At 43.6% G+C, this 70,775-nt stretch overlaps 5 protein-coding genes and 2 long non-coding RNA genes across 11 annotated transcripts; 3 read left to right on the top strand and 4 right to left on the bottom strand.

Annotated features, from left to right (window-relative positions):
• Positions 1–25,035: 25,035 nt before the first annotated feature.
• Positions 25,036–28,841, top strand: LOC125543624 (cyclic dof factor 2-like). Its single transcript, XM_048707035.1, has 2 exons — positions 25,036–25,414; positions 27,018–28,841. Exons 1-2 carry the CDS (start codon positions 25,247–25,249, stop codon positions 28,467–28,469), a joined length of 1,620 nt encoding a protein of 539 aa, XP_048562992.1. The 5' UTR covers positions 25,036–25,246; the 3' UTR covers positions 28,470–28,841.
• Positions 28,842–28,966: 125 nt separating this feature from the next.
• LOC125543625 (mediator of RNA polymerase II transcription subunit 27) lies at positions 28,967–33,628 on the bottom strand. 2 transcript variants are annotated; one of them, XM_048707036.1, is made up of 7 exons: positions 33,278–33,627; positions 31,722–31,883; positions 30,393–30,846; positions 29,823–29,882; positions 29,662–29,730; positions 29,474–29,517; positions 28,967–29,378 (listed from the first exon to the last, which is right to left on the bottom strand). In XM_048707036.1, the coding sequence occupies exons 1-7, from the start codon at positions 33,580–33,582 to the stop codon at positions 29,237–29,239; spliced, it is 1,236 nt and encodes a 411-aa protein (XP_048562993.1). In that variant the 5' UTR covers positions 33,583–33,627; the 3' UTR covers positions 28,967–29,236. The 2 variants fall into 2 exon arrangements, 1 of the variants encoding a protein (XP_048562993.1); XR_007298623.1 differs by having other exon boundaries at positions 29,236–29,378; positions 29,823–29,902; positions 33,278–33,628.
• A 106-nt stretch (positions 33,629–33,734) lies between these two features.
• Positions 33,735–40,540, top strand: LOC125543623 (pentatricopeptide repeat-containing protein At5g57250, mitochondrial). 2 transcript variants are annotated; one of them, XM_048707034.1, is made up of 4 exons: positions 33,735–37,187; positions 37,293–37,542; positions 38,746–38,842; positions 40,392–40,540. In XM_048707034.1, exon 1 carries the CDS (start codon positions 33,863–33,865, stop codon positions 37,127–37,129), a length of 3,267 nt encoding a protein of 1,088 aa, XP_048562991.1. In that variant the 5' UTR covers positions 33,735–33,862; the 3' UTR covers positions 37,130–37,187; positions 37,293–37,542; positions 38,746–38,842; positions 40,392–40,540. The 2 variants fall into 2 exon arrangements, with proteins under 2 accessions (XP_048562991.1, XP_048562990.1); XM_048707033.1 differs by having other exon boundaries at positions 33,735–37,205.
• LOC125543626 (peroxidase 49-like) lies at positions 38,870–40,777 on the bottom strand. The gene is made up of 3 exons (XM_048707039.1): positions 40,468–40,777; positions 39,722–39,913; positions 38,870–39,626 (listed from the first exon to the last, which is right to left on the bottom strand). Exons 1-3 carry the CDS (start codon positions 40,690–40,692, stop codon positions 39,042–39,044), a joined length of 1,002 nt encoding a protein of 333 aa, XP_048562996.1. The 5' UTR covers positions 40,693–40,777; the 3' UTR covers positions 38,870–39,041.
• LOC125543627 lies at positions 40,555–42,824 on the top strand. Its single transcript, XR_007298624.1, has 3 exons — positions 40,555–40,692; positions 42,020–42,141; positions 42,341–42,824. It is a non-coding gene; the product is annotated as an uncharacterized LOC125543627 (long non-coding RNA).
• A 3,277-nt stretch (positions 42,825–46,101) lies between these two features.
• LOC125543622 lies at positions 46,102–49,988 on the bottom strand. 3 transcript variants are annotated; one of them, XR_007298621.1, is made up of 5 exons: positions 49,509–49,988; positions 49,146–49,256; positions 47,506–47,657; positions 46,881–47,048; positions 46,102–46,292 (listed from the first exon to the last, which is right to left on the bottom strand). It is a non-coding gene; the product is annotated as an uncharacterized LOC125543622 (long non-coding RNA). The 3 variants fall into 3 exon arrangements; XR_007298622.1 differs by having other exon boundaries at positions 46,102–47,048; positions 47,506–48,470; XR_007298620.1 differs by having other exon boundaries at positions 46,102–47,048.
• Positions 49,989–51,666: 1,678 nt separating this feature from the next.
• LOC125543621 (peroxidase 49-like) lies at positions 51,667–53,623 on the bottom strand. The gene is made up of 3 exons (XM_048707032.1): positions 53,281–53,623; positions 52,506–52,697; positions 51,667–52,419 (listed from the first exon to the last, which is right to left on the bottom strand). The coding sequence occupies exons 1-3, from the start codon at positions 53,509–53,511 to the stop codon at positions 51,835–51,837; spliced, it is 1,008 nt and encodes a 335-aa protein (XP_048562989.1). The 5' UTR covers positions 53,512–53,623; the 3' UTR covers positions 51,667–51,834.
• Positions 53,624–70,775: the final 17,152 nt, after the last annotated feature.

Genomic DNA, 70,775 nt, shown 5'->3' with positions numbered 1-70,775 from the left:
AGAGGCAAATAAGGCCCGGCGAGACAGATAGATAGATAGAATGGAGCTAGGAGGTGGTGTGAGAGGCCCAGCTACTAGCTAGATAGGGGGAGGAGTGTGAGGTTGTGAGATCGATGAAAAGAGGGGCGAGAGTTTACACGTGTGTGGGACCGTATGAGAGACACGAGGCAAGGACACATAAAGGAGGAGATTGAAGGTGTGTGTGTATGTTGTAGGCAGACATCGCTGGAGAGGTTTATCGATCGGTGTGTCGGAAAGGAGTTGTGGAGACTGTGGGAGAACGACCTAAAGAAAAAAAATGAATGTGCATGATGGATAGAATGCTGAGGGAGGGGAGGGCGAGGAGGGCGTGTGCATGCACGAGAGAAAGTTAGTGGTAGCTACAAAGGTTAGAGGATTGTGTGGTTGTAAGAGACTAACAAAGATCATAATTTGATATGAAAGTGGATTCATATATTTGAACAAAAGATCATAGTGTTTTAAACATATGCATGCATGAATATAGAGGTGATACGCGTGTTGTGGTTTTGCACATGTTATACCATAATGTGATAATGCATGGCTTTTGCAACTCACAGCTAAATGTCGAACAATCTAAACCATACTATACATCGAACAATCTCACATTTTATTTGAATTTGTGGTAATGTGTGGCGTTTGGAGCTTACAACTAAATATCGAACAATCTAAACAATACTATATATCGAACATTCTCACATTTTATTTGAATTTGTGGTAATGTGTGTTGTTTGCAACTCACATCTAAATACTTGTAGGCGTAGGGGGCGGGGCACCATACATAATGTGATAAACACATTATACATATGAGACATAGTTTAGTTTTTGAAGATCTAGCTAGAGCTTGAAATGTACTATGATTTGAAATCAACATAAAGTGCATTCAAAAAATCGAGTTCGAGTTCATATAGTACACATAGTTCATATGTAACTCGAGACTAATCATGTGGTGCGCTGTGAAGATAGTACACAAATGATGGTTTAACTTAACAATAATGACGATTGTAGATCTTATTAAAACAGATAAATGAATTCAAATGCTTTGAATTCACAACAATCATTATTGTAGATCTTATTCAAATAGAGAAATGAATTCAAATTTAGTTCATATTGAAGCGGTAGTATATACGTTTGGAATGCACTAAAACGTTCATTTGAGTACTAGGTTGCATGCATTATACACGTAGCGAAATATTTTAATTGAACATAACATGAATTCAAAGTTTTGAATGACATTTGTAGTGCAAATTGATTTGGTACAATACACATTAGGCTTGTCCGGAAATTTCAACCCGCGCCATGTTAGCCCGAAATATTTAAGATATATTTTTGTCTCGTTGTGCTCCGACAACTCCCTCCATCTCAACCCACGCCTTGTTACTCCAAAATTACAACGCGCGCGAAAAGTCCCACCTCCTGTGAAATCTCGACACGTGAAATGCCCGTGATACCCCCGAACCGAAAGAACCGCCTCAAATCGGTGGGGGTACTTTTGTAACTTACCCCACATTTCGGACAAGCGCATCCCTAAGACATGGTTCCCCACTCCCATACCATCCGCCCACCCATTCGTACACCGAGGCCGGGAAAACCCGCGAAGCCCCACACCCTCCTCCGTTCGCCACCCAGCCGGAGCCTCTTCCCTGACGACGACGTCCACAACAACAGCTCGAAGTCCTTCATCCACCGTACCGGATGAGGATCTGTCATCGATCTGGTCGTCCCGCCGGTTCAACCACCCCATCCTCCACCTCCAAGGAGCTTCCCCGATGTTCCCCTCATCCTTCGAGCCACCTCCATTCCCACGCCGCCGTCTTCACCTGCACCACCGGAAGAGCATCATCATCACCGTTTCCTTAGATGAAGTTGCGGCCTAATCGGCGCCACCAAGAGGTTGTACACTAATCGCCGCATTTTCTTCTTGATTCGATCTTACGGTGCTGCCCGCGCTCGGTCCCGAGCCGACACGGTGCGGCTCTATCCACGGCGGCGTCGCCGTCCACTTCCTCCATGGCGTCGCTCCCTCGGCGGCGGCGTCCACATCAGTAGGAGCTGTTGCTGCTTTAGCTCTCGCTCACGCTGCTGCTTTGCTCTTGCTCTCGGTCCCCTGCCTGGTCTGCTCTTGCTCTTGCTCGTGCTGCTACTCTCGCTCTTGCTCTTGCTTGCAATGCTGCTCCAATTTAGCTACACTTTAGTCGACTGAATCGACTTTTGGGTCAGTCAATTTTCAGGGGGTGGGGGGGGCTCGCCGGAGTTAAGGAAGAACCAGCCGCAGCGGGGAGGGGGGCTCACTGGAGAGGTACCCCACTATCTATCTTAGGGTTCAGGGTGGGGGCGGTGGTCGCCAGCGGTGGTGAGGCGGTGGCGTGGGGATCACCGGAGAAAAAGCTCGGCACGGGGGGCCCTACAGGGATGGCCGGGGCGGCGGCGGACCGCGGTGGGGAGTGTTTTCGGGGCGGGCGGGGCGGCGCACCACCGGCCGCGGGCGGCGGGGGCGGCTGTTTGGCCGGTGGTGGCAGGCGGCTCACGGGGGTGGAGGTTGAAGATGAACTGCGGGCCCTTGATTTCATATCCAACGGCTGCAAAATCGACTGACCAGAGATGAAAAAGTCAGTCGACTGACGTGTAGCCTCACCTCTAGTGCATTTAGTTTCGACAGTAAAATTCAGTTTCGGCAGCAAAATTCAGTTTCGACAGTTAAGTTCAGTTTCGACAGTTAAATTCAGTTTCGATAGTTAAGTTCAGAGATGAGTGGCTGATGTATACATCTAGCACTTTGTGGTTATGTATTTTACGTCATCTATTGGAGATGTTATTAGAATTCCACTCAGGTTAACATTGTCCCTCTTATCCTGCTTCAGCCTCAGCGTCGTACAACTCACCGGAGCTGCTCCAATGACGAAACCCTCCATCACAGCGGAGCAGTACCCCAGGCTCCATCTCCAGACGCCTAAGATCTTCTTCCCCTCCTCCGACAGCCAAGTCAGCCGGAGCATCCTCACCGGCCAACCCAATCACGCTGAGATCGACATGGCTTCGCCAAAGAGGTTGTACACTTGTTGCATATCTTTTTTACTCTACATGTTATATACATTGTCCACTGAGCACACAGAGTAATGGGAAATATGATCATTTTATCCTACTATATGACAAGCAGTGAGGTACCAGGCAACTTAGCTATCCGTGATGGACTCTCTTGAACGCCATCATTATTTATCTCTGCGCGTTTGAGCTGTGCATTTGTCGATGGCCCTGGGAGTTGAGCTAGTAGGGCAGTGGCCTGGGTCCAAAGTGATAGAAATAGCAAAAAAAAAAAAATTTAGTGTAGGATTTTCCTTGCTCAAGCCTGCCTATTGGAATTGCCAGTGCTTGAAAGGAAAAGTGAATGAAAAACATAGGAATTGGAAAGTTTCATATGGTACTACTTTTCATGAATTTGGTGCAAAGGAATGGAGCAAAGGAAAACTGTAGGATTTGTTCCTTTAGTGTCTCCTTGAAAGAAAAACCGTAGGAATTTTAGTTTCCCCTTGTCCTCCTTTTCAAATTCCTATTCATAAAGCATAAGACTAAGAGATAGTAGCATAATAGCATTATAGCAGTACATTTTCTTATGGTTTGACTTAATCTCACCATGCTTCTTTGTATCCTGTGATCTTCCAATTCTTGTGAACCAAACACCCAAATTGGCAGAAATCCTATGTTTTTAAATTCTCTGTTTTGCACGTGCATTCCTATCATATTCCTATCTATTTCCTATCCCTGCATTGTTAGAATCCTCAAATTCAAACAAGCCCTTACACAATTACTTCTATTACATATATGTGTCAAAGAAAACCTTGTGTGGTTTGTCCTGCTCCTGCGGTGCTGTGTTCCACCCCACATCAGCTGCTCCAACGACGGAAGGGTTCACCACAGCAGGGATCCTCTCTTCAAACTGTCTTTCGTCGCCTCAGATTTTCTTCCCCGCCGCCGGCAGCCACGATAACTGCATTACCATCATCAACTGAGCAGATGACCCTGAGGACTACACGGGTCCGCAAGAGAGGTCGCACTCTTCCGTGTCTGCTTACGTTATGCATCGCTTAATATGATGACATGCTACTTTATCGTCGTGTTCACCTATTAGACTCCGAGTCAGGTCCAAACTTATGCTGAAAATTGAGTTTTTAAATGGTTGTGGGGTACATATTGGGGCATCAATCAGTACTATATGTCTACTATCTGGTTAATCTCGGGTGTCTACTATGAGTTTCATGTTGGGTGCAAACAAACATTAACGGAGCCATTATCTGTATTTTTTAACTAAAGCTATTATCTGCCTGCTATCATTGGTTTTGGGTCTATCTACAGTTTGCTACCATCACTCTGGATTTGTGCATGCACTCCTTACATAATCTCACTATGTTTTATTCCTATGCATGTCAGTTATTGTACATAATGGAACTGAACGTGTAGAGCAAAAGAGACGAGCCTTGCCTGGCAATAAAATTTCATGCAGACGTCGCTCCATGGTGGGCGCAAAGGCAGCCCCCTCCACCCATTTCGGATCGTAATCAAGAGGAAGATAACTGTTCTGAGGGGGATTCAGAAGCAGAAGACCACTCCTATTTACCCCATGAGGTCTTCGCTCTAACTTGGCATGCTGATGTTGGTTATATCCTGCATATGGTGCCTTGCATTGCTTACTTTATACATCAAATATGTCAACTGCTTAGTTTAGACATGCTTTGTGTGAATGCCATCTGTTTAATTTATTCATCGTTTATGTGAATTATGCAATGCCATCTTGTTTAGCCAGGCATCATATATGTGAATTTTGCAATGCCATCCTGCTTAGCTAGTCATCTTATATGTGAATTATATCAGACCATCCTTTTTTCGTTACGTATTACATTTGTCAACAATGTTAGTGCATTCAACTACTCTTCGTGTGCATCAGCCATTTGACACGGTGATGGAAAATTCTGGAGTGAAAACAAGGTCTTCAGAGCAGACTATGCTATCTGACGAAGCGCATATCTCGCTGGTTACGGATAGCTCCTCAGAGGAGGATTCAGAGACGGATGACCAGTCCTATCCCCCCCCCCCCCCGTGGTGTATGCTCTAATTAACTTGGCAGGGTTATGTTGCTCATATCGTGCGTATGGTGTCTTGCATTGCGATGTCATTTGATTAGTTTAGACATGCTTTGTGTGAATGCCACCTGTTTAGTGTCTAATTACCATATATGTGAATTATGCATTTCCATCTTGTTGCAAGACATTATATATGTGAATTATGCAATGATATCTTGTTGCAAAGGCATTATATATGTGAATTATGCAATGCCATGTTGTTGAGCCAATCATCATGTATGTGAATTATATCATGCTATCATTTTTTTTGTATTACGTGTTCCATTTGTCGACAACGTTTGTATATTCAACTACCCTTCCTGTGCATCAGCCATTTGAAGCGGTGATGGAAGTATCTGGAGTGAAAACAAGGTATTCAGAGCAGACGATGCTACCTGCTAAAGCAAACATCTTGCTGGATACAGAGAGCTCCTCAGAGGAGGATTCAGAGACTGATGACCAGTTCTATTTCCCCCCTGAGGTCTATGCTCAAACTTGGCAGGGTTATATTACCCATGTCATGCATGTTGTCTTGCATTGCTTAGTTTTTACATCATATATGGATTGCCATCTGCTTACTTGCTTACTATATAAATCATATATTTGAATTATATCATGCCATCATGTTTACATACACAACATCTATCTGAATTATGGCATGGCAACCCATTTAATAAAGACATCATATAGTTATATCATCTCATCCTGTTTAGTGTTTACAGTCATCATATTTTTAATTATGTCATTCTATCCGGGAATTATATCATGCTATCATGTTTCCATAGGCGGCATGTATGTGAATTATGGCATGCCAACCTATTCAATAAACACATTATATAGTTATATCATGTCATCCTGTTTACATAGTCATCATATTTTGAACTATGTCTTTCCATCTTTTTTAGTTAGCCATCATAATGTGAAATTGTATCATGTTATCATGTTTAGTTAGCCATCATATATGTGAAATTGTGTCATGCTATCCTGTTTGGTTAGAAAACATAAATGTGAATTATTTCATGCCCTCTTTTATTCCCAACTATCCATTGCACCTGTCTATCATACAATGTCTGTACATTCAATTACTTTTCTTGTTTATCAGCCATTTGAATTGGAGAGGGTGATGGCACTATCTAAGGGAGTAACAACACGGTCTTCAGAAAAGATAGTGCTACCCCTTGATGCAGATAGAACCACGGTTGTACTTGCCCAAGAACTAGCCCCACCACACATAACTCGGATTGTTGCAGATTGTACCCCTACCCAGTTGGACAGAGAACCAGCTACACCCCTTCTAACCCAACCCCAGTAGATAGTAACCCAGTTCCAGTTGACACAGCACCGTCTCCACCACAGAGCACCCAAACACGAGCAGTTAGTAAGGGAACTGTAGTGCCCCAAGCACGAGGACCACCACTTCGAATCCCAACTCAACGCTTAAAGGAGAATAAGAATTGTTCTCAGGTCAGGTTCTGTAGCTATGGTTCATACTCCTTTGCTCTTGCATCACTGTATTTACTCTGACCAACTATTTTCAAATTTGAAGGATGGAATTGAAACTCCAATGGCACAACAGGTATGTTTTAAACTTGTTTCTTTAACTGGTTTGCTGTTGTAACTTGCTCTATATTGATTTCAGTTTCAATTGAATAAACTGTTATGTTCTCATGTCATGCACATTACAAGTGTCTCTATAGTTTCCCACACTTATATTCTGTCTATTCTGCTTTGTCTTGAACAAATATTATTTGAACTGTGTCTCTATCTTGATTTGGCAACAAAAACTAGAATGATATAGACCATAAAGTGACCATGGTACATAGATATATGTTTGTTTCATGTTGTTATCCTGTGCACTTTACTACTGAACTGATTTACCAAAATGAGTTTCATATACAACATGGTAAACCTGTGATGTGTCTGCTTGTTTCTCTTTTAGAATGCGGACAAAATATTGGAGAACAATACCCCGTTATGCAATGGTGAAGGAAGTAATGCAGATAAGGTTCAAGATAGTGAGACATCCCTGTTAGTCTCCAAGAAAGATGATAAAAACTACCTTGACGACAGTGAGAGAACCCAGAAGTCCTGTCTTGATGTAGTGTTCGAGTTACTGGCCACTACTGCCGGCACAAGCTCTTCGAACTCGCTGCCTGAATCAGTTTGTCTTCTTGAGTCTCAGCTTCAAGTTGAAAGACATCGATCAGATGTGTTGCGACAGGAAGCTGAAGGACTGAGGAAGTCCCTGCAGAATTCAGATGCATACTTTCTAGTGCAACAGCAAGCGCTGGAGGATTTAAGCGCCAAACAAGAGAAAGTTAATAAGCTTGCTAAGCATCTTACCAGCATTATGGGTACCCAGGATATTGTTTCTTGAGATCTTCTGAAGTGGTTTCAGTTCTGGACTTGTTTTGCTTCGGCATTTATTTGCACTGGTCGCCAACTTTGACAACCAGTGTATATGATATGCTGCTTTGTTCCCTATATTTGCACTGGTGGCGAACTTTGATGCCCAGTGGATGTAATATGTGTAATAGCCGTGATGGCCTAACGTAAGTTGCTTGCTTATTTATTTCCTTGTTGTCTTGTTTATTTGTTTGCTTGTAGTCAGTGATGTTCTTTTTCCGCGGTTTGCTAGTGGCCGCAATAACCTATTTTTTAAAACTAAGCCACAATAGCCATGGGCTACATATTTACTGTAGTGACATTGGGCCTTCTACGGGACGTAGAAACAATGGGCCTTCTATGGGGCGTAGAAACAATGGGCCTTCTACAGGACGTATCATCAATGGGCCTTCTACAGGACGTATCATCAATGGGCCTTATACGGGCCGTATGATCGATTGCCCAAACATGGGCCAATAACATACCGCTTTATGGCCGTAAACGGGCTAGAGTTGAAATCGTCCGCTCATGGGCCGACCATAATGGGCCGTCGTTAATCGGCCGTATTTGATGACGCTATGAAAACAACCCAACGTATTAAGGGTCGACTGTAAGCACGGGCTGAATTTGGCCCACAAGTAGAAAATGACAGTAACAGGTCGTAAGTAACCGAATGTTGGAAATGAGCCCAAGAATAAATGGGCCCTGAGAAGGCCGAAAGATAACATGGGCTGGAAATGGCCCAACGGAATAATGGGCCGTTAATGGGTATAAAGTGATACACTGTTCATTACAGGCCAGTTTTACCACGGGTCGTTAATGGGCCAAGGGTTACTAAGGACCTCATATGGGCCAAAAGACGTCATGGGCCATACATGGGCCGGAAGTTAAAACGGGCTGGAATTATATTGGACGGCCCAGATGACGCTACTGGGCCTAATTCGGATAGGCCGTAAACGGGCCCTGGGTTAGCGGGCTGTAAATGGGCTATATGCGAACAGGCCGTTAACAGGCTTGACATGGGCCGGCCCGCCACCTTTTGACCAAGTCAAACGGGGCAGCCTTTTCACAGGAATGGGCCTCTGTTGGGCCGTGCCACGTGTCGACGTATCATAGGCGCTTTGGGTCCAATGAGTGGATGACATCTGTCCAAACGGTGAGCCGGCACGTGTTTCCTCCAGCCAATGATGATTTTACACGTGGAAAATCCCTATTGGTCGGGGCTGTTAACGGGTTATCGGATCCAAAACCGGACCCGGTAGCTTAACGGTGTTCCGTTACGGTGGATGCCACGTGTCGGTCACCCTTGACGAAAGCACTTCTGTGACGCGCGATTTATCGTCATGGAAGTGGACACTTCCGTGATGATAATTTTGGTAATGTCATGGAACACTTCTACGACAGCACAAGTATGACTATCTTGATTCTGTCACAAAATGGCATGGATGTACATGCATGACAGAAAACGTGACCTACTGTGACAAACACGTATCATCACGAAAGTGTATTTTTTTTGTAGTGATGCAAGCACGAGGCCACCCCAAAAGAATGAAGGATTTCTTGGATAGTTGTAAGGGCATCTCTAACGGCGACCCACAAATTCCCTCTGCCATTTTCCTGCGGACAAGGAGGAACCAGTACGTGGACACGGATGCGGGAGGTGACCATCCAATGCTATCATGTATATGTCTGCCAGTAAAGGGCAATTTGAAATTCAAATATAGTTCGATCCACACAGCGCGCCGGATCACACCAACACCGGGTTGCATGCCTGATGACATGGAAAGGGCAATTTGAAATTCAAATATAGTCTGCCTCTGCATCCTCATTGTCCGCCGGTATCAAGTCATTCTTCTGTCGCTGCGACATCTGGTAGCGAACGGATTGCACGATCATTCTTGTGTTGGCAACCATAGAGGCCACATTCAAGACAACATCTTGGTGTCGATCTTCAACATCTTTTCCTCGAGCTGCGGTGAAGAATACTTGGAGAAGAGCGGCTCCGCGTTTACATTCACAATGTAAGGCACCTTCCCGGCAGGGGTTCTGAGCTGCTTGGCGGCGTAGAAGTACGAAGGCTTGTAATGCTCCGGCCACAGCACCGTCTATACTATGGGCGCACCCGTCTGGGCACCTCGCTCTCTGTCACGACGTCAGCCACATCCTCCACGACCACAACGATCGATGCCACCACCACGCCCATCGGCGGCCATCTATTTCTTGAGCTTCTCCTCCTTTGAGGCCTTCGCCTTCACGCGACGATGTTGCCACGTAGCCGAGCTGATCTTCCGGGCGAGTGTGATGCTCGGATCCCCCGACATCTTTACCACCTTCATCTTCGATATGTTCTCCTCTGGTTCGATGCGTCGACGACGAAAGGAGGGAGAGGGTGGAGAAAAGAGCGGGAATTGGCTGGAGAGCGACGGGGGATGGAAGAAGAGAGTGGGGTGGTCTTTGGCGCAAAAACTGTGCGGGTTGCTACAAAAGCGCTGGCTCCGCCTTCCTTTTGGGTTGACCAGGGGGGTCAGAATGCAGTGTTTAGCGTTTCTAGACTCCCGCAAAACCCCTGGCCTTTCATTTTGGTTTGTGGGAAAATCATGGTTCGAACTGCGCCACAAACCGATAGCTTACGTGGTCTAGACCGCACGGTCTGAACGTATGCGGGCGGTTTGAGGGTCGACGTAGGAGATGCCCTAAGCTCGGAATGGTCGGGGTGCCAGAAGATGACCACAAAAGCAAGATAGCCAAAGCATTGTGCCGGGTGGTGAAGTGGCGCCAAGACTCCTTCGTTCATGGAGAAATTCAGCATGCCGATCACCATGACGAGCAACATTGGAGACAGGGGTCACGCTGGTGAAGCCCTCAGCGTACATCACCAGCGGTCCGGGGCTACTTTTGATGAATGTGACTAAAGAGTCCCTACAAATTTAGCTGCTGCAATTTTTTGCGGGAAAGCTTCCAATATATTCATTTTCAATCATGGAAGTAAAATGAACACTATAAATAATAAAAATTATATTTAGATCCTTAGACCCCTAGCAACAACTAGAAGCACTGAAGCGAGTTGAAGACGGCCCTACAAATTTAGCCACTGCAGTTTGACGACACGATTGCTACTGATACACGTGTGCTTCCTTGGAACCCGGTACGTGCATGCATATCATAGAATTGATCGAGATGATGTGCATGTAGCGAGATTTCTTTTATTTTTGAAACCCAAACCGTAGAACAATAGTTCTATGGTATTTTCTATTAATAATAAAGTAAAGTACAATTTACAAAGGACCTGCAAGAGGCCCTAAAGAGGGAAGAAAAAACTATCCTATCCCGGTTTTAGGAATAAAGATCATCACTTTATATGTTATTTGTTATCCACTATGAGAAACCAGCAGAATGCTTATTCTTAATATTGTGTTTAAGAAGGAGAATGTCTTGCTTGAGATAATATCTTCATGCTTGCAAGGTTGGTTGTTGTGCACGGAAAACTTTTCCATTTCTCTGAATCCAGATGTTCCAACAGCCCAAAATGATAATCTCTGCTGCAAATTGTTTTGTTATGTGCTTGATGGCCAGAATGGTATCCTCATATCTGGAAGTACCTCTTAGTCTATTTGGAATCAGAGAGTTCCAACATTCTTGTGCAAAATTACAGTCCTAAAGTAAATGCATGTTTGTTTCCTCGGCCTTTTGATTGTAGACTGGACAATACGGATCATCTAGATGCATACCTTTTCTCCGAAGAGGTGCTCTGGTATTAATTCTGCAATGTACCACTAGCCAGAATTTTTTTGTGTTTTAAATACTGTTCAAGATATCTTCCGATATTCCGATAAATCGGCCGATTTATCGCTTATCGTTGTCTGGCCGATAAATCAGCTGATATGGCGATAAATCGGTCGATATGCCGATAAACTTGCCGATTTACCTCTTATCATGGGTCGACCGATAAGTTCCCGATAAGCGATATCCCCAACATTGGTTTTAATCTGCTAGAGCTATTCCATATCAGGCTGAAAATAGGGTGTTCATCCTTTCGTTCAAGCAATAGATGGTAAATGTGGATAGTTGTGTATTTGCCTTTTTGACCCTGAATTGTCCAAGTATCCTTAGTGTCTGGATGCACTTCAAGGTTAAAAGTTTGAAGCTGTTGAAATTGATCATAAGCTTGCACTGACATTGGGAGGTTGAAATTTTCAGACCAGTTTTGAACTTCCAAAAAGTTTTGCAATGGTTGATTTTCATTATTGGCATATGAATGAAGTTCAGGAACATCTTGCTATAGAGGTTGATCCAACCAATCATCCTTCCAAAAAAGAACCGATTGTCCTGATCCAACTGCATATTTGCTGATTGCTTTAAATTGATGCAGTAATGGAATATGTGCCTTCCACCAAAAAGATCCTTCTGATTTCCCCATGGGTGGTTCTGTGTGATGATACTTCTCCCATAAAAGTTTGATCCAGGGAATGTCCTCCTTGTTGGGGAATTTATAAATATTTTTCATGAGCAAAGCTTTGTTGTGAATAGCAATATCTAGGATTCCCAGTCCTCCATACTTTTTTGGCTGACAAACCTCGGTCCATGCTATTAAAGCTGTACCTCTATCTTCTATTCCAAATTTTCTCCAAAGGAAGTTTCTTAAATATTTGTTGATTTGATCTATGACCCCCATGGGAAGTGCCAGAGTGCACATAAAGAAGATAGGCAGTGAAGCAAAAACAGATTTGATCAATAGCATATTGCCATCATAAGAAAGCATAGTGGAGCATCCAGTTAACCTTCTTTCTATCCTTTGCATCATGGGGATGAAATCCTCAATCTTTGGCTTGGAAGTTCTTAGGGGCAGCCCCAAATATGTGAAAGGGGAACTTCCTTGCTTGCATCCTAGACTGTTGAGTAGATTAGGCATGTGTTGGGGTGGAACATTAATAGGCACCATGAAAGATTTGTCATAGTTGACCTTAATCCCTGTGAACTCAGTTGTAAGATAAGATTTTTGACTTGAGATAGTTGCTGTGCATCTGTAGGCAGAACTAGAATTGTATCATCAGCATATTGAATGACTTGGAAATCAGGGCAAGCTTGGCTTCCAATGGGAGTTTGTATTAACTGTTGTTTCATGGCCTCATTTAGAATTGATTGCAGAAGATCTGCTGCTAAAACAAATAAGAGGGGGGGTAGGGGATCTCCCTGCCTGACTCCTTTTTTGCATTTCAAAAATTTGCCAGGGACTCCATTTAGCAGAACAGAGGAAGACCCAGATGATAGAATCATGTTGATCCAGTTTATCCATCTGTCCCCAAAACCTCTTGCTCTAAGTATTGCCAAAATGGTTTTATGGTCAATCAGATCAAAAGCCTTTTCAAAGTCCAGCTTGAGCACCACTATTGGTTTTTTGGATTGATGACAATGGTGTAAATATTAAAAGGCCCACCCTAGACAATTAGGAATGGTTCTGCTCTTGATAAATCCATACTGTTTTGTGTGAACTAGATTAAGTATAACAGTCTGCAGTCTGTTAGCTAGCAGTTTTGTAATAATCTTGATTGTACCATTCAAGAGAGAAATTGGTCTAAAGTCACTAGCACAAACTGGATTATCTTTCTTGGGGATCAAAGTTATGAAGGAGGCATTTATGCTTTGAAGAGAAAATTTCCCCTCATAGAAATCCTTAATTAGATGATAAAAATCCTCAGCTATGATATCCCAGCATGCTTTGATGAAGTCCCCATTGAAACCATCTGGTCTAGGTGCTTTACCTGATGGCAGGTGCTTGACAACCTCATCTATTTCTTTTTTGGTGAAAGGGCATTCAAGGTCTTCTAATGCTTCAAATCTTGTGATTAGACTAAGCAGGTTAAGAGGATCAAAAGTTTTATCAATCCTGCCTGGCCTTTCTTTGAAGGAATTCCATAGAATGACAACCTTCGAAAAATGTTTAGTGTGCTCATTGCCATTGTTGTCTTCTATCATTTAAATATAATTATGCCTGTATTTGACAGTGGCCTTGTCTTGAAAGAACTTGGAATTTTCATCTCCAAACTTTACCCATTTCATTGTTGCCCTTTGCTTGCAATAAATTCTCTGAAAAGATAGCCGTTTTAGAAGGTGTTCTTTGAGCATCTCTCTGCTGTTATTTTCCATATATGTGAGTATTGTATATTCCTCAAAAAGGTCCCACATCAAGATCATTGCATTAGTGGCCTGTATGACTCCAGCTAGATTGGAAACATTTTTGCTCCAAATTTTCAAACCTTTCCTGAGTCTCTTGAATTTTGTAGTGATCAATTTTTAGCACTATCACTTTCTTGCAGAGGCTCACACCAAATTCTTTGCACTGTTTCTTTGAAGTTATGATGTTGAAGCCAGAAATTCTCAAATCTAAAAATCCGAGCTTTTGGGATTTCAGTACCAACAGAAATGAAAAAAGGAGAATGATCTGATACTGGCTTGGATAATGGAAGAGCCATGGTGTTGGGGTAAGTTGTGGACCAGCTTTCTGAGGTGAAGACCCAGTCAATCTTTTCAAGAAGTGGGGCCTGCTGAATATTGCTCCATGTGTAACTTCTTCCTTTTAAAGGAATTTCCACCAAGGCTAAGTTACCGATAGCTTCATTAAACTGCATCATATTATGATTGTCTCCATTTCCCATGTTTCTGTTTGAGAGATATCTAATATAATTAAAATCTCCTGTGATGATCCAGTCTGTGTCTATGTGCATCTGAATATTCTTAAACCAAGATAGGAAATTTTGCGTGCCCTCGTTATCACAAGGTCCATAGATGTTTGTCAAGATCCAAGCAGCTCCAGTGTGCACTGAAGTGAATCTCATTGAGATTGAGAAATCATTTTTATAAAGGCACTCACCCTGAAACATGCTATCATTTGAAGCTACTGGCAGTCCTCCTAAGGCACCCACTGAAGGCAAATAATCAAATTTGTTTATCCTTTTAGGGAAAAACTTTTTGATGTAATTACTGTCAAAAGATTCCCGTTTTGTTTCTTGTAAGAAAATCACAGAACTATTTGCTTCATCAATTTTGTTGGAGATGGCAAGCCATTTTTCACTTGAGTTGATGCCCCTCACATTCCAATTTAAGATATTCCAGGATTTAAACATTGCAAAGTTGTTCCAACTACATTCCACAACTTTTGGGAATCATACATGTGATTAAAGGTAGGCACGCAAACCATCAAATAACTGTGTCTCACAAACCAAGATATCCTGAGTGGGCACATTTCATACAGTTCACAAAATACAGTTCTGATAACATAACTTAGGCCAATACATTGCCACACATTATCTATCCAAAAGTAGGGTCTTGTGATCCTTTTCTTCTAGATCCTTTTCCTCTTGGTGGTCTCCATTTTTAATCCTTCCAAGCAGGTTGCTTCCCTCCCTTCTTTGCTTTCTTCTTGAGAAGATTCTCTTCAGAACACACCTTTGGGTCCACCTTGCAGTAAGGTGTAGTCAAATTTTTAATGTGGAGGGAAATGATGTTTCGAATCAGAACGTGGAGGGAAATGCTGTTTTGAATCAAGTGGACCGGGCCCAATATGTGCATCATGGGCTTCCAGATCTTAACCTGTGCCTGGGGCCTGTCCCAGCCCAGCAAGCCCAGGGACAGCATGCACATGTGCACCTACAGGAATCTCCAGTACTTGGTGGTCATGTGGACTTATTTAACCTCTTGCCTCAAGGTCAACATGCAGAATTTGATTTAAACCAAGATCTCAATGATATAATGTTGGATGTGCCCAATGATATTGAGCCTTTAAATGAGCATGCTAATGTTCCCAATCAGCCAAGTGATGGACTTTTACCAATTGTCCATAATGAGGAATAAGTCTCTTTCTTCAATCTTAATTTAGCATAAGGAGATGATCCTATCATTCAACTTGCTACATCTTCTGAATATCAACTTGCTCTGGAGGCAGTAGCTGCTCACAGTGATACAATAGATGAAAAAATTGAAATGTTAGAGGACAAAGATGCAGTCAACTCCAAATCATTGCTAGTTACTGCAAGTAACAATTATCATTCTCTTTCATCCTCAGATTGTTCTGCACCCCAAGCTTCACTATCAAAGGAAAATTTTAGCTAAGAATTCAGATCCTGACACATCTGCAGATTCAGTGGGACAGAAACCTGCATGCTGGGTTGCTTGGGAACTTCACTTCTCCAAACAGATGGAAGGATCTACAGAAGTTCAGGTACCACTTGAATGGCTGGATTTTATTTGCTCCACTTTATTGAACCCTGATAAGTTTGAATGGGCTACAACTTTCCTCAAATCACCTATGTGGCAAATAATCAGAGAGGGAGCAGAGGAGTCATCTTACATGAATTTCTTTGTTCCTTCTTCTTGTCCTGAACTTGCAGCTCCTGTTTGCTCGCAGGTACAAAATGCAGAAGGAAGTGGTGTTCCTAAAGATACGGCAGCCTCAGATGAGATAATTTTCAGCAACACTACTCCTCCACTCAAGGGGAAGAGAAAGGATAGAGTTCCACTTGTGGAGTCTGAGGTAAGATGAAGTGAGATATTACAACATTTAAATAAAGGATATAAGAAAAAACTTGTCAGGATATCAATTGCATGGCATGCAAAGCTAAACCAGCCAGATTTCTTTCATGCCGGCGACCGTGCTTTCAGCTAGGCAACAAACACGCATGGGGAGGATAAATTACATTTCCATGTGACCTGTATCTGTGCTACTTGGCCAAATGTTGCAATCTCTGTACACTAACATGAATGCTTTTGCTCGTATGTCCACCTCTGTGCCCATACCACATCGACATGAGTTCAGCTCACAGCTCAAAATCGCATGCTGTTTGCACTTGTCCACTCAAACAAAAGAAATCCACATATTGTTTTGTACTCCCTTTTTTCTCAATTATGAAATATTTAAACTTTTTTCTAAATTGGATATATACATAGACATGTTTTGGATGCTTGGTCACTCATTTCAGTCCGTTCCTAGTTCATATTAAAATATCCATCTGAGAGACAAGATTGGGACAAGTTTTTTCGGACGGAGGGAGTATTACACAAGTAAATGTGTACATGTAAAACATGTTGAACATTGTTCAACCATGAAACAACAATCTTCTTGACTGTTTTGTTACATCCAACATCACGCATGTGGACAGAAACTATAAAAAACATGGTTTATGCATGATTTATAACAAGTCCTATACATTTAAAAATTAGAGTGAATTTTAGTTATTACTCTCTATTGTGACATTACATTAATTACCTCATTTAGCACTTGTTCATCCAGATTACCACATTTAGAGAAATTTTCGCTACTTGTATTCCTTTTATATTTTTGAGGGTGGTCTAACATGTGTTTTTCTTCCACAGGGTACTCGTGATGTGCCATGCCATGAGTTTTCTTCTGGCATTTTGTTATATGCACCAACGAGTTGAATGGCTTAATCAAACACATTTCCATTGTATGGTTGCTGGGTGTACACTCACCACATCATGGAGATGGTAACGCTAAACAATGAGTGTGTGGGAGGGGTCCGACTTATAGATGCAAACAAGTTCAAGCACGAGAAAAAAATACAATGAGTACAACCATGATGTGGCATGCCATGTGTACCTGGTAGCTGTGACTCACCTGGTAGATCACTCTAAAAATGTAATTGGGTAACAAGCTGAAAAACATTTGCTAAATGAGGTAAAACTGGCAAATTGTCGCTAAAGGAAGTAACCCAGATGAGAAGTTGTAAAATGGGGTAATTATTGTCAAAAATGTCAGAGTAGAGATAAAACTGGAATTGACTCTAAAATTATTACAAGCAAGAGAAATTTTAAGCCTCCGTATATCCGTAAATAATCAAAATTCTTTCACATGTTAAATAAAAGAGCCACTACCCTGAAAATTCAAATAACATCACTAATTAAGAGAAAAAATATTTTTTATTAAATATAACATGTAAAATATGCATGTATCAAGGATCAAATTATAGACCAATCAATTAGGAGATAACAAGCATATTGATTTTTTTATGAAAGGTTGGATTAAAAAATTAAAACTTCTTACTAAAAATATAAAAACTAAATTATGTCTCTTATATAGGCATAAATAAATATCTTTAACTGGTGGCAATATCAGCCAAGCCACTTTTGTCTCCTTTTTATCACCACCTTATCATTCTCTATTAGTAACTAAAATAATCAATCGAAGAACAAACTAAGTTAAAAAAGTAATGTTACCACCATCTAGATGAACTAAGTTGTCCATCCTCCTAAGAAGTCTTTCATTTTTTAGAAAATGCCACAAGTCCAAATAAACATGATTATGCATGGATGTGGACCCCAAGCTCAAGATGTGCAACTTTAAACTTCGTACATGCTTGTTTGCATATGACACTGCCTTAGATGAGTACGAGGGGCATAACTAAGATGCTGAAGTAGGTCTTGATGCCCATAATAGTCTAGAAACTGATTAATTATGTTTTTAATCTGCAAGAAAATACAGTTTTTTCCGCTAAAGCTCAGTTTGCAATTGTGATGTTTATTTTAAAATCAACTATGAAAAATAGTTTAAAAAATTGGCGAACCATGTGAAACAAAAATAAAAACATGTAAATATAAGGATTAAAATATGAGACCGTGATAATCCATTGTAATGCTAGATACGCTATATATGTAGAACCAACAAAAGGAACATTTTTAGTGGGATCTAATAATAATAAATTTGTGTTAAAAATATGGTCTCAAATTCATGCAATTCCCCCTCATGAAAACAAACTATTCATGCAATCAGATTCCATGCCTCCGAAATTAAGCATCTAAAAATATATGAGGGTTAAACCTCGTTTAAAGGTGAGTTAGTTAAGGGCATCTCGAAAGGAGATCCTCAAAACTATCGTAGATGTCCAAACTATGGTGTTCGCATCACTTTTGCCTCCTTTTGCCATTCAGCAGGGACTCTAAATGTCTGTGAACCAGTCCGCATGTCTTTTTTTGGATATCCTGGCAACAACCTTGGGGGGGCTATGCGGGAGTCTTGGGAAAGACAACCCCGTGGTCCTCCTCTTTTTCCCTCTCTCTTCCCATCTGCACACCGGACACACATACCCCAACCAAAAGCAACCACTTGATCCCTCTCCCTTCTCTCTCTCCCCCCCCAATCGGACAAATTAGGAATTTTGGGAATAATGGTTGGATGGCTCCCTCATGTATCACGTCCGCAGGACCGTCCAGACGTGGTCCGCGGACAGATAATGTGTCTGTTTCCGTTGGAGATGCCCTGAGTATCTGCACTATTCTTTTCTTCTACGAGCCCAACTCCATGCCCTCTTAAATTTCCCAATGCCATTTACTCCCCCTCCCTAAATACCTAAGGTGTCCAGTACACTCTATCCAGTGTTCCCAAGTTTGTAAGGGGCATCTCCAAGGCCATCCCCTACGATGCCTCAATTTATCTGTCTGGATAGTCCGAACACCGTTCGAATAGAGGGAATCCAATGGGCTCCCAAATTATCTCAAATGTATGAACTCCTCCAGACCCATCCCATAGGTGGGAAATAAATGAGGAAGTTTGGACATGTCAGCGACAACGTCTGCTCTGCCTCACCCCAACCATTTCCCCTCTTTATGTTGTCTCTCTCCTTTCTCTCCCCCTTCTCTCTCGTGGGGTGAACAACTTGGGTATTTCAATTTCCTATAACCATCATCAGGACAAAGTTTATTCATCTAGATGATTCATATCTAACTGAATAACCTCAACCAGGTAATCAGGGGATACATCAAAGAAAAAATAAGTTACATCTATATTAATTGCCCCCGAGCACCAATGCGCAAGTATATTGGCGCTTCTTCTAGCAAGGGTTAGATTAGACCCTAGAAATGTGAGAGACACGAAATCATATCTCTGAAAACTTTTCATCTTGTCGAGTGTCCATCCCGCGCTTCCACACAACGACTGAATCACCTAACGATCATTTTCAAGCACAAGATATTGCAAACCAATTTCCATTGCCATGTGCATAGCATCTCAAGAGGCTAGTAGCTTAATGGTGAATGGGTCGTAGAAAGAACAATACTTGGGCCCCTTCCATAGATGGTGACACCCTTATGATAACACACCACAACTTCTGCTCCTGCACATCTCAATTTAGGGATCAATACCATGTCAGTGTTGATTTTTAACTAACCATCCTCCATATGTTCTTCTTGATACATCTCCAACATGTTGATTTTTAACTAGCCATCCTCCATATGTTCAATTTTTGTATGTTTTTCCTATTATGCATCATTTATGTAATGTTTTTAAAGTTCTTTTTAGAACTAACATATTAATTTAGTGTCGAGTGCTAGTTTCTATTTTTCGCTATTTTTATATTTTGGACAATAAAATATCTACGTATCTTAGAAAAAAACTGGAAAAAAATTCAGACGCACTTAGGATGTCCGAGGGAGGATTACAACCAAGATCCACGGCAAGGGAAGCCCAGTGGGCCCAAATACCTTGTGTAGGCGCCCTTGGCCCTAGGGTGGGTGTATGAGCCCTAGGGCACCCTAGGTGCTCTCCCATTGCAACATGCTTTATATACTCCTCCCGATTTCCGTCATATCTATCAACTAGTTTTTCTCTGCCGCCACTTCGCTTTCCGAAACGATCTTTGTTTCAGCCCTGATTTCGTAGTCTGACAGAGTGGGATTCATCGCCATCTTCATTAACCTCCATCATTTTCAATAGTCCATCTTGTGAACTATGGGTTGACGATAGTAGCCAAGATGTAATCTCTCCTCTTTGTAGTTTAATACAATGGTTATTTGAGCTTCCCTACCCAATTATCGTCCATCTAATGTAAACCTTAACAGTGATGGCGATCATGTGATGAATTATTTCTTTATGTTCAAATTGTGTTGATGCCCTATGTTTTATTTATATACGCATAATTTTCTTTGGTTATTTTCTTTTTCTTGGTTAATTAGATGGATAACAGTGGGAAATGTGTGCATTAGTTGGTTTTGAATTTTGCAAGTAAACTACCATGACGACAAAAAATGGAAAAGGAATGCACTGTATTATTGCCACTAAGGATAAATCTTTGTACGATGCTTCCAATGAAATATTGCAACACAACACTATGTCATCTTGCCTAAGGTAATAATTATCCATTTTATACTTAAGACTTGGATGATGCAAAGGGTATCTCGGTCTAAGAGTGAATTATTAGTTATTGAAGTGGGCACAAGGGAAGTTTAATTTATGTTGCAAAGCTTATCATTGATGTAAGAACCTTGTACCTCCACATATTGATACCTTAGTTTCTTAGTGAGGGGAATATTGTTGTTTAGTACAAACCATTGCACTTGGGGTCTAACTAGTTAGGCCATATGGCTATGTGCATCAAAGGCCGGGGGTAATCGTCCTTCACAAAAAAACTAGTTAGGCCATAACCTAGCAATCATCATCCATCTCTGTTCCAACATATACTCCCCACCTAAAAGTGCTGGAGTAACATCCAGGGACTTTACAAGTTTGTCAATTGCATAGAACACAGCGACTGGTATCCAATCTCTCCAGGAGCATGTTTGTTTTGATTCCCCCATATAGGCCACATGACAGATGTTATCATCACTTCGTCCTTCTTGCTAATGAACGATAGGTCGAGAAAATCCCTAGCCCGTGTCAATGGGTGTAACTTTGGCACTTCATATCAAAGAAATCACGGGGTGAATCCCAGAATAACCTGGCATGACCACATGCAATGAGATCATAAAATCACGGGGCGAATCCCAGAACAACATGGTAAACCTTCACTCAAAAACTTTCCTCCACCATCATTGGTATGCCGACCTGACCACACCCAATTGCTCCCATGCCCAGGCCAAAAATCACTCGCCATTACTCTCTGTCATGGCATACATAAGGTTGCCTCCGCATTTGGAGGAATGAAGGCCGATTGAATGAGATCCACATCTTGCTCCCATGTTATGGCGTAAATGAGGTCCCCCACTAGTTCCACCAGTTCATCCGAGATTTGACTTGTCATGCCATATTTACGTCGTCAAACAATCCCCAACACACCTAATCAAGCCCTCCAACAACATTTTATTCCCTTGTATAATCGCCTTCCATGTGAGGAGGAACTTTGAGGACATCTGGCTTGTAAAAACTCTCCATTGAAGTAGTATCGCCCCTTTATAACTCAAGCACACAAGCTGTTTGGCTGCTCCAACGGCCTCCATACTTGCTTTGTTGTGGGGAATGATAGATTCATTCATCAAATAGAGTCAATACAATTCTCTAGACAAACTTCACTAATTTCATCAGGTCCTACTCGAAGCCAAACCTCAGTCTTGGGGCTAGAGTGATCCATTTGCCCAAGGGCATGGCTTACAACATTTTTCTCTCTCCTCACATGAGATAATATGTGTGTTCACGACCCCCTCCAAGCAACCTCTTTGATCATATTTACCACAACAACACAATCGGACTCTACTATAAAGGTTGAGTGCTCAGTTATAAGGCCAGCTCAATACCTTCCCTAATTGCCTCGAGCTCCGCCTCCAACACACTCGTACACACCCTTAAGTACCCGCACGATGTGAAGTTGACTGAGCCGCTGGAGTCACGCCGGATCATGCCACCACCTCCAGTGCCATCCGCCTGGGTGAAAGCCCAATCAACATTGAGCTTGGCCTCCACGCTTTCTTAGCAAGCATTGCATCATTGAAGATATGCTAGTTTCGGAAACCGAGCCCCCCTCTAAATTTTGACACATCCACTTTACCCTGTGCTTCTCAATGCATGCCTCTTTTACCGAGTGAACCCACTAACCAGTACCTGGACTTAATCATCGCCACAGCATTAACCAATGAGGCATCTCACAAAGAACCACAATTTTTTGATAAATGAGGATGTCAGCGGACACGTCCAAATGTCTCTGTGGATAACTAGAGATGCCTTAAACCGTTCTTGTTTTGAACATAAAACGTGGTCTTTAACATGCTAACGAGACAAATGTTTTAGTAGAAGATTATGATCTTATTTTTGCAAAAAATATTATGATACTACTACACCCCCTGAAAAGTTTGCATGAATCTTAGAGTTATTTAAAAAGGCTATCGCCATATTAGCCTGTAGACCAAACACATTGAGTAGATTGATTTGGATACATAAGGCTGGTCATAGTGGGGAGTAACTTATACTAATGTCATGCATATGGGACACGGACGGAGAGCACACGGCGACGCACACCCCTTGAATTAAAGCCACTAGTTGTTCGTTTGGGGATCGGTGCAGGTTTTAGTTTAAGTGGCAGCGAGAGCGCAATACATCGTGCTTGTGTATATGGCAGCAGTAGATGCTCTCCATAGTCATTCAATTCGAGGTACTGTGTCTAACAAACATAGCAAAGATTTCAACCAAGCAATGAATGGCAAAGACTTTTAGTACACGTCCATTTAATAAAAAGAACCATGATGAAGCACTGTAAAAATGTAAAGAAAGAAACTTTCTCTTCCACCGATGGCCTGTAGCAATTTCGTTTGTGTCTATGTGACGGGATACATTTGTTTTGATTTTGACGATTAATTGCACCTTTCTTAGAATTTTATTATTAAATCCTCAGCTTTCCAGAAGAGAATAATTCCTTAGATTTTCAAAAAAAACTGAGATTATTATGAATAAGTTTCTAGAACTATTATCATGAAGTTCTCAGTTTTTCACTTAAGAAAAAAACAATATGAAATATGTTGAAAAATCTCTCGGATTTACCTACACAATTGTCTAGGAATTAGCATTGAAAGAAATTTTCTAGGAACTTGGTACTCCACAAGCTGCATTTATTAGATGTGTTTATATGATTCAAAACGTAGAGCTCTTAAAATTTACATGCATGTGGGGCATTGTGAGATGTCCAGCCCAAGTGTGCAATCGTTCACATGTAAATGTGTTCACACGTTGATGTATTTATTCTTTGTCAGGGATAAGTAAGATTATAGAAAAATACCTCTCCTAAAAGAAAGCATACGTTTAATTAAATTTGAGAAATACACGCAGACTAATATAGCGGTACAGATCCCTATGCTTACTCAATGGTGAGATATAGGGAGGATGAGCCCGCAGATGCGCCTATGCATTTTCGCATACATATAACACTAGTCTAAATTACTACTTTTATAGTGCAAAGTAACATAGTACTCCCTCCTTTCCGGTTTATAAGGCTCAATTCAAAAATCTTACCAACCAAAGGACATGATGAGTGGTGGAATATTTTTTGTAGTTTGCAAAAGCACCCAATTAATGCTCTTATTTTCGTCAAAAAATTGTGTTTACAAATGCATTAATTGCAATGCATGCATGCATAAAGTGCATGCGTTGGCCAGTTTTCTCTTAATACTTGCATGCAATGATTTAATGCACCTTGAAGTCTGAACATGTGATGGGAAACAACCAAATTGAGCCTTATAAAATGGAAAAACTAAAATTTTGAGATAAGCCCTATAAATCGAAAAGGAGGGAGTAGTAGTGTTATAGATGGTTTCATTTATTATCTTGTAGACTCATTCTTTCTCGGGAAACGCTATGTTACAGTAACATATTATGTTTCTCTAAACACCTCTCTCCTTATTAACTACATGCCACATAAGCAAAATTTTCTTGAACTGCGCTATATTACTGCTCCCTCCGTTTTTATTTAGTCTGCATATTAGGTTTGACCGAAGTCAAACTTTGCAAAGTTTGACCAAGTTTATAAAAAAATATATAAACATTTACCATAACAAATCTATATGATGTGAAAGTACATTCAATAATGAATCTAGTGGTATTGATCTTTTATTGTATATGTTAATATTTTTGTTTATAAACTTAGTCAAAGTTTACAAAGTTTGACTTTGACCAAAGCTAATATGCGGACTAAATAAAAATGAAGGGAGTACAGTTACTCCCACTATTAGACTAGCCATAATGGGGAGTAACTTAAACTAGTAACATCATATTTTACTAGGCTAAGTTACTACCTTCACAATGGGTAGTAACATATGTGTGTTGTCATGTTATGGTTCATTTATTAGCCTATAGACTCATATTGTCTTGGTATGTGTGATGTTACAGTAACTAGCTAAGTTACCACCATCACCTCTCTCATCATTAAATATGTGCATCACATAAGCAAAATTATCTTGAAAAACATGATGTTACTAGTGATATTACTACTAGCCTGAGACTATATTATCCTTTTTCATTAAATGGTACAATACCTTGTAATCTCCATATTTAATCTCATCAAAATCGTTTAACTTTTATGGGATAATATACCGAAGCAAAGTTCCTATGTTATTGCCGTAAATGTATCCATTCGCAAAACATCCCATGATTTTTTTAGGTAAAAAAAGGACCCATGAATTACTGGTGTACTGGGAATACTACTTACTAGCATCATTTCACTGGGATGCTTGTGCAATTATTATACTGGTAGAGGACACGCGTGCATTAAACCCATTTCTTAATAAAAGAAGTCCCCAGTGTGAAATTCACCCTAGTACCTTTTATTTTTGCCCCTTCGGCTTGATACTTCAATCCCATATTCCCCATGTAGAGTAGCAGCTATATCCATTAGCCCCCCTTCCCCTCATCTCTCCCTCCACCAGCTCGGTGTTTGCTCTCTCGCAACTTCGCTCAACTTGCAGTGACAATAGCAGAGGCAGCGGCAGCCCGCGATCGATCCTTGCCGGGTCCGCGGGTGGGATCGACGATGTCGGATCAGATGGATTCTGGCATAAAGCTCTTCGGGCGGGTGATCCCGTTGGTTCCTGACGCTGCGCCCGGGCCGCCGGAAGCGGAGGCGACGGCCGGCTCCGAGCACCCGCCGCCGCCGCCGCCGCAGGAGTCAGAGGCCGAGCCAGAGGCTGATAATAATAAGGTTAGCTCAAGGAGGGCTTTTGTTTGATCGACAATTTCAATATGCATGTTCCTCGGTTTCCGTGCGAAATCAAGGAGGCGCACCTTCATCCCATCATGTTTAGAGTCTGCATATTGCAAAATACTTACTTGTAATAAAAATAAAAATTACTACAAAATGTTTAGAATCCGGCGATCGAATTGGAGAACGAGGGTGGGTGGATTCGAGGTTTAGAATTTTATAGAGTGGACTCGAGGTTTAGATAAACGGCGAGGATGTGCATGCTGATCAGGTGACCCGCAGGATGATAAAATAGACCGGGTTTCGTCTGGATCTCAGAATGGATAGGTCCAAAAGTACAGGAGGGGTAATCTCTTTGGCCAGGCACAGCTGGACGTCGGTTTCTCCTATTTGGGCTCTATCTTTGTTTCCAAAAAAGCTGCAGCGAAAGGTCTCCTAGCTGTGGGGTCCGGAGGTACAACAATAATTGTACTACCATGCTGTGAGCGAGATGCTGATTAATGGGGATTAACAATCGTCTATTCATTTTTATATTATACTGTATGGGACTCCTCGGAGTTACTAATCTCTGAGTCAACGGTAATAGCCTTCCGATCAAGATACTACTGTCATAGTTTTGTACTTGAACAAATCTTGATGACCCAATCGAACATTTGTTTTGAAGTAGCTTAGAAATAGTAATTTCTCGGTCGCCTGGGAACCAGCAAACCATTTTTGTATATCATTTGCCTTTCCTCTTCTTCTCATTTTTGTTACACCTTATTTCGTTAGACAAAATGAAGTTGAACACGGAATTATTACCATAACTGGAGTAAATTGAAAAGTTAGTTATCACTTCCATTTGGTGCATGAACAGAAGAAGACATACCACATGTTGCCTACATATAGATGGCTGGGTGAGGACACAACAGAGTTGGTAGGGTGTTGTCATGCTGCTTCCTCAGAAGTGGTTATTAGGAGTGCAGAGTAAGCCATCCATGCAGAATTCAGCTTGTTTTGAGCATGGGGTGGTCCTTCAAGGGGCTTCTCATCTTCATTTGTTCACGAGTGGTCACCTGGGGGGGCTTCTGTTTTGAACACCTGACCCAGAATACCTTGATCTTGTTAAAGCAGGGCACGCAAAATCGTATGTCATATCATATGTCACCATATGTCGTACAGTACATCTTTTATTTGCTCTTTTTTGGCCCAACTTACAAGTGTCTATTGCCGCTGCGCTAAGCTGATCGAATTTCGATTTTGTGTTCAAGCAGCCGAACTTGAACCCCGTGATGAATTTCTGTGGTTTTCTTAACGCTGTCTTACCGTGGTTAAATGCGCATGCTATGCTAGTTTTGGTTAGTATTTGAGGACGCAATGCTTCCAAGTTTTCTATGTGTGGAGTGGTAACATAACCAATATGGCAATATCTCGGATCTTTTGTTAGCCAATATTGTCCCCTATGAAGACTATAGTTGATTTGATTTATGATCATGTTTTTGACCTATTGGTGCATCTGCAGAAACATAATGTTCTCACCTCTGCAAGATGTTAAATATAGTAACTTCTGTTTTGTTTGAGTTGAAGTACTCTTTTAACAGTACCTCGTGTTGCAATTTTATAGGAACAACACAAAGAAACAAAAGACAAAGGCGATAGTGAAATGAAGGTGGACGCTCCAGAAGAGAAAGAAGATGGTGGAATGAAAGGTGATGAACTAAGGGAGAGAAAAGATGACGAAATGGAGGTTGATGCACCACAAGCCAAACAAAATGCAGAAACAGCCAGTTCATCTACCTTGGACCATAAGAAAGACGACCAGGCCCAGATAAGCAATGCTGAAGAGAAGGTGGCATCAGACCCGAAGGAGGAAAATGAGAAGAAATCAAATGACGAATCAGGCCAGGATAGGGTGCTCAAGAAGCCAGATAAAATTATACCTTGCCCTCGGTGCAACAGCATGGATACAAAGTTCTGCTATTACAACAACTACAATGTTAATCAACCAAGGCACTTCTGTAAGAATTGCCAAAGGTATTGGACTGCAGGGGGGAGTATGAGGAATGTACCTGTCGGTGCTGGGAGGCGCAAAAGCAAGAATTCAGCGCTGCACTACCGTCAGTTGTTGATGGCCCCTGATTGTCTGCTGGGGTCTAGAGTAGACATCTCTGACACAGTGAACCCAGAAGTCCTTGCATCTCTACCTTCCATCCCGACACAATCAGCCAGTAGAAATGAAACAGTTCTCAAGTTTGGGCCTGAGGTGCCACTTTGTGAATCGATGGTATCGGTGCTGAACATTGAAGAGCAGAATGTGACCAATGCTGGATCTGTACCAAGAGATGAAACCAGGGAAGATAACTCATGCGCATCGACTACCACATCAAACAATGGGTTACCTGCAAACGCAGTCCCGCCTGGTCAGAACGGAGCGCCTGTTTACTGTAATGGGGTTGGTCCGGTGCCTCAGTATTACCTTGGACCTCCTTTCATGTACCCATGGAGCATGGGGTGGAACAACCTTCCTGTAATGGTGCCGGGTGGAAGTATGCCCGAGTCTGCTTCTCCATCAGAAAGCTGCAGCACTAGTTCGGCGCCATGGATGAACTCTCCCATGATGCCAGGCTCAAGGCTTCCTGCACCCCCGTTTCCATATCCTATTGTTCCACCTGCACTCTGGGGTTGCTTACCAAGCTGGCCAGCCGCGGCATGGAACACACCATGGGTCGGGACCAACGGGTGCATATCGCCGTCTGGGTCAAGCAACAGCAGCTGTTCAGGCAATGGGTCTCCTACTCTGGGGAAGCATTCCAGGGACCCCAATCCACAGAAAGATGACAAGGAGGAGAAATCACTATGGGTTCCCAAGACGCTCCGCATCGATGACCCCGATGAGGCAGCGAAGAGTTCCATATGGGCAACTCTTGGCATCAAACCTGGAGACCCTGGCGTCTTCAAGCCTTTCCAGTTCAAGGGTGAGAGCAAGGGCCAGCCAGCAGATGCACGCCCTGCCCGTGCTTTACAGGCGAACCCCGCAGCGTTTTCTCGGTCGCAGTCGTTCCAGGAGAGCTCTTGAACTGATGGCTGTTGCCTATCTAATACATTTTGGCAACACAGCTTGTCCTGTAGTAAAATTTGTACATAATAGTATAGCTTTGCGATATGGGGAAACACCCAAGGAGAGCTTTTTGAATAGCCACTAACCTGCAGTGGAGCTTGCAAAGAGCTTTCATGAGAACTTACTTGAGAGGTGTGTACTGTAAATATTTGACAAACTGGTTATCTATAACAATGTAATTAGGTTAAGTCAGGAGTACAATCACCTGGTTTGCCACTCCTATTATTTCGGTGCAGGTTGTAACAATTTAACATTGCTACTGATGAAGACTATTTATAGAAATATGAATAAACAGTTTGAGATGTCAAGCACAGTTACTCCTTTTTTCCAGATAATTATTCCAGTGTTTCACGGTACATGTAATCCGCCAATTTGAAGTTTCTTGTATACATATGCATAATATTTTATAATTATTTCTCAGGCAGCGACAAACAAATCAACAATGTATGCCCGCATAGTTTCACAGAGCAGTTAAAGCTCAGTACATAACAATTATCAAAATTTGCAACATCTGTTTACCACAATTTCTGCTCATGAGATACACAGGTTTTACACAGGTAAGGTGAAAATGTAAACAGAGTAACTCCTCGATCACCAAGCCTTTAGTTCTTAAAAATTCACTTCAACATTTTCATCGTCCTACAGATTAGGCTGGTATAGCACAGATACAGTCGGGTGATGGTGTTAGAAACATCCTAGCTAGAAGTCCAGAGTGCGTAGAAGCGTCAGGCATCATAGGAAGAACATCCAATGTGATAGGCTTCCTGATGATCTGAACCAATGCTCGAGATCTGCTGGTAGGGGCGATGAACCGGGGGTAGAAGCAAAGCCAAAGACTTGTCCATGAGCAGAAGCCGTCGGCATTTACTGCATGACAAATAATGCAGTGTTACTTGTCTGTACAGGAGAAATGGTTGATGATGATATGATGCAAATCAAGTTGCATATCTAAGGAGGATTACCTGCAAAGTTTTGTAAATAGAGTCTGATAATCAGCAATCCAACGCTGCAAAAGGTTTGCATCTGTTAGTACTTAAACACAAGCAAGGTAGAATTGTTGCAATGGATTTCTAGCGATAAGTTTTGGTAATAACTGGATTACTGCCGTGCAGTATATTTATCTCAATGACTAAAATTTGCTGCAACTCACCAATAAAATAGAAAGTGCTTTACTGGGTTCCACACTGATGAAGTACTGCAATGCCTTGTCAGCATGCTCCTACATAATCACAACAGTACACCCATGCTTCAATTCGAATGCCTCTTATGGGAACAAATAATCAGCTCAAAGATCATAAAAGAAGCATTTACCGTCACATGCTTAAAGACGTGATGCACCGACAAGCCTCTCGCATGAAGGTAGCTTCCTCCCTAACAGAGGATAACTGCATCTGTCAGAAATAATATCTTGCCCACTCATTATCAACAAGAATGCTCACTTTGCCTATTAAGTGTATCAATGGGAACATGCTAAGACACAGAAAGTGATCTTGCTACATAAGCAACTACTTATATGGTATTGGGTACTCGTTCCAGTTCACAAAGAAGCGGTGTTTTGGACATACCTTCGGTCAAAAATTTATAACTTTGACTGCCAAACCATTTAACATATATCGGAAACTTGAAAAATAATATGTACATATTTGTCTCGGAAAGTATTTCCAAAATATTACATCTTTCTTGGGTTTTATGCCTGTACTATAGTAAAAGTTTGTGGTTAAAGTTATATCTTAAGACTCTGTCCAAGTCCAATACATAAGTTATTTCTGGACTGGAGACGGTAGTGAACACACACTTTTTGCACCAGTGCTTGTCTGCTTATGCAAAGTTCAAAATTGTGATGAATCATGAATGAAGTCAGCTTTTGGAAGACATTCTTACCTCAGTTGGAGAGAAGAATGCCACAGCATCAGGATCAACAGATCCTGCAGGATGCAATGACACTACAACTCTAAATATTGAAGGAACCAGCAACTCAATTACTGCAACCTGATCTATCGGAGTCGTCACAGAACCAGGTCTCGATTTTCCCATATTTTGCAGGTTCAACTCCTTAGATGGATCCACAAAGTCATCATCCATCAGAGATGCTAATGCTGAAGCTCTTTTTGACCAATCTAAACGACGATACGTGGATATTTTCATGTTGGGTACTTCATTTTCTAGATTCTTAAGTATCTCGGACAAAGTTTTTTCTTCCAGCTCTCCATTGCCCGCAGGCATCCTTGGCCTTTTAGCAATACCAGATTCACCATCATGGAGATGGTTAAGAACTTCGTCTTCTAGATGAGGAAAGAATCTTCTTTTCTGGTCAGTGAAGGCCTTGAGAGCTAACCTGAAAACAACATTGAAACAAGATGAATCCCAAACCAAAAGCTTCCTCCCAAGTTTTTAGGTATATAGCACTTAGAAATTGTATGCATGAAAAAAGTAAGAAATAACATCGGGAGAGCAATTTCTCCATTTAGGCATAAATCAGTGCGCGCATAACCACATATAAAGGGAGGGAGGGAGTGAGAGATCCAGAAATTATCATCGTATTTTAGAGAGTAACACTATACAAAAAACATTGAATATACATTCAATTGATTGTATGGTTGGCCATGTTCACCAAGGCGTTAGGCGCTAGTCGGTCTGTAAAACAGTGCCTAGCACCTAATTGCTGAATAGGCAAGCAGGCTAGGGGCCCACCTGGGTGGGATAAACTGGCTAGGTGACAGGGCGTCGCCTAGCATCAAGGTGGGCTTGTCAGTTACTCCCCCTGTAAAGAAATATAAGAGCATTTAGATCACTAAAGTAGTGATCTAAACACTCTTACATTTCTTTATCTTTTAGCGCACTGATGGTTGGTGAAAGTGTCGCATGCCACTCTCCTAGATAAGATCTATGGTATCACCTCCGGTGGTACATGATTGCTGATCCAGCTCACCTCTTGGTGGATGTGGAAACAACACAAAAGTGCGTAGAGACCAGGTGTCCATCATCTATTAAACACTATCAAAGTATAAGTACAGTTCGGGTGACATCGTAACCTCATTCTTGGTTCCACAGACATTGTGTTCCCAGTGGGTTTCTTAAGGCTTGTACATATACTTCTTTTAATCTGAACACATTGAGACAGACGTTTTTCTACATTTTCCCGGAAAAAAATGCTGCACATCAATAGCAAATCAAGAGTAAGGCAAACATCATGGAAGTAATGAATTTCACCTAGTTCTGTCAACAGCTGATGCACCAGCTTGGCCTGCCAATTGACGCTTCCAAGCATAGGCCACAACAGCACCATCTGGGCACACAAGTGGCATGTGCAAGCCCCATGAATTTCCTCGAGCTTTAAGGGCCCCATTTAGAACCCCGGACTCTTCCAATTGCCTTGCTAACAGAAAAAAATAAATAAAATGAATTAATCACCATAAAATAAATGTTAAAAAAGGAACACATGATACTTCGGATATAGTTGAACCTTTAAATGACTATTCCCCAACTGTTAATGAAAAAAAATGTGGGATTACTCTTGAAAAGTTCAAAAGAATCAAAGAAATTTTGGTATGGATGCACATAACCTATGATGTCTTTATGAATATAAATGTTTACTTCAGTTCAGTAGGAGAATAGTGTGACTAACTCATAACTTTCAAGTATGCTGCTGAACTTTATTCACATTGGTTCCAGATACCTTTATAGCTTTCATCACCCATAAGTCAAATCACACGGCTTATTAGCCTTATCTAGTAACTTCAGTGTTTTCTCAAAACTTAACTCATATATGTAAAACTATAATTAATTAACAAGTAACTTCACAGCTTCATAAAGATTGACAACTCGCACATCTTTGATGTGCAGTGGATAAGTAGATTATATTGCTACAGCTGTTCATGCGCCGTACAGGCAGTACCACAAAGCAGACTATCAAACTGTTCACAATTTCCTATCCAATACAAATATTACAGGGCTCGCTGAACAAGATAAATGTTGCTCTGATGAAATATGTTTGTAGGGAGAATTTCTAGCGTAAAATTATGGCCGTGGGTCATACTGAAGCAATAGCTGCTAAATGCTAGTTCTAGCCACAGCAGTTAAACAAAACAGCCAGGTATAAAACATGTGTTATACAGAATTAGAATTATCCCAATTTAATAGATCACGCTATGTCTCCAGAAAAGGCCACAAACACCTAAAACATCTAGATCAAAGTCGAGTGATTAAGCAAAACATAGACCTGACTACCTGAGGGGCTTAGCAAGGAACATTACTGAGATTCTGTCAAAATCAGAGCGCAATCTCATTTTAAACCTCTCAATACATTTGTTCGAAGTTATCAAATTTTCTCATGGATATTTTACACGAAATATGTTCCTTGTTGAGGACAAACTAGGCCAAGCAGAACAAAAGAAGATCAGAATCTAGCTGACAGTAACTCTGTCTAACCAAATTACCTCAAGAGTTACAATTTTCTTGCAAAGTCAGCTACGCAACTCAAATTAGCTTAGCCAGAATCACGGGCACCAATTTCCCCAACATAATCTAAACATGTACTACTAATATCCACTATCTCAACAATGTCCTGACTTAGATTTAGGGCATAGGCATACGGTCTCCCCTAGGCATACCGGCAGAACATGGGATAGTGGCTGTTGTCCACACGCTTCAGGAACCATCCCAGCGGAAACTTGTTTCCCAAACCAAACGATACAACCACCCAAGGGAGCTCACAAGAAGCTCCCAGATCAAGATGGAAGAAAGTGGGCGCGGGCGGAGTCGAGTACCTGCCGAGGGCGCGGAGGTCGTCGAAGTGGCGGTGCATGGAGACCTCCTCCTTAGCTACGACTTCCTCGTTCCTCTCGATGTGCTGCTGGGCGCTGTCCGGCGGCGCGCTGGCGGCGACGAAGAGCGCCTCGAGGAGGCGGTCCGCGCCGAGCCGGATGTCCGCGATGATCCTGCCCGCGCGGCCCAGCCGCTCCATCGCCTGCGCCACCTGCTTCGGCGGCGCGTCGCCGCCCGCTGGCTCGTGCGCGCGCGCCGCCGCCGCCGGTGCGGCCACCGCCACCGTCGCCTGCGACTGCTGCATCATAATTCCTCCTCTGCTCGAGTAGATGCGGGAGTTGTCTCATGGTGGACTGGCTAAACTTTGTGGCCATTTACTTAGAGTCGGCCCATTGTTGGAAAATGAGGCCCAAAGAGATCTGGTAAACCAAGCTCATGGGCCTATACCATGTCTCAAATACAAGTGAGCTCGGATACAGCCCAGCCCTAACGACACCGCCAAATGCCGCTTCACTGCGGCGCTTGAACGTTCCTCTCCTCCCCCCCACTCGCACTCACACCGCGGCAGCAGCCAACCGCCGACCGCCATGGGCTTCCCCGGCGGCGAACCCCCACCGCTACCGTTGCCGACGCTCGTTAAGCTCGGACGCGCGATCACCGAGCAGCATGTGGACCGAATTCTCGCCGCGCTCCTCCGCCGCCGCAGGCATCGTCTCGTCGGCGCCCTCGCCTCTCAGGCGCTCGCCAACTCCCTGCGCCCCACCGCCCGCACCCACCTCCTTGCAGCCTCCGCGCTGCTCGACTCCGACCTCCCCCATGACGCCGCTCGGCGTCTCACTCTCGCCGGGCCGCCCCCCTCATCCCGTCGCCTCTGGGACGCGCTGCTCCGCCGGGCCTGCGCCCAGCGTGGCAACCCTCGCCTTGCGCTGGAGCTGCTCTCCGCTGGTGTAGAGGATCACGGAGCTGTCCTTTCCCCGTCCACCTATGGTGTGATTATATCGGAGTTGTGTGCGCGTGGGGACATGGCCGGGGCGCTCAAGGTGTTCGATATAATGACAGCGAGGGGGTGTCAGGTGGACGACCGTGTTTGTAGTGTGATCATTTCTGGCTTCTCCAAGGCCAGCAAGGTCGAGGCCGGCTTGGAGTTCTACGATAGAGTGAGGAAGGAGGTCAGAGGGTTTGAGCCAGGCCTGGTGACACTGACTGCGGTTGTGAATTTGCTTGGGAGGCAGGGGAGAATTGGTGACGTGGCTGAGCTGATAAGGGAGATGGAACAGAAGGATATGGTGGGTGATGCGATGTTCTATAGCAGCTTGGTTCATGGATACATGAGCAGTGGCCTGTTGATGGAAGGGTTCCGGGAGCATCGGCTGATGTTAGACAAGGGTGTTGCAGCTGATGTGGTTAATTACACTATTGTTATTGATGGGATGTGTAGAGAAGGTAGCGTGGAGAAAGTGAAGGGGTTCATAGATGAGATGGAGCAACGGGGTGCTAAGCCGAATTTGATCACTTATACATCACTTGTTGGTGGTTTCTGCAAGAGGAATAGGCTAGAGGATGCCTTTTCCATAGTGAGGAAACTTGAACAGACAGGTGTAGTGGTGGATGAGTATGTATATTCAATTTTAATCGATAGTTTGTGCAAAAGGGGGGATTTGGATAAGGCTATCTCTTTGCTTGGAGAGATGGAGAGCAAGGGGGTAAAAGCTGGGACAGTGACATACAATGCAGTAATAAATGGTTTGTGTAAGGCTGGTGAAACTACCAAGGCCGTGGAAATGTCTGAAGGTGTTACTGCTGATAATTTCACATATAGCACGCTGTTACACGGTTACATTAAGCAAGAGGATACGACCGGTGTTGTGGCGATAAAGGCTAGGCTTGAGAGTAGTGGGATTGCACTTGACGTTGTCACATGCAATGTACTTATCAAAGCATTATTTGTGATCAACAAGGTGGATGATGCCTGCAGCTTGTTTCATAGAATGCGTGATATGGGCTTAAGCCCTAATACCGTCACCTATCATACACTCATAAACATGATGTGTAAACTTGGGGATTTTGACAGGGCAGTTGAGTTGTTTGATGAGTACAGGAAAGATACATCATTCTCCAGTACTGTTGTTCACAATGGCCTGATCGGAGCACTATGTAATGGAGGAAAGGTCACCATTGCTGATCAAGTGTTCTATGATCTCATTCATAAAAAACTAAGGCCTGATTCCTGTACTTACAGGAAGTTGATTCATGCAAATTTCAAAGAAGGTGGTGAACAAGGTGTGCTAAATTTCATTCATAAGATGGAAGAACTAGAAATGGACTTGTTTTCATCTGTTTGCAATTATGCTTCTGATTTCTTAAGCAGCAGGGATTGTTGCCAGGCAGCATTATATGTTTACAAGATACTCAGAACACAAGCCTTTGCTGTATCAAGCAACACATTCTACAGGCTACTCAAGAGCTTACTCCGCAATGGAAATGAACAGGTCATAGAACCATTGTTAAGTGAGTTCATTAAGATTCATGGCCTGCATGAACCTAGAATGATTAATATGCTGTCTTGTCACCTCAGCAAGAAGGGTGTTGGTGAAGCTATTCGGTTTTCAAGTAACATGAACAGCGGCAGCATTCCTATCAGTGTTCTAAGAGGAGCTGTCTTTGCACTAAAGAAAGAAGGTGAAATTATGGATGCATATAATTTTCTCAAGGAAGCTGAACAAAGTGGGTTTTCTGTGGATCTTGCCATGTACTCTATAGTAGTGGAGGGCCTTTGCAAAGGTGGTTATCTTGAGAAGGCATTAGACTTGTGTGAAAGCATGAAAATAGAAGGGATTCATCCAACCATTATCATCCACAACTCTGTTCTCAGTGGTTTGTGCCAGCACGGATGCTTTACTGAAGCATTCAGGCTCTTTGATTACTTAGAAAGAAGCAACATTCCTCCAACAATGATAACTTACACTATACTTATATGTGCTTTGTGCAGAGAAGGTTTCTTAGATGATGCATATGAATTGTTTCAGAAAATGTCCAGCAAAGGTATCAGACCCACTACCCGTGTTTACAACATGCTGATAACTGGTTACTGTAACTATGGTTTAGCTGAAAAAGCGCTTGAGCTTATGTCTCATTTTGAGAAGCTTTGTCTACATCCGGATGCTTTTACACTTGGTGCAGTTATTAGTGGGCATTGTATGAAAGGTGACACTGAAGCTGCATTAGGCTTCTTTAATGAATACCATTGTAAGGAGATGGTCCCAGATTTTGTTGGATTTATGAGCCTGGTCAAAGGGCTCTATGCAAAAGGAAGGATGGAAGAGTCCAGGGGCATCTTGAGGGAGATGTTTCAGTCCAAACAAGTTGTTGAGCTAATAAACAACGTAGGATATGAGGTTGAAACAGAATCTCTTGTTGCTCTTCTGTCTTCTGCATGTGAGGAAGGGAAGATCGATGAGGTTGTGACTATCCTAAGTGAGGTGAGACTCATGTCTGTATCCTCTTCAGATTCTAATATTTCTAATACACTTGGTCAGTTCAAGAAGCTGCAGAGAACTGATGATGCTTGTGATCCTAGAACAGATTCAGAACAAGTTCTAAGTTCAGCCGATTTTGATGTTTCTAGCAATTGCCTCCACGGAAGTTCCCGAGGCACATTGCAACCCATGACAGAGAGAACTGATAGTTTATGCACAACAACTGATAATACTGATATTGACAATGGCAATTTGCTAGGGAAGTCTTTCTATGACGACTTTGACACATATTATCCTGCTATTGCTTCCCTTTGCTCAAAAGGGGAGCTGGTTAAGGCCAATAAGGCAATTGAAGCAATGATTCAGAATTCTGGTTAAGTTTGGTGACCGGTGCAATCTGTTAGGGAAGTTCTTCTGGCCCATTGTATCATCTTCTGTAAGCAAAGCTACTCTCGTAAGTACACCATGTTCTTGCAGATATAACCGAGGCTTCATAATGCATCCTTGAGAATTTTGTTAATATGCATTCTGTGTTTTGTAGGTGAAGCAAATATTTGTTGACATCATTGACCATCCTGGCAGTTGGCAACAGAAGATCTTGTACACTGGGAGGGCATGAGAAAGGAGGAAACCAGTGGCAGTTCTTTGCGCAAGAAATGCACTTAAACGACTAATCAGATCAACTGAGGGTAGTAAACTACTAGTAGAGCTACCAGGGCTTGGTGATAAAATAACACCACGCGAGAGAAAATGGTGCAAATAGAAAGCTTGTAAGAGCAATGGACCTGCAGGTAATTAGTTTAACTATATGCTCTTTGTTCCCTCATTGTCTTGTTATTTTCACTTTCTAGCCCTATTCGGATATATTTCCTTCGAAATCTTTGACAATGTAATGATGCACTTGTCTCCTGCTTCACATACAGATTCTGTAAATACATGTTAAAGCGGCTAGTCTACCTTTCCATTTGCCCCTCTACAAATTTCTGGAAATGGCACCTTGTACATATCAACTGAACACAATCACCCTTGCTCTATACTTAGATTTATGCGGCCGTTTATTAGATGGTTTTTACTCTTTCAAAAAACTTCTAATTCAATTGGGTGAGGTTAGCCACAACTATCTGGGAACTTACTGGTTTCAGATAAACATGATTAAAAAATGATTTTCAAGAAACCTACGTGTCATTTTGGGTGTTGTAAAGAAATATCGTGAACCCTGACACAAGAAGCTCAAAAAACTAATTCCCTGAAGCAACCAGTTTATGAAATGCCTTAGTTTGCTCCCAGCTTCTCTGGATGTTGAGCTGGTGGTTCTCAGCTAATGAGTGACTTCAAGCACAGAGCCTACAAATAAATTCCTCTCTGCTGGAACCAAGTATCCTGTGCGGTAATGATTACACCTCTCGTCCATGAGTTCTAACAGTACTAGTGTAGTATGAAAGCATGAACTGAGGGTTTGCAATGCAAGTTGCCCTATACCTATCTGTTTGATGAAATATCAACATCACAGATCCTTGAATTTATTTTTGCAATCATGATTTGCATCTCTGATTACTATGGTGAAACTTGGCACGACTAGTTTACTGTGTGATAATTCCTTGCTTGCTCTTCCGATGAGCAAGGCAGGTGACTGGACTCCTCTTTTTTGGGCACTTCTCCTCACTTGCTCTTGTTCCAATTTGATTGGCATCCTGCTTTCTCCAGCTGTCATCAAAAGATAACACAGCTGCACAACTTGTGCTGAAAAGAATCACATGTACCTGATTTTCTTCATTTAGAAATTAGGAGGTTTACTTGTTTTATGAACCTAGTATGGCACAGCAATACGATGTGGTGTATCCTAGTGGTCATCAGCGCAAACTTGGTCAAGTCATATTTAGTTTTAGTGGTTCCATAACCGTCCGAGATATTTCTTGGAGGCATAACAAGATTGAATCAATAATTTATATGTATCTTGAAAGACTAATTCTTTTTGATCCATTTTATTTTGACAGATGATAAATCTTGAAGTCAGCACAACTGGAGTACCACGAGAGCTGTTGAACAATAGGTGGATGTCTACCATGAGTGAAATTTGGAAGTCAGAACTTGGTAAGTTATGTCAAATAACCAGCTTATCAAACAAGTGAACTCATCTTATATATTGAATTATTATTACACACATTTCATAATGCAATTACATGACACAAATGATCAAGCGATTTCGAAAATTACAACCACACTTGCTTATTCAAACAAAATATGGCACCAACTTCACACACAATTCAGCACTTACAGGAGCTTCAGCAACTCAGTGATAGTTGTTGAGCCTCCTGCAGTCTTTCCTGATCTCCCCCTGTGACCCGGTCAGTGGCATGATGTTGCCCATGTTCACCATTGACTGTGCAAAGTGCTGGAAGAAGAGATGCACATCATTCGCGTACGCCTTCACAAGTGCTGCTGTTTCCGCGCTCTTGGTAAGCAGGACCTCGTCAGAGCTGAGGAGACCCCTACCGGCAAGGATGTTCTTGAAGTAGAAGTTGTCAAACTTGGTCGAGCTGACGACGTCGAGTGGGAAGAGATTGTTGTCGCCACCGGAGCGGGGGCACCCCTGCCTTAGTTGCGCAGCGTAGGACATATCCAGTGTGCTGTCGGCCAGGCCGTTGCCCGACTGGTTGTACAGCCTCTGCCGGAAGCTGGTGCAGCGGGACAAGCCGATGGTGTGGCCACCTGAGAGGGCGACGACATCGACGATGTTGAGACCGAGGCGATTGAACTTGGTGATGATGGTGGGTAGGGTGTTGTTGGGGGCAGGGATGTCATTGTTTGATCCCTGGATGCTTGCACCCAGAGAGTCCCTGCGGCCGAGTGGCACGTCCCAGTAAGGGCCACCAACCTGCAGGTTGATTTGGGTCCCAAAGAATCACTAATACTGGCTGCATTGTTTAACTCGTGCTATCTGGGAAAGAATTAGTTTTGGTGTGCACATACAAGGACAGTAGAGTCACGGGCGGCGAGGGCGAGGATATCGGCACAGGAGACAGTACCGGGGCAGGCTGTCTCAAGGGCGACCTTGATCTGGTCGACGACCTCGAACCCCCGGAGGGAGTTCAGATTGGGGTTGGACCCCTTCTCGCTGACTATGCTGCTGCTGTTGTCCAGTAGCACGGATGCGTCGCACCCCTATGCACAGAAGGAAAAAAAAGTCAGAAAAAGTTGCTGGTACTATACAGATTCGGCACATGCAACGAAATAGTAGTTTCATTGGATCAGGTACATGCATTTTGTGAAGGATGAGCATTGCATGGAGAGTGCCAATTATTGTGCACTTGAATTAAGCAATCGCCATCTTTTCAGGGAAAAGCAATCATGGTACGGACTCGATCATGTCATCAAGACAATAAGTAGTGGTCGTATGGCATTGTAGGCAGGCTATCTTATCATTGGTAAAACTAAAAGTTTAGCCTAGGAACTACAGATTCTTCCATGTTCCTGAGGACAAGGTTCCCCATATGAAGGACAAATATAGCAAAAATAACACTTTAGGCATTTAGTTGAGCATTGGAACTGCTGTAAGATTAGAAATAAAATGCATAGCTTATCCTATTACTATTAGTCACAGACTCACAATGAAATAGTAATTTTCTGTACTACATTGCAGGAACCATGTTCAGCAAGTATCATTGTAGCGGTGTAGAAAAATGTAAAGGATACTACAGGAAAGATGAAACGGAGACCTTGACAAAGCAGTCATGGAAATGCAGCCTGACCAAGGATGCTGCCATCCTGGTCTCCTGGGCAACAGCCTGCGCCACGATGGATTGCACAATCTCCTTTGCCTTCGGGCAAGAGTGATCGTAAAACTGTGGGAACAAGCCGTACCATGGGTTGGCACGTACGACACCAGCAAGGAGGGGACAGACAAGGCATAGCACCAGCAGGCAACTCATGGAAGTCGCCATGTAAGTGTCCTTAGCTGCACTTTGTTACAAGTAATAGAAGAGACTTGTTATTTGTTTGTTTCTACTTCTCTTCTTGTGGGTTATGAGGTGCAGAATGGGGTGGTTTATATAGTAGGAGGATGAGGCGCATGTAGGGAAGAGAAAGAAGGGTGGTTTCTGGGAAAGAACTGTGAGATGCTGCAGGGCAGCTGGGTTGTTAGACGATGCGTATAAAATAAGTGAGCTACCAGGCATTGTCAACTGCTTCGACAATAACTCTTCTATCAAGTACTCCCTCCGTTCCGAAATATAAGTCCTTTTAGAGATTTCAATACAAACTACATACGGATGTATATAGACCTCACCTACTTTAGAGTGTAGATTCACTCATTTTACTCTGTATGTAGTCTATATTGGAATCTCGACTTATATTTAGGAATGGAGGGAGTAACTCCAAGGTTTAAATCATCTGATTTTCTTCCAAAGGTGATATGCCCTATGTCATGTTTCGGTCTTCATTTCTAGTGTTGTAGTTACTCAAACTTTAAGCTTTGGTGATTTGGTAGACAAGTGTAGATGGAGATTCTTAGAAAAGTTTAAACTCAGTAAATATTTTATCAACGAGTCAAATACAAATGCACACTGTAACACTGATGAAACATCAATATTGCCATCACCACTTGAAGAACAACCATTCCTATGAAAGTTCTGCAAAGTTGCGAGTACAGAATGTCTTCAACAAACATATCCATACACAATAGCTTTGTGAACTAATCACATAAATTTGTGATCATGTAATTTCACCCTTCGTGACCATGCCTTGGAGGTAAAGCTGTTGCCTTGTGACCATGAGGTCACGGGTTCGAATCTTGAAAACAGCCTCTTGCAGAAATGTAGGGAAATGCTGCGTACAAAAGACCCGAAGTGATCGGACCCTTCCCCGGACCCTGCGTAAACGGGAGCTATGTGCACCAGGCTGCCTTTTTTTTAGTTTCACCCTTCGTGAGTTGGAATGTTACAGTGATTGAATCGGAATGTTACAGTGACTGGTTTGAATTACCTTACCAAGGCATGTACAATCTTACAATAGATCAGTAATCGGTCTGATGTCTCACTTTAACCTTCTGTATCACGGTAGGCCCACCCCTAACAAACCGTAAGTCTCTAGGAACCTCTCCATACACATGGCAATACATCATATATCATATGTGAAACCAAGCTGCCAAAGTACACAAAATGGCGTAACCAAAAGCGAGAGGTTTGCTTCCTAATTAATACTGGTACTTTTGTTATACATAAGTATCGTTACAGGTAAGAAGGTATTGATTAACGCTAACACTGTATGCAGGGATGTTTTTTTATATTGGTCATCATGGGAACAGGGATTCGTATCCCATGCCTTTGTGGATAAAAGTATGCCGCTACAGCAGCGTGGTGCCTTAAAAGAAATACAGGTTTTCTAGATGAAGGGTAATGTCTAAGATCATTAGGACATTATTGTTGTGTCTTATCGTAGAATCATGCTGAATTAGGTGACTTTTCTCACCTTACTGAAACTTTTCGATGGCTCATCTAATGGCCAAGGCGAGAGAACGTGTGTGACATGTTGCCTTCTGTACAGCCTGGGGCTTATTTCCCTAGCTAACACACGTGCATGGATGCCGATCAGGTCAAAGGGGATGTGCGATATTGCACCAACTTTGGAGGCACAGGATGCGTGATGAATCTGCGTTAGGTACTTGCATGGCCTACATTGATTGATGCCGGGAGCAGGTTCCTGGAAGTACTTTCAACTGTTCCTAAGTTTTGTCACTGGGCCCAGCAGCCTTGTTTCTCTGCACAGCACATAGCAGTGGCCGTTTCTTGAAGAAAACAACAGCGTGGTTGTTACTGCCAGAGAGTCAGAGTTTCAGGGACTTTGCATATGACTTGCAGGTATGCTTATGCTACGTGTGTGTGTGGGAACCGTTTTCTGGTTTAGAAAGAAAAGTACACAAATGTGGAGACCAATTTGTGACCTAGCACTGTCATATATTCTTTCTTCTTTTTTTTTTCTTTTCTTTTTTGCAAATTAATATCCTAGCTAAACTAACACAGACAGAATGAGCATAAAGAAAATTCATATGAGCTAGGAGTTTTTAAGTTCATATCTAGCAGCAGTTTACATTGTTTGTGTCGATGTTGAACATGGGATTCCTCCCCTTGGCATGTATCCCTACTGCTAAAAAACCTTGGGAGGAAACTAAAGCGATATAAGAGTGCCTGCTCATTTGACTTCTGCTGTTAGGAGGATCCTGAGTCATAATTGTTTCCTATCCCCCCCCCATTTCCTCCTGCAATCAACTCTCAACTCCACACCAATCATGCTTACTGTAGAAGTAAAAGGCAAATCTTGAACAGGTCCCACATGTTTCTTAGAAGTTAACCAACACAGATTTTCCAATGTAATTGGCCAATGATTTCTTACAACTTGTTCCCTGAATAAAGGACTTTGCAACGAATGGTTGATTAGAGAGTGCCTTAATGTATTGTCTGATCTTCCCTTTACCAACCCTGGTCTGCTTAAGCAAGCTTTTGTAGAAAGAGAACATTATTAAGCAAAGCCCTTTCAAAGTACTCTGTTTTTCCTCATTATTATATTTGGCTTCCCTATGATGTTACTTGACAGTTTTAGTAGGTGAAATCTACTTTTCTTGATGTTAAACATACTCAGTTAAGCATAGAGGACTTTTGACCTGTGTTATGAAAAAGGGCAAGTATTTAATCAGATACATTAGAATAAATGCCTTGCTAATCATCGTTATCATAACAGTAGGTTATACTGGTAGCCAAGTTGATCACTGCTTTGTTGAATATGAGAGAAGGCCCTTAGCTTCCAAGACATGGTTAAAATTTATTTCCATGCTTTCCTTTTTCTTTTTGTGAAGTGTAGTTGGCTCGACTAAGGAGCTTTGTGATTCTGGAAACCAGCACTTTAAGCAATGCGCTGTGTGAATATTTGACACCGTGGCTGCGTGTCTGCTATGCCAAGTTTCATTGCGTAAAAAGGAAGATAAAAGTAAAAAAAAATGTAAATTTGGAGAAAAAGGAAAGATATACGTAGTGTATTACGAGTCCGGTTATTCCGCAGCTTAGAACAAACCTTAGTCACACTTCAATTTGGCAATAAATTAGGCCCTGTCGTTTGGTTATATCCTACTGTCACTATGTGTAGTAATATACTCATCTCTTATGTTTGATTTCCATGACAATCGGATACACGTGTGGCATACTTACTTTTACTTGCGGCATGCGGCATGCCGAGGCTTGCTGAAATAATTATGAAACGTTTTGGAATTTCCTTGAATCTTCCTGGACATCTTGGAGCTTGCCTAATCACCCTCGGAAATAATATCGAACTACTTTTTGTACATGCACATCAAACATGTGTTTGAAAGTTCATACAACTTGTTATGTTTTTGGGACTCCAGTTAAATCTATAAACACATAACAGTTCATCAAGCTTGCACTAGTTTTTATAGGAACAAAATTGAAGTGATTTTTCATTCTCTCTGCTTTCATACATCAGAATCCAACGTACCGTAGCAAGAGCTGGTAACACAATCACATATATACCTACTACTGGCATATGGGATACCAAAGAGAAATAAACGCATCCATAGACATCTACTACTACAATTTGATGAAAACTACCAACTGCTAGAGCATTTGGCATACCAGCAACACCAGGGGGATCGCATTAAGTATACACCACTGGTTTTGGCAAAATGAAAAGAAAAAAAAATGAACTACCGGTCTTTACCTTTTTTTTGGCGGCGCATGGTCTCCTTGTCTGCTGTTTTTCCATGGCACAATTAGAGGGCTTGTTAAAATGAGCACCCTCAAAAGCACTATTTCATCGTGATCTGAAAAATAAAAGTCGGAAAAGGGATCCAACTCGTACCAGTAAAATAGAAAATCGCCCACGTCTGCATGTACATTGCTCAATCATCTCACACGTTTTTATACAACAACTAAACACCCCATACATTCATCTAACCCATCAGTTCTGGCAAAACTCTATAAGGCTAGGTACAAGGGACATATATAGTCGTATTAAGTATGCATCAATCGCACCTGTTTATCTATCTATCTACTCCACATCATGCACCATGCATCTGTACACTGATCACAATAATCAAATTGCCCATACATAACACAGATTCCCAAGAAGACAAAGTACGTAGAGTATAAATCAGTGAGTAGTTATGATATTGTAAGCCAATAGAGCTAGAACTAGTGGAGTGCATCCCACGGCTAAAGAAGAAAAATACAATGGCAGTGTACCAACTCTAACTAACCGCCGATTCGTCCGGTTCCATCTGGATGTGTCTGTACGGCCTTTTCACCTGCCCATGCCAGCAGCTAGTTACTGCACATGGAATCTGCGTAACCACTTGACTTTGAGTTCGATGAGTGCACATCAATTATATGGGACCTGGAGTAGGAGTAGCTAGTATTTAGTTTTTTTGTTCTTTTCGATCTTCATTTCACTTTTTAGGTCAAGGCTCTCAATCCTCATCTGCGAGCTGTTGGTTCCATCTAATCTAGCCTGGGGCTGGAGGCGATCGTTATTCAACTGAGCCCTTCCCTTTAGTTAGATGCATGCATGCTTCGTACAAAAAATTACCTGAGTACACAGTCTAGGTCTCAAGTATACTACCTCGGGTTTGTAAGGTGAGAGCGGGGTCTTCAGTTTGACCAGTGAAACGTTTTGTCATACGTCGGTGGAAGAAACGTCTTATATTATGAGACGGAGGGAGTATATCATTGGATTCGTCGTCGAACAAAGTTTCTAAACATATACTTTTGGTGGCTTCCTACACATATTTAGTTACTAAAGACTTAAATCACTACACCACAACACTACATCTGCGACAGTCAGGTTCGTTGGAAAAACAACTTCCCATGACAGACAGTCGGTTGGGAAAAACTATTGCCGACCGATCTTGTCTGTTGGGGAAAGTCCAGACGGGGAAAGCCTTTCCCGACCGACATATCTTTGCCGACCGGTCGCTTGTTGGCTATGGGGCACTTTTCCCGACCGACATTCTGTTGGGCCTGCCATGGTCCTTTCCCGACCAACAGTCTATTGGGCTTGCCATGAAGCTTTCCCAACCAACTGTTTGACAGAATTTGTTTTCCCAACCAACAGTCTATTAGGCCTTCCAGGAGGCTTTCCTGACCGACTGTGTGACAGGGTTTGTTTTCCCGACCAACTTTTTGTTGGCCCATGCATTAGCTTTCTTCGACAGACTATGAGATGGTTTTTTCGTTTTGCCCACAAACATCCAATAGCCCTCAATAGCTTACATTTGCGTTACCAACAAAATATAAATCAAGTTTCATGTTTCATAACAATAACATGCATGCCCTAACAATAATAAACCATAACCAAACAATAACACATTAATTAATTTCAGATGTAAATACTTCATCCATTACAATATGGTTCATTTTGTCAGCGAGTTTACAAAATGATATATAAAGTGCATCTCCAACGATTCAGTCACCATTACACAAAATATCCCATTTACACAAACCACCGTCTTCATGTTTCCTCGTCTCCTTGCCTATTTTTCCTACATAATGTAAAGTTGTGATTACATTCATAAAGACAATGGCACCATAAAAATTTGTATAAAGCATAGCATTGAGAACAACTATTACTTCACAAGGCAAGCTAGTACCAAACACCTACTAAGAAAGGCACTCCATTCAAGTTTAGGTAACCATGTAAATGGGCATACTAAGCACTAGTTAAAGTGTCCTTATTTCTAGAACACTATATTCATTGATAACAAGAAGGCTTCTGTGAATATCAACAAGTTAAATTATACAAGGAGCTGTCCATTAGATGACTTTACTGTGACCGCATTAAAATTTAGAAAGTAGTTGGCAACATAACGAATGGTTTTAAACTAAAACTGAGAGCGACCTTCTCCGACATTAGCTCATTTTATGGAGCGTAATTGTATTTCTCACCAAAGATTAAACATAATGGGGCAAAAATATGTAGGCGTTTACAGAATACTTTAGACTTTATTTACCGCGGTAACTTCTATAGCTCAGACCTCTAAAAGCAGCCAAGCTAGATACTACAACTACACTATACAAAATTTATCCATGTTCTGGTTCTTTTATCATATGATTAATAGATGCATCAAAACCTGATAATGAGCTAGCAGGTCGACATATCCAGGAATTCCTAGGACACCATGTGCTAGAGGTTTTTGAAAATCCATTTCTGCAGCACATAGCACATTGATGTTGGCAACCCTCCAGCATACCCTTTAGGTAGATAGGCAAATGCTTACACACCATGTGTCAATTGAACCCTGCAAACTTCAGAGTGTCAATGGTGTCAAGTAGAAGTAACAAATGCATCTATAATATTCAATTGGTTAGGTACACACTTAAAACATCAGAAAATCTCCAGAGATATAGACTTGTTCTATCTTCTAAGTGGTATCAGGACTGATGCAAAATGTCCAACTAACTGTTCGACATTCAATTGTAACCTATCTTAGTATGTGAAAATGTAATCCGGTGAGCGTAAAATTTCCATCTCAGCCTGAAAAATTATTGTTCAAATCATGGGAGAAGTTATTTGCAACAGAAATGGACCACGAGATAGTAGTATGAATGTACGTCAGTCTCAGTCTGATGGTTTATTTCTTTTCTTCATTCTAAGAAAAGTACAATCATGCTTGTGCTTTCATCCGCTAATCAAAAATGACTAATGAAAGGATGATGTATAGACGAGCGACCAGAAAAGATCTATCTACCTCTTACCTGACTACGACGCCGTTGTGCACGAATAGAAGCAGCTTCTTGAAGAATCCTCGGTTCTTCCTCTTGTTCCAGATTCATGTACAGCTATTCGGTTGCACCCTCACATGTTAACATGTACGTAGGTTTGATTGCTGAGTTCTCTATCGAATATTCTGCAATGTTATTGCACATAAATGGATGTAATCATTACACTTACAAAGAAAAATATAGTATCTCCCAAAGAAAATAATCATGGATTCATGTACAGCAATCATGTGTTTATTACACTTACCTTCAAAGCATTAATCATGTATAATGCTGAAATAACAAAATAGGTACTTACCCTGGAACCACCAAAATCATGTATCTTGGATTTTAGTGGTTCCAGGATAAGTACCTATTTTATTACCAATCCTCAAACTTAACAAAGTAAGCAGCCTCACTTATTAATCATGGAGCTGGTCATCTTTAATGGCTAATATTTATTATGCAAAATTTATTTTAGCTAGTCACCTACCACAATGATAAAACAATAATCAAGTCTAGGTCAGAGGCGGAGGCGGGGGGTGCGAGCAGGGGTCAGACACCCCCCATCGCCTCGCCCCCCTATGAGTTTTCGTTACCTGGTACTGATATGAACTGTACGTATACGTAAAGTGCAAACCTGGTTTCTTTTAGTGTTTGACACTAATGGCCTATCACGAATTTTCCAGCCCAAACGCCCAATGTGAGAAAGCATCCCTTGATGCCCTGATCGCTTGTTGTACGCATCAGAAAAAAAAGACTACATGCATCCGTGAGATCAGGTAGTCTGTTTCCTATCCTTCAGGTAATTTTGTTCGCGGGCATCATGGCTTCTAGGGTTGCTAGCTCCGTGTGCCCTACGTCGTCGTCTCCTCTGCCCGTCCGCAGCTGCGGCACAAGGCAGAGGCCACTCCACTCGTGTGGAGATTGAATCCACGATGAAGACCATGCCAGCTTGTGTGCTGCACCGGCATCATGCATCACAAGATCAACTTCAAAGAATCTAGGTACATCACTGGTAAATAATATTTGTGAATTAATACAATTCCGTTGAAGACAGTGACGGTAAAATTACAATATAGGATTCTAATTTTACTCCTCGTTTAACGTTTGAAACAGTATGTATGAAGAGAAAGGATACAGCAGAAACATATTCATTTTTCCCCAGCCTAACATATTTGGTTTTCAAGCCCATTGCTTCTAGCTCAAACGTTACAGAAAATGCAAATCCACCTGACAAGCAACCGTTGTAGATGATAATTCCAACCCCAATCCTGTTGATATGCAACCGGTAGAAATGTAGTTTTTTTTATATATTACCAGACATATGTTGCAATGCAATCATATCAGTTCTACTTTAGGGACTATATTCTTGTGTTGTGTCTCTCAAACGATTATTATCTTCCTCGCCTCCCTTATGTCTAAATCCATACTCCGCCCCTGATCTAGGTTCCATCAGTTGCATGCCCAAAGAATAAGATTTGGCATATCATTCATGAGAAAATAGCCAGATAAGAAAAAAAACAAGCAACCTGACATAATCTCAGTTACACATCGGAAGTGAGAGTAAGCAAAAATAATGCAAGAAACCAGCAAATAGTATAACAAAACTTAAGATGTGAAAAATAAATACTCACCTATCCAAATCCACTTGATGTGATGCAGGTATAAAAATCATCCAGTGGCCTTTTGTTAGTAGTTGAGTAATTGCCCAAACATCCACCAAACCTATGAAAGTTTGTTTGACCCTGCAAAAAAACATTATCCAATTTAGTCTGCTAACAATCACATGATATAAATAGAGAATGATAATAATCGATGGCTAGGGTTTGAACTTTTAGTGCTTCAAAATCATTTTTATTCCATGTATCAAAGCAGCACAGATTTGTTTTGAAAGAGATCAATATGCAGAGAGGTGAGGGCACCAGCCATTGGGGCTATTGAAGGTTAAATCTGCACACACACACACACACACAGAGAGAGAGAGAGAGAGAGCTTACTGATGTTGTTGCCGCTGTGGATGGCTAAGAGAGATGGGGCACCAGCCACCGCGCCCCTAGTCTCCAGAAGTTAAGGGAGCAGAGGCCGCACACCTCGTTCCGAACCACCAGGGCCGAAGGGACCTTGTCCCGCTCAGATCTGCAACAATGGGAGTGGGGAAGAGGGAGCTGCGTATGGGTTGGGGGCTTGGGGCGGTGGCACCATAGGAGGGAGGTGAGAGGTGACCTCACCGAGCGCTTGGGCACGAACAAAAAGCGCCGCCACCGGCAGCTGGGTGAGGGCATCGGCGCCGCAGGACCACCTCAACATGGGAAATCAGTAGCGATGTGGGGATGGTGATGGAGTGGTGGGAGGAAGAGATGGACGGAGTGGTGGGAGGAAGAGATGGGCGGAGTGGTGGAACCGTCGCCGGATGCGAGCGTCGCCGCCGCCGCTCAGATCGGAAGAGAAACAGATAAGGGAGAGAGGACAGAGAGATAGCGGTGTTGTGTTTTTTTTTCCTCTTGAGCGGATGATGTTTTAGGAGGTGGGCTGTGGTGGCGCGGCATGAAAATTTTGGATGGGCTTCGCGCTAAGTTTCGCAGGTGCGCGCGCGCACTGATATTTTGGGTGGCCAGTTGGCGGCCCACGGTCGGTCGGGAACATTTGCCGACCGACTGTGTGATACGAGTGCAACTATTACCATCCAACAGTTTGACGCTATACATTTCAGCATTCCTGACCGACAGTTGGTTGTTATATGTGAGTAATACCAACCAACGGTTTGATAAAAGTTTTATAAACAAACAGTCGGTCGGCAAAACTGACTTTTTCCAACACACGTCTGTAAGAAATGCAGTGTCGTGGTGTAGTGAATACGGCGCCAATCTTCCAAACCCCCGATGGATGGAGGGAGTATGACGTAGTACCTTGTGTTTAGTTTAGATTAATTCCTTGACAAAGTTGTTCCAAGTCAAACCGTTGTATGTAAGTAAATCTTAAGTAGGGCTAAACACGATCATGCTCCCCGCAAAAAAAAACACGATCATGCTACTTCGCGTAAGCAATGATGTCCAGTTCAGTTGAAAAGGTTGAGACCAGTTCGTGAGTTCCCTTTGCTCCGGAGGTGCGCGCAATGCAATGATGAGAATGTTGGTGGGTCGACCCTGCACACGCCTGTTACACAAATGATTACATGTTTATTTCCGCACGCACATCACTATTTACCCTTTCTGCTTTTGTTGCACAGTAGATAAGGCCGGGCAGGCCATTGACCTCTAGTAGTAGAGACGAACAAAGTATGCTTTCTTCCAGTAGCTACCTAGGTTGCTCTCCTTTTTTGATGCATGAGAAGGCATGATTGCTCACCCTTGCAATAAGTTGGCTATCTATCTACTTTCTTCGTTTTTATTTAGTCTGCATATTAAGTTTGACTGAAGTCAAACTTCGTAAAATTTGACCAAGTTTATGAAAAAAAATATAAATATTTACCATAACAAATCTATATGATATGAAAGTACATTCAATAATGAATCTAATGGTATTGATTTGTTATTGTATATGTTAATATTTTTGTTTATAAACTTGATTAAAATTTTCAAAGCTTAACTTTGACCAAAACTAATACATGGACTAAATAAAAAGGGAGGGAGTATCTAGTGCTTGTTAAATGCATGGTACTCCTTTTTCCTTTCTGCATGCAAAAGAGTATCATGTGGGTCCGATCAGTCGATATGAATGAAGTGGTGGGGCTTTCCTGTGTGTGGTCGGCACGCCATGATTCACCTCAGCACTAGTTTCTTTGATTGCTACCTTGACCGACCTAGGAAGACCGGCCGGCCGGCCGGGCTGCGCATCCACGTACTACGGCCCACATGCATGCATGTTACCCACCTAACCAGCAAACAAACGAACTAATTATTAGCCTGCCGCAGTAGTAGTTTTACTAACCATGATGACACATATGCTTGGCATTTCTCGTTCCGGCCGTACGTGGACGGTGAGCCAGATTCCACATGACCCATGCGAGGTGCTCGCTCACTGCCACCACCATCAAAATTACTCCCAACAGTAACGTGAATCTCCAACTGCCACGGTAGTCGGTAGGTATATATTCCCTGACACAACAATGCATGTGAAAAAAAAATGCACCTTAGGTTAAGATCCGATCGATTCTTGTTATCCAGACAAGATGTATGCATGATCAATTATGAAGTTGGGGCTCGATCACAAGGCACAATCTTCTGGAATTCCAAAGCACACAACCACACTTGCTTATTACAAAGAAAGGAAAGAAAAATCAAGGCAACACACAAATGAAGCAGCTAGCATTTTTCAGCAACTTAATTAGTGGAAGTTGTTGAGCCTCCTGCAGTTCTTCCTGATCTCCCCCTGCGACCCGGTGAGCGGGGTGATGTTGCCCATGTTCACCATGGACTGCGCGAAGTGCTGGAAGAAGAGGTGCACGTCGTTGGCGTACGCCTTCACCAGCGCCGCCGTCTCGGCGCTCTTGGTCAGCAGCACCTCGTCGGAGCTCAGGAGGCCCCTGCCGGCCAGGATGTTCTTGAAGTAGTAGTTGTCGAACTTGGTGGAGCTGACGATGTCGAGCGGGAAGAGGTTGTCATCGCCACCAGAGCGCGGGCACCCCTGCCTCAGCTGTGCCGCGTAGGACACGTCCAGCGTGCCGTCGGCGAGGCCGTTGCCCGACTGGTTGTACAGCCTCTGCCGGAAGCTGGTGCAGCGGGAGAGGCCGATGGTGTGGCCGCCGGAGAGCGCGACGACGTCCACGACGTTGAGGCCCAGGCGCTTGAACTTGGTGATGATGGTGGGGAGGGTGTTGTTGGGTGCCGGGATGCCTTGGTTGGAGCCCTGGATGCTGGCGCCAAGAGAGTCCCTCCGCCCGAGCGGCACGTCCCAGAAAGGCCCACCAACCTGCATGCATGCAGGTTCATTTCCATGTCAAATTAAGAGGCGGGAATAGAACTGTTGCTGGTGGTGTTTAGGAAACGGTGACATACGAGGATGGTGGAGTCGCGGGCGGCGAGGGCGAGGATGTCGGCGCAGGAGACGGTGCCGGGGCAGGCGGCCTCGAGGGCGGCCTTGATCTGGTCGACGACCTCGAAGCCCCTGAGAGAGTTCTTGTTGGGGTTGGACCCCTTCTCGCTGATGATGTTGGTGCTGTTGTCAAGCAGCACGGACGCGTCGCACCCCTGCAATCACAGCAAGATACCAGAAAAGTTTATTTAGATTACGTGGAGTGGTTAGGCGCACACATGAAAAAGATTAGCTAACAGTAGCACATAGGAGTAGGGAGAAGGCACATGCGTCGAGTTAACGTGCTATACGTTGCATGGATATCAGCGTTATTCGGGTTAATCAATCACGGTACTGACTACTGACTCGATCATGCCGCCACCCAGACAAACACAAAAGCAGCGCTCACATGGGCAATGCAGGTAGGCTATCTCATCCCATCACTGGTTAAACAGTTTGCCTAGAAAACTAGAGATTCCTCCATGCTCCTAGAGTTCATATGTAGTGATGCTTTTTCCTGATACCAAGGTGCAATTATAGCAAAAGCTTTAAAGCTGAAATAGAACATTTTGCACGTTGAGTTATATGTTCGAAGAGGTAAGAGCGCTAGTAGCACATAAAATGCACATCTTAATTATTGTGGCGAACGTAGTGTAAATAATCTGAGGCAGCAAATTTGCTCTAGCGCATTTGCATGGAGTATGTTCACCAAGTATATATCCTCGTAGCTTTGTGAGAGAGAGCAGAGTATGGAGGTACCTTGACGAAGCAGTCATGGAAATGCAGCCTGACGAGGGAGGCGGCCATCCTGGTCTCCCTGGCCACGGCCTGCGCCACGATGGAGTGCACCATCTCCTTGGCCTTGGGGCACGAGTGGTCGTAGAACTGCGGGAACAGGCCGCCGTAACCCGGGTTGCCGACCACGGCGCCGGCGAGGAGCAACGGAGACACGAGGCAGAGCGCAACCAGGCAAACCATGGAGGTCGCCATTGATGGATGAATGTGAGGAAACTACTTTGCTCTGCACACTACGGTTGCAAGTGACAGAAGATCAGAGAGCTGCTTCCCGTGTTGTGGGTGGTGCGAAGAGGTGAACACGGAGTGGGTTTATATAGCAGGGGGATGGGATGGGGGCGCGTCTAGGGAAGAAGAAGGGTGGTTTCGAGAGAGAGGAGAGGAGAGGACGGATGGTGAGATGGAGCTGGCGGCAGGGTGGTTAGGCAATCCCGTTAGATGGGCACCTGTTTTCAACTGCTTCCTCAATAATTCTTCCATCAAGCAACTCCAATGGAAGAGCTCCAAACTTGGCCCCAAGCCAAGGCCTAAAGAGTACAGAGTGCTACTACTACTACTCTGCCAGTGTGCATGCCTTGTCTGGGGCTCCATGGAAGATTAAACTTTCGTGAATGCAGCTTCGATAATTGCAATATGCTCATCTGTCATTTCATCACATGCCTCGCTTTAACCCCCGGGCCAACCATGTTTAGGCCTCGAGCAACACGTGACGTGAGTGACGATATATACCACATATCATATGTGTGATCAAGCTTACAGATTACGATATATACCGCCGGACACCAACTTTGCATGCATGGTGCGTTCCTGTGGAGGAGCCATCATCCAACACATACTACTGGGATACGTATAAGTATAATCATCATTCAACGCACGCTTGTTTTCGCTCTTATCGTAGAATCATCACAATTCGTGTATCCGGGGCTCATGATTATACTTTCGTACACCCAGGGTATATCCATATTGCCTTTTAACTTTCTTGCTTGACAACAGGCAGACACACATGCACACTAATAAAAGTAACAAGTGACAAGCAGCAGGGAGGATTTTTGGTTCTCGGGCTTCGAGGAAGCCCCAAATTTTTAAAAATTCAAAAATGAATAGCACATGTGCTAGAAACGCGATTTGATGTGAGATGTACAAAAAAAAATGTTGTTGTTTTATACATAGTGAATAGCGCAAGTGCTAGAAATATATGATTTTGTTATTTTTGTGTAGCTCGCACAAAAACGAAATTCACCATGAAACTTTACAGACAAGTACTCCCTCCATTTCTAGATATAAGTCTTTTTAGATATTTCAATATATAAGGACTACATACGGATGTGTACAGACATATTTTAGTGTAGATACACTCGTTTTGCTCTGTATGTAATCCCTTTTGAAATCTTTAGAAAGACTTATATTTAGGAACAGAGGGAGTATACATCTCTAGGTATGTGTGCATTTTGTTCCAGAATTTTTTTAAACCTAAAAAATAGATTTTTTGTATTTCTCAAAAACCAGTATCCATGGAGCCCGGGAGCCAAACGCAATTTCCATACTAGTATATAATTCCAAGGGTATACATGTCCTCTATATGTTTTTCAGGGAACATGGTCTCTATATGTTAGTACTCCTATAAAACGAATCTCAGTTTGACCATCTATTTGATCAAATTTCATTAGGTGCAAATTATGAAGTTTCAACAAATGGGCAGTCCAGTTTTACCGTATTTATTTATTTTTACAACGGCAACACATTACACTAGACGGTACTCTACGTATACATACTGTCTTCACGGAGTATTTGACAAAAAACTATCACATTAGGGGTTGCCATCCCACTGAACTACCATATTCAAAAAAGTGACTGATAACTACCAAAATTTTCTAATTTTGTGACTAAAAACTACCACTTTCAGAAAATGACCAATTTAGATGATTTAAACACATTTATGACATACATGACCCACACGTCAGGGCTGACGTGGCGACGGAGTCAACTCCGTTTATTTTGGCCGTTAGGTTTACCGTTATTACATGTGGGGCCTACATGTCAGCATCTATCTTCTTCTTCCTCCCCTATCTCTCTGGCATTTCCACGAACATCTTGTGTGCACCCGTGATTGAGCTCCGAACTCCTCCATGGCGACGCCTAGGCGCAGCACCTTCCTGGCGTTGGTCGGGGACTGGAGACGGCGGCACAACCACGGCGGGCGGAACCGCCTCGGCCGTGCCGGCGACCACGGCCTCCTTGAACAGCTCGGCCGCGGACAGGAGCGTGCACTGCGCTGCGCTAGCTTGCATGCTAGCCGTAGCCCTCGCGTGCACTGCTGGCTTGCATGCGTGCCGCGAGCGTGTGCGGAGCCGTGCGCCCAGCGCCTGCCGCCGCGAGCGTGCGTCCGCAGCCGCCGCCGCCACCGCGTGCTGGCCGGCTGGCGGCCGCCGCCGCGAGTGTGTATGCAGCCGCCGTTGCCGCGAGCGTGTGCGCGCAGCGCTTGCCGCCGCGAAGGTGCGTGCAGTCGCGTGTGCCGGCGACGGCCTCTTCCTCGGAGTGGTTGGGCAGCTCGGGTTCTCCGGATCCAGACGGGCTTGAGGCAGGGGAGAGGCGAGCGTCGGCAGTGAAGTGCTGCAGAGGTGGCTGGCGGGTGCATATGAGATGTTTGAAGAAATGGCAAAGAGAGAGAGGAGGAGGAAGATGAGGAAGATTGATGCTGACATGTGGGCCCCACTCATTAGTAACGGTCAAAATAAATGGAGTTGACTTTGCCGCCACGTCAGCCCTAACGTGTGGGTCCTGTATGTCATAAACGTGTTTAAATCGTCTAAACTGGCCATTTTCTGAAAGTGATAGTTTTTAGTCACAAAATTAGAAATTTTTAATAGTTATCAGTCACTTTTTTGAATGCGGTAGTTTAGTGGGACGGCAATCCATAATGTGGTAGCTTTTTGTCAAATACTCGTCTTCACGTGTAAAATGAAGATGACAAAGTAAGTAGAAAAAGGCGGTGATCAAAGTTGAGGCTTTGCTTCCAAATGAACCATACTACTTTTGTTATACGCAAGAGTAAGCATTGTTAATCATCATTATACTGATTAATGCAGGCCCCTGTGTGTTGCTGGTGGCGATTGTATATGTATACCGGGGTAGGGTTCCCATATAACTATAGCAGATTTGGATTTGGCTACACAGTTGTGGCCCTCCCAACCCAAGTCAGCCAACCGATGGATTGCGACTGATGATGCGTTCCCGATGCGATGAAGTCAAAGGCCGGGGATGCACGCGCGATGATGTACCAACTCACTCTGTAGGACAGGGTCAGGGCGGGCATGCATGCGTGATCATTCCGTTCCGGCTTGGCGCGGGGAGCAGGTTACCAGTCTAGTCCCCGGAAGGACCTGGCTGGCTGTTCCAATGCTAGCTAGCTTCAGTCACCGGCCAGCAGTGCGAGCGTGCATATCTACCAGCCTCCTCCGTTTCTTCAAATCGTGGCGTGGTGCCGTGGTGGTGGTGGCGGTGGTTACTTTCAGTTTCAGTCAGAGACTGGCTGGCTCACACGCACACGCACAGATCAGTGGCAGGTTGAGGTTGGTACGTGCAGTTGCAAAATGTGTGAACTGCGCCCAATCGGCTGAAATTAAGGGTCGAGCCTCCTTTGCTTCCATTTATTTATTACACTCCACTATTTTTCACTTGTACTATGCCTAAGAAAAAAAATCCGAAGAAAACATGCATTTTTTTATAAAAGGAGGATGCCCCCGGCCTCTGCATCTGGACGATGCATGCGGCCACTTTATTAATTATTCTCACAAGACCTTACAAAGTCATACAACAGCCAGAAGAAAACATGCCTAGTTCATACACTTCTTTTTTTAGCACGTATTCGTGGTTAAAGTTCAAAAAGGTCAAGTGAACTATAATAGTAACAAGTCTCATGTAACTTCAAAAAAAGAAAAGTAACAGGTCTCATGTTTCTCGACACAGAGATAGCAACAAACGCAACAAGCCGGCTCACTGTCTAAAGTCTTCACGCACGCTAGGGGTCTGTCTGGTAAAACTTAAGCCATGGCAAGAGCACGCTACATGCCTCAAAAGAGACCACAGACCTATCATCAGTGCTTCTAAATTTAAAATCTGTGGGAGACACAAAAGTGATTTCTGCTCTAGGTGTTAGGATCACTCTGATTCATAATTGTTTTCTGCCCCTCCACCTCCCTATGTTACTCCTATATTCAAATCATATATAGCAGCTAGCATATATAGCAACCCGTGCTTACTCTGGAGGCAAAAAGCTCGGCCAAAGCTTGAATAGGTCCTACATATTTCTTACAAGGTAACCAACAGACTTTCAGATTAGAGATTCGCAAATGATCTGCCAATGATTTATTAGTACAGCTTAAACAGCTACTACAAGATTGATAAGAGTGTGGCTAATGTATAGTATTCAGACGTCCTTTTTACCAAACTCATTATGCTTGTAAGCAATCTTATAGTTTTGAAACAAACACATCAGAGCAATGCTATTAATCTACTCTTCCTATTCCATAGTATGTTTTATTTGGCTTCTCTATTTCCCAGTTGTAGTAGATCAAGCCCTACCATTTTTCTTCTTCATGTTCACATATACTCCCTCCGTTTCATAATACATGACTTTCATTTGTCAAAATATAGATGTATATAGACATATTTTAGTATATAGATACATTCATTTTTGAATAAATGAAAGTCAAGTATTTTAAAACGGAGGGAGTACTCGGTTAAGCATGCAAGCCTTTTGACCCGAGTTATGAGACAGGGCAAGCATTTAATTACATTACTTGGCACACAAGCCTACAAATGAAAACGTTAATCACTGCAGATAATTGTTTTACGATACTACTCCCTCCGTTCGGAATTACTTGTCGTAGAAATAGATGTATTTAGACGTATTTTAGTTCTAGATACATCTATTTCCGAGACAAGTAATTCGGAACGGAGGGAGTGGTTGATCATAGACAAAGACAAGTTGACGGGGCTGCTTTGTTGACTATTACAATACCCTTGGCTTTCAAGCGATGGTTAAATTGTTTTATCACACGTTCCCATTTTGTGAAATGTTTTGTTCATAGGCAAACGAGGGAGTGATATCCAATGTCTTCCTATATATGCTTTTGGAAAATAATAATGTACGCAACCGATGGAAAGTGTGAGATCTCTTGACCGCACCGAAACGTGGTGCTGGGCGACGGACCCTATCCCCTAAACACACTAAGGCCCTGTTCGGAGTACCTTCGCTCCACAACTCCACTCCCGGATCAGGTGGAGTTACAGTTGAAAATCGCAGAGCGCCTGTTTCCTAGCTCCACAGCTCCCGAGATTTCGCGGAGCTGGTGGAATTCCGAACAGGGTCAAAATCCCCCCCCCCCCCTCCCATTGTTGCGCCTCCCATTGCTCCTAACCCCGTGCCGCTTACCTCTGAGCTTGTCTCTAAAGAACCCCATGGTGAGGGGATCCGGTCGCCATGGAGATCGAGCAAGGAAGGTGCACCATGCGACGATGGTGGCGGGCCCTACCCCAACACCAAACCCACCTGGTTCGGTGGCTACCGTCGCAGGAGGCGAGGCTGGAGATGGAGCGCGCGGTGCGGGACAAGTTCCCTGACCCGTTGACACGGATGATGTTTGCATTGACATCATTCATTTCTCCACTTTCGAGGAGAGGGTGCGGTTCACCCATGACTACTGCATGGATTTGGATCCGATCTTCTAAGCTATCCAAGAGGCAGAATCGCCAGATCCAACCTAGGCGGTGTTGTGGAGTCACTTCAAAACTAGGAATTCGTTAAGGCTCAACCTCACGCGGTTGTTGGTGGTGACCCTCACCAATCGTCCACCTGGAGCACTGCCACCGGGGGTACGCCCCCTCTTCGCTAGTGAAGCTTTGAATTGTCGGTGAGCGTGCGGCCTAGGGGATTTGTGCCCCTGAACTGCGAGCACGTCACGCAAGCGTCGGGTTGTGCTTCCACAACCTTGACCCTCCACCATGGGTGGGTGACCTAGGTAAAGTTCCATCTCGCCTCCACGAATCACATCGTTCTACTGTTGCTTCACCTCGTGTTCATGGTTTCTGCCATAGAGATTCATCTGATCTTGTGGTCGCACCTCATTCAATTGTGGATAGTTCGATCTCAAGGTTGCTCCCCCTCTCTGGTGCCTGGCTCTACACTGGCTACCGCATTCTACCAATTCGCAGTGCATATCTCCTTGTCCTCTCCTTTTTCGGTAAGGTTCACTTGTCGCCGGAGATCCACCTTGCTCTGTGCCGGCTCCACCATTTTTTAAGCTGGTGACGTCACCTTGTTCCCCGCTCCCTTCCTAGTGTCATTCACAAGGGACATGTGGTCAGAAACCAAGCGTGTGCTCGAAGTACACCTCCTCTGGCCGCATGTACAGACGAGGAGGAGATAGTGGGTTTCTTCGGGCAGCTCTGGGTTATCCCTTCCTCGCAGCACCACCTCCAAAACCTAGTCTCACTCTTCCTAGTTGGTTGTTCGGGCTAAGGAAGGATCTCTTCTGGACAAAAAGCTTCGCGGTCGATGGGTGTCATCCTATCAATCACATAGGTCGATTTGATCCAACTCTCGTCAAATTCCGTATATCTCAGGAGGGATTAGGCCCCGGAACCCTTTCCTTTATGGAGGTTGTGGAGACATCAATGGAGAACCGTGATCATCCGTCGATTGGAGCGCGATAGGCGCGCCATCAGGCTACTGGCAAGAAGATCGCAACTGTCCTTGGAGCACCCCCTAAGGCTACACCTCGTGTGGCGACGCCTGAGCCCCCATTCCTACTGGGGCACACCCGCTCTAGCTCCTACTCCTCCGACTTAGGTTGTCCCTCCTGCTCTGGTTGAACAAGTTCTAGATCCTCAATATAAGGATATGATCTGCTTTAACTGTGATGGGTCGGGTCACTATGTGGGCAAATGTATTGAACCGAAGAAGTGCTTCATCTATTCTGGGAATTACAACATTAACAATTGTGCTGCTTGGGCGTGTCTGCACCCCACAACCGCTTATTTTGGTATTGCAGTAGCTGGACTAGGATTATACCATATTTGTATACCTATGCAAACAAAATCTAATTGGATGAACTTCAAGAACTACGCTATCCTGAATGTGGTCAAAGGGGAGGTTTCTGCTTCCCACCTTTTAGTGCAACGGAATTGTTTTTTTTTCAAACAAAGACAGTGGCCACGGTAGATCAGAGAGCTAAACAACAAGTCCTTCCTTATGAGATTCCCTCCTTGGAAAAAAAGTGGATGGTCTTATTGATTTTCCCATTGAAGGTGTTACTATCAAGATTACTGAATGGACAGTTTTGTTGATCCTTTTGGAGAACTCACTTAAGCATGGGTGCAAATTGAAGGTACCCCCCCCCCCAAGTGGGGTGCCTGGAAGGTTTTTTCTCAAGTGGCCTCCTGTTTTAGTACTCTTACTGATGTTGAATGGAATGGGGGTCTTCCAAAGCTTCTACGAGGTGATTAGGGTGAAAGTGGCATGTAGAGATCCTGCTAAGATACCTTTTGAAAGGTTGGTTTAGATGAAAAATAAGCTATACATCCTTTTCTTTACTGTGGAGGGTTTTGATCAACTTAGTGAGGATTGCGATGGTGAGAATGATGATCATGACAAGGACGAGATCTCTAGAGAGGATGAACCAAAGGAACAAGAAAACTCTGATAAGACAAGATGGATGATGATGAGGAGCCCATAGATGAATCCGACAAAGCAAACTTTCCTAGGAAAATCACCGACTCTTATGTTGAATTCCATCCTTTTAAGTTCCAAATTTTCTAGATGTGTTGAGAAATTACAATAACATTTCGCTAAAACTACATATTTCTTTTGAATAAAGGTTTCAGTTATCCACTTGACCTAACTAGGATTTGGGAAATTTCAAGTAAATGAGGAATAAAATCATTACCAATACTTTCAAGAGCTCTGTTAAGATGCCCCCTCTTACCTCCTAAGTACTTAATCGCTCCATAATGTAGTGCATATATATATTTTAAAGTCAAACTTTATAAGTTTTGACCAAGTTTATAGATAAAATATCTATATTTAAAATATCATTAGATATGTCATGAGACATATTTATACCTTATTTTTTATATCTTTTATGTTTATTTATTAAATACACAACATGGAAGCGCGTGCGGCTGTGTGGATCATCTAGTATCAACTAATTAAGCAACATCACATCTAGATACTATCTATCTACTCAATTATATAAGGCTAGTCATAGTGGGAGTAACTTAGCTAGTAACATAGCACACTTCAAGAAAATTCTGCTTATGTGGCAAGTAATTAATGAGAGATGGTAACATAATATGTTACTGTAACATAGCGATTTTCAAGACAAGATGAGTCTACGAGCTAATAAATGAAGCCATTTATGATACTACTATTATGTTACTTTGCATTATGAAGGTAGTAACTTAGGCTGGTCATAGTGGAGAGTAACTTAGACTAGTGTCATGCATATGATACTAGTCTATGTTACTATCTTCATAATGCAAAGTGTCATAGAAGTAATATTATATATGGTTGCATTTATTAGCTTATAGAGTCAACATTTCTTGAAAAACGCTATGTGATGGTACCATAATATGTTACTCCAAACACCTCTCTCCTCATTAACTAGGTGTCACATAAGCAAACTTGTCTTGGGATGTGTTATGTTACTAGCTAAGTTACTCCCACTATGACTAGCCTTAGACTAGTGTCATATGTCAGACACTAGTCTAAGTTACTCCCCACTATGACCAGTCTAATTATAATTAATCAGTTAACTGATAACCCACAAGTATAGGGGATCACAACAGTTTTCGAGGGTAGAGTATTCAACCCAAATTTATTGATTCGACACAAGGGAAGCCAAAGAATATTATCAAGTATTAGCAGCTGAGTTATCAATTCAACCACACCTGGAAACTTAATATAGTTAGCAATGATATACTAGTTTTAGAAGTATGCAAAAGATGCACGGATGTCGTAATAGTAAAAAATCTTACCAGGGTATCTCCATGGTAGTTACCGTAGTTCAACACATGCACTAGTGACACGTATTGACCATAATGTTGAGGAGTTTGATTGTAGATACTGTAATTCTCAATGTGAGTACAAAATCCGACCAGATGATTTTTCTCCTTGTAAGTTTATTCGGAGTCATCGGTGTAGTGGGTTTTGTCTACCATCTCCCACACATTCTTTGAAGAATGAAAATAAGCTATCAATGGAAATAAGCTGTCAACTATTTTAAAATAAAAAATACAAATTAGCTAATAACTATGTTTGAGAAACTCACATAGCGGTAGAATTGGAGGCGTATCAACAAGGACCCAAATGTCCATATTGTCTTGCTCGATTTCAGGATCACCAAGATCCATGGTGACAAGCATACCCTCATCAAAACCATACATCTTGCAAAGTGCTTCCCATTTTTTGCAACCAAAATGGATTACACTCTCAGAATTGTACAACTTTACTTCAAAATCCACATCATGATGAGTCCTTAGGTGAATTTTATTTGTTTCGAAACTTTCATGGTCTTCAAAACCCGTCCTCTTCAATACATAGCGCCTTGCATGGCATGGGATAAGCTACTCGAATTGTAAAAGATGAAAATTACACGTTGAAATAGTTGTAGTCATGCTTAATTACAAAAAAACACTTGTCGTCGTTGCGTACCATTTCAACATCGAAGGTCTCCTCGAGCTTAATGCTGAAGGACCGATCATTGTCCAGGTGAGGCATGTCGCATAGACCTCGATCGTCGTGGCACTAGCTGGACTCCCTCGGGAGACTTTCATCGTCTGATGACGACATTTCCTACATTCATAATTCAAAGATTAAACTTGTACAATTAAATATATGTACTAAAAAACTAAATTAGATCATTATTATTCATCATGGGTTGACTATCGGTCTGTCGAGTCTTTTCTTGAAAACTCTCAGCTCACGTGGTGTATATATTCGACTCTCGGTGATGGTCACTCCTCACTTTGTCCCTGAGTGCATTACACCAAAATGTCTAGCACACGAGAACGAAGGAGAAGCGACCCCCATGACAACAGTCGAGATTCTTCGTCCTCTCATATATGTGTATATATATAGGGTGAGTCTATTCTAATAACATCCCTTAAGACCTTATTCTAATAACACCTAGCCTTATTCTACTAACACTTCAGCACTGCAAAAAACCCCGAACTGAACCACACGAAAAAGAAAAAATAGAACAACTGCCCCACCCCACCCACCACCTTCCCCCACTCCACCTCCTTCTCCCTCTCTGCTCCCAACTGCGCTGCCCGGCGGCCGATCCGGGCCGGCTACCACCCCCAGCGCACCTCCCGGTGGCGGATCCAGGCCTAAAACTGCCCCCAACGCGCCTCCCGTGGCTGGCCGCCCCTCCCTACCCCAATGCCAGGTCGCCCACTTCCATGTTGCTCCACCTCCCGCCCGACCAGCGCCGTCGCGCCCTCTCCCCCGCGCGGCCACCTGCGCCAGATCTGGCTGCCACGAGGCCCCAGCGCCGCCAGCCACCGCCTACCGTGCCGGATCCAGCCGCCTCCCACGTTCTGCTTCCCCGGTCGGACCAAGCGCCCCCGATGACGGGTCCAAACGTCGCCGGTCTCCCTGCACTGGCCCATCACCGGTCTCCACGACGAGGGATCTGAGGCCCACCACGCCGCCGGCGATGGATTCGACCCGACAACCGCCCACGGATGCCTCGTTGCTTCCCTCCTCTGCATCGTCGATCTCTCCCTGCTGGTCCCTCCCATCGTCCAGGACCCCGCCAGCTGCCAGGCCTCACCTCTCCTCACCCCGATCCATGCCTAGCTCCGCCGCAAGCTGTCCCCTGCTGTAGTCCAAAAGCAGTCCCTGACGGTTGATGCAGTACGACGAGTCTATGCTGCATCATCAGCGAGATCGGCCATGTCCCCCGGACGAGCTGCCCTCCTCCCCTTGCAGTCCAGCCGCCCCAGGCTTGCAATGCGCCGGGGAACGCGATGCAATTTGGCACCGCAAGCACCGGCCTCCAGCGTCCTCTCCTCCCCTTCATTTTTTTTTTGCTTTTTCAGATTTCACTTGGGCACAACACTTCAGTTCGCTTTGGGCATCAGTGCGGTGCGGCTGGATGTCCAGTCCACCGACGAGCGTGCTTGCATTCCGGTGGCATGAGGCTCGTGGTCAGACGTGCAGTCCGGTGGCACCGGCGAGTTCATTTCGGTGCTCGCCGCCATAGTTCGTTGCTTTTTTTTGCAGTCTCCCCTGGCCGTGCAGTTTACTCAAAGAAGAGGTTCGCTTTGTGCTTCGTTGGTGTTTTGTTTGCATCAAAGTTTCCTACTCGGGGGTGCACTTCAGTCCGCACTGCAGTGCTCTGTTTGGAGGGGCGCGTGCAGCTCTGTTATCTTATTTTTGACTTACTGTGCTCTGTTTGTTTTTGTGTAAAAAGAAGTCACGCTCGGGCCGCACTGCAGTCCGATGGCGGGGCGCGTTCAGTGCTCTGTTGCTTTGGTGGGAGAAAAGGGAGTCCTAGTGTCGCCTCTAAACTCTTTTGGTGATGCGGTTATGTCCACCTGCACGCACAACCTAGAAAAAGAGTCGAGTGGACTATACGGTTGGTTGTTCCTGGGTTCAATTCACTAATGTGAGTGTGGCTGTGTAAATGAATGGATATGTATGTTTTTGAAGCTCACTTTGTCCTCTCACGCAATTCACTATAAAACTCCCTTGTGGTTCACTTGGTAATCCGAAAACAAAAACACCTCGGAAAGCAGCTCACTTCTCATTACATGTGGTTCACTTGCTCAGTCCCTGCGATCCACTCGCCTGGTCTACGCACATAAAAAATATTGAGTTTGGAAAAAGCTCAAGCGGTTCACTTTCGGTAGTGTCGCGGCCCGTTTACGATAGTCTCGAGGTTCACTTTTCATTGTATTGCGGTTCGCCAACACTCGACATGAAGTGCACTCCACCTCGTTTGGGAAAATTTGCGTCCCACAAAAAAAATCATGCAGTGCACTTGTCTATCCAATGAAGTGCGGTATTTTGTCTGAAGCAGTGCGTTCTTCTTTCCCCGTCCGAGAAAAATAGGTCTAAACAAAAAGAAACCATGCAGTGCACTTGCCCATCTAAATGAAGTGCGGTATTTCATCTAAAGTGGTGCGTTCTTCTTTCCTCGTTCGAGAAAAAATACGTCTAAACAAAAAGAAACCATGCAGTGCACTTGCCCATCTGATGCAGTGCGGTATTTCGTCTGAAGCAGTGTGTTCTTCTGTCTGATGCAGTACATACAACGATTTTGGTCTCCCGAAGAACAGAGTGCCCGCTTTTCGGTAAAATCAAAACTGCTCTTCAACCGTAAGGAATTAGAGAGAGTGTTCTACATGAAAAAGTTGCGTCTCGTCGATATCTTTCCAACGGCGTATGATTTGAATTACCCCGACCAGCGGTTCGTAAAAATTTTGCGAAAAAACAGCCGCTGCCTCTCGAAGTCAGCCGCACGATTTTCAAAATTAACTAAAATCCATAAGGAATCTCAAAACCATTTCAACATATGAAAGTTGCCCTTGTCCGTAGCTTTCCAACGGCGTATCATATGTCTCGTTTCGACAAACGGTTAGAAAACTCGAGCAAAAACAGTACCTAAAATTTCAAAAAAATTAAAAAACAGAGTTCCGCGATTTAGTAAATTTGAAACTGCTCTTAAACCGTAATGAATTAGAGAAAGATTTATATATGAAAAAGATGCGCCTCGACGATATCTACCCAGCGGCGTATCATTTGCTTCATTCCAACAAACGGTTTAGAAAAAACACGAAAAAACGCTCGCTGCCACTCGTCATCCGCCGCACTATTTTCAAAACTGCTCTTAAACCGTGTGGAATCTCGAAAAGTGTTCAACATGTCGAAGTTGCGCCTAATCCATAGCTTTTCAATGGTATATTACACGCCTCATTCCGATAAACGATTAAAAAATTAGAGCGAAAACAATACCGAAAAAATAACGCGTGCAGTTTTTTCCGACGAGAAGTTCACTAGTCTCTATTGCAGTGCTCGTCGTCAAAATGATGCAGTGCGCTTCTGTTGAGCGTGCAGTGCCAAAGTGGTGTGCAGAATAGTTATTCTGCTAATATTAGCAGAATAGACCGTCTGTATATATATATATATATATATATATGTATATATATATATATATGTATGGTGGAACTCTCCCTCACTGATTCCTCTCTGACATTTGCGACCGTCGGTGATGGTCGTTACTCCTTCCCCTAGTGCATAACAAAGGTCTAGCACCCGGAGAAGAAGGAGAAACGACCCCCACGACAACAGTCGGGCTTCTTCGTCCTCTCTGTAAGGGCATATTTATCCCTAAGGTGTTTTGATGATTGATGACAATGCTTTTGCGGACTAATCGTGTGCCTTGAGTTTCCCAGACGTTTCATCGCTAGGCACAAGACGGTTTGGTGCCCCTCGAAGACTGTTGAAGACAACGTCTTTTCTACGTTTCTTTTTGGTGGATTTGAGTCGTTGGAAAGCCATACTATTAAGAGGGGGTCCGCATCGGAAAGGTTTGGGTGGAATCATCACGTACACGGTTTCTTCCTTGTCCCCTCCTTTCCCCTGCACTTTGGGGCATCCTTCGTTGATCCTTTTTTTCCTTGTCCTGACTGCTGTTGGTGAGCTTGCGGTAGTACTGCTCCTTGTTGAGCGGTAGTACCGCAGGCACCCGCGGTAGTACCGCACTTCGGCGTGGTAGTACCGCAGGTGCCCATGGTAGTACCGCTCCTCTGGAGCCGCAGTACCGTGGCCGCCAGGCCAAGTACCGCTCCTTCGCGGTAGTAGGGGCGGATGTAATTTTTTACATCCGCCCCACTGCGGTAGTACCACATTTATTGCGCGGTAGTACCGTACGCGGCCTGGATCAGCTGCCAGGTGGTAGTACCGCTCCTTTGCAGTAGTATTGTGTTGAATTTTTGCTTCTTCCATTTACCAGCGGAAGTAGGCACGGATGTATCTTTATCCGCGCTCTTCCCAGGCTAGGGGTTTCCTGCCTTGCAGTAGTACCGCAAGGGGGAGCGGTAGTACCACGCCCGCGGTAGTACCGCCCTCAGCTCTTGCGCTACAGGTCTGCCCTAGCTGCTGCTGCTGATGCGGTAGTACCGCGGGCCCACACGATAGTACCGCATGGCCTTGCCGTAGTACTGCTTATTAGCAAGCGGAAGTACCACGTGGCCCTGCGGTAGTACCGCTGGTCTGGGGCGGTAGTACCGTTGGTCGCGGGCTGGTAGGTGGATAACGGTTGGATTTTTGTCCTAAGCTATAAAAAGGGTGTCTTCTTCCTCTAGTTGACTACCTCTTCCAACCCTAAGCTCCATTTTCGCCCAATCTCACTCCCTAGCCAATCAAACTTGTTGATTTGCTCGGGAGTGGTTGAGAAGGCCCCGATCTACACTTCCACCAAGAGAAATTTGATTCCCCCCACTAATCCCTTGCGGATCTTGTTACTCTTGGGTGTTTGAGCACCCTAGACGGTTGAGGTCACCGCGGAGCCATAGTACATTGTGGTGAAGCTTCGTGGTGTCGTTGGGAGCCTCCAATTGAGTTGTGGAGATTGTCCCAACCTTGTTTGTAAAGGTTCAGTCGCCGCCTCCAAGGGCACCAATAGTGGAATCACGGCTTCTTGCATTATGTGAGGGTGTGAGGAGAATACGGTGGCCCTAGTGGCTTCTTGGGGAGCATTGTGCCTCCATACCGCTCCAACGGAGACGTACTTCCCCTCAAAGGGAAGGAACTTCGGTAACACATCCTCGTCTCCACCGGCTCCACTCTTGGTTATCTCGTGCCTTTACTTGTGCAAGCTTATTTGTGATATATCTCTTGCTTGCTTGTGTTCCTATCTTTGTTGCATCATGTAGGTTGCTCACCTAGTTGCATATCTAGACAACCTACTTCGATGCAAATTTTAAATTGTTAAAGAAAAGCAAAAAATTGTTAGTTGCCTATTCACCCCCCCTCTAGTCAACCATATCGATCCTTTCAATTGGTATCAGAGCCTCGTCTCTTTGTTAAGGACTTTACCATCCAAAGACTATGGTTGATACCGTAGACAGTGTGGAGGAACACTCCGGTGTGAATCCGATCTCATCTACGGGCGATGGGGGAACCTCGGTCTCTCGTGAGGAGTTCAATGTGGCCTTGGAGACATTGAAAACCTCCATGACGACCGAGGTTGAAAGCATGTTTACTAAATTCCTTGAAGGGCTTAAACTATCCACCGCACCGTTGAAAGTGGGTGATCCCACTGACAAGGTGACGGATGCTATCTCCGACAAGGGGGAAGCTAGTAGTGAAAAGGCTCCTTCTAGTGGTAAAAATGGCACTGGCATCTTTGCTCATGTGGAACCACCACTTGCTTATGGTGGACCGGTTCCTTCCACTCATTTGAATCATGCCGGTCCCCCCCTAAGATTGTGAAAAATGAGGACTTTGATTCTTGGGTTTATCACTTTAAGCGTCATTTAAATCATGTGAACACTAATCTTTGGAGAATTATTGAAGAAGGTTTTCATCCGCACAATCCAAGCAACTTCACTCCTCGAGAAGCCGCGGATAATCAATTCAATGAGAATGCTCTCTTCATCATACAAGATGCAATTCCACCCGAAGATCTTCCTCATCTTCAGCCCTTCGCCTTGTCCAAAGATGCATGGCTTTGTGTTGTCTCTCTCTACCGGGGAAGCGCGAGCATTCAACGCTCCAACTATGAAGTAGTGCAAGATGAAGCCGATGAGTTTGCTATGAAAGAAGATGAAGAACCCCGCGAGCTTTATCGGAGAGTAACCAAACTCGCGGTCTCACTCCGAGATCATGGGAGCAAGGACACGGATGACAATTGGATCAAGCGCAAATTCCTCAAGGCAATGATGCCTTACCACAAGGCCATGTCCTCCGTCATTCGTCAAAGGCCGGACTTCCACACTCTGACCTCAAGTGAAGTGTTGTATGAGTTTGTGGCTATGAACATCTTGGACAAGACCGCCGACAATGCGGTGCTTCGCTCTCAAAGGGCAAAGAAGCCCAGCCTTGCATTAAAGGCCAAGGTTTGCGGTGAAGAGGAAGAAGAAGAGGAAGAAGAGGAAAGCAACCCCGAAGATACAAAGTATGCCTATCATGACCACATGGCACTTGCTTCAAGGCAATTTTGGAGTAAGAAAAACTCAAGGCCAAACTTCAATAAGAACAACTCAAGTGGCACGAAGAGCAAGCAATGTGTAAGGACTTGCTACAATTGTGGCAATGTGACTCACTTTGTTGCGGAGTGCCCGTATGAGAAGAGGGAAGACAATGGTGGCAAGCTCATTCGAAAGGACAAAGCCAAGTCTTTCCCCAACAAGAACAACTTCACCAAGAAAATCCCTCACAAGGCGTTGGTGGTTCAAGAAGAGTACCATGAGGATGATGATGATGATGAAGATGGTGAGTCGGTGGCCATGGCATCCGTTGCCATTGCAAAAACTCCACGAGTATCTCTCTTAGACTCACCCAATGAGAACATCACCGCCAAGTGTCTCATGGCTAAAGCCACCAACAAGGTAACTCCCAACATCAAAACTACCATCATTAATAATCCTTCCTTGACGGATTGCATTGATGAATGTGGGGGATCTAATGTGGAGGAAAATGAGCTTGAGTCCTTTATGGGTAAACTCAAGGGTAAATCCAAGAAGCATTTTATTGCTCTCTTGGAACAACTCGGTGAAGCCAATGACATGATCGAGTCTCATGAAGATACTATCTCCAAGATGGAGGGGCATAGTCGTGACTATGCCGATGAGATCTTGGATCTTTCCAATGCTCTTGAGGAAGAGCGTGGTCTTCATCGGCTCTTGAGGAGTCACACAACATTGATCATGCTAAGTTAAAGAAAGATTTTGATCATGCTCTCATTGTTTCTCATGTGCTAAACTCCGAGAAGGCCGAACTTGAGGTTGATCTTGCTAGACTCAAAGAGGAGTTTGATCTACTTGACAAGGCTCACAAGGTCTTGAAGGGTGCTCACGCTAGCCTCAAAGAGTCTCACGATCAACTTCAAGTAAAGCTAACCAAGGAAAAAGGCACTTTTCCTCGTATGATGTTAATTGATAATGCAAATGCTACTAACCCGTGTTGTGAGCATGTGCATCTTGTTGAGGAGAACGCTAAGCTAAAGGTGCAACTTGAGAAAGGTCTTGCGTCTTGCATACAAGGCGAGAAGAACCTCAACGACCTCTTGACCAACCAAAAGGGTGTTGTGGCCAAGGAAGGGATTGTGTACGTGCCCAAGTCCAAGAACAAGAAGAAGAATGATGTAACACCCTCGATGCGACTGTATCTCCCACGTGTCGAGGCATGACTTAGAGGCATAATCGCATTGAAGGCATATGTCGCA

The sequence above is a fragment of the Triticum urartu genome, chromosome 3 (assembly GCF_003073215.2).
Source record: "Triticum urartu cultivar G1812 chromosome 3, Tu2.1, whole genome shotgun sequence".
NCBI classification, from domain to species: Eukaryota; Viridiplantae; Streptophyta; class Magnoliopsida; order Poales; family Poaceae; genus Triticum; species Triticum urartu.
This window is presented reverse-complemented; position numbering and strand designations above follow the sequence as displayed.

Bases quoted from the DNA above. Each gene is read 5' to 3' on its own strand.
- LOC125543624 (XM_048707035.1), top strand. From the start codon at position 25,247: ATGTCGGATCAGATGGATTCTGGCATAAAGCTCTTCGGGCGGGTGATC. The intron at 25,415-27,017 runs GTTAGCTCAAGG...GCAATTTTATAG, and splicing joins CAGAGGCTGATAATAATAAG to GAACAACACAAAGAAACAAA.
- LOC125543625 (XM_048707036.1), bottom strand. From the start codon at position 33,582: ATGATGCAGCAGTCGCAGGCGACGGTGGCGGTGGCCGCACCGGCGGCG. The intron at 30,847-31,721 runs GTGAAATTCATT...TGTTGTTTTCAG, and splicing joins TCAGCTGTTGACAGAACTAG to GTTAGCTCTCAAGGCCTTCA. The intron at 29,518-29,661 runs GTGAGTTGCAGC...AACCTTTTGCAG, and splicing joins AAGCACTTTCTATTTTATTG to CGTTGGATTGCTGATTATCA.
- LOC125543623 (XM_048707034.1), top strand. From the start codon at position 33,863: ATGGGCTTCCCCGGCGGCGAACCCCCACCGCTACCGTTGCCGACGCTC.
- LOC125543626 (XM_048707039.1), bottom strand. From the start codon at position 40,692: ATGGCGACTTCCATGAGTTGCCTGCTGGTGCTATGCCTTGTCTGTCCC. The intron at 39,914-40,467 runs GTCTCCGTTTCA...TTCTGTGCATAG, and splicing joins TCCATGACTGCTTTGTCAAG to GGGTGCGACGCATCCGTGCT. The intron at 39,627-39,721 runs GTATGTGCACAC...ATCAACCTGCAG, and splicing joins CCCGTGACTCTACTGTCCTT to GTTGGTGGCCCTTACTGGGA.
- LOC125543621 (XM_048707032.1), bottom strand. From the start codon at position 53,511: ATGGCGACCTCCATGGTTTGCCTGGTTGCGCTCTGCCTCGTGTCTCCG. The intron at 52,698-53,280 runs GTACCTCCATAC...CTGTGATTGCAG, and splicing joins TCCATGACTGCTTCGTCAAG to GGGTGCGACGCGTCCGTGCT. The intron at 52,420-52,505 runs GTATGTCACCGT...GCATGCATGCAG, and splicing joins CCCGCGACTCCACCATCCTC to GTTGGTGGGCCTTTCTGGGA.